The 64,083-nt window shown below is 40.6% G+C and overlaps 3 protein-coding genes and 1 pseudogene across 5 annotated transcripts; 2 read left to right on the forward strand and 2 right to left on the reverse strand.

The window, feature by feature from the left end:
- Positions 1 to 10,804: 10,804 nt before the first annotated feature.
- Oog1 (oogenesin 1) lies at positions 10,805 to 16,985 on the forward strand. 2 transcript variants are annotated; one of them, XM_006515619.2, is made up of 5 exons: positions 10,844 to 10,907; positions 11,697 to 11,879; positions 14,106 to 14,416; positions 14,931 to 15,506; positions 16,141 to 16,984. In XM_006515619.2, the coding sequence occupies exons 3-5, from the start codon at positions 14,292 to 14,294 to the stop codon at positions 16,712 to 16,714; spliced, it is 1,275 nt and encodes a 424-aa protein (XP_006515682.1). In that variant the 5' UTR covers positions 10,844 to 10,907; positions 11,697 to 11,879; positions 14,106 to 14,291; the 3' UTR covers positions 16,715 to 16,984. The 2 variants fall into 2 exon arrangements, with proteins under 2 accessions (NP_848772.3, XP_006515682.1); NM_178657.5 differs by lacking the exon at positions 11,697 to 11,879 and having other exon boundaries at positions 10,805 to 10,907; positions 16,141 to 16,985.
- Positions 16,986 to 25,936: 8,951 nt separating this feature from the next.
- Gm4027 (predicted gene 4027) lies at positions 25,937 to 30,428 on the forward strand. Of its 2 annotated transcripts, XM_011243969.1 has the most exons (3): positions 25,937 to 26,009; positions 27,051 to 27,197; positions 29,435 to 30,428. In XM_011243969.1, the coding sequence occupies exon 3, from the start codon at positions 29,740 to 29,742 to the stop codon at positions 30,172 to 30,174; it is 435 nt and encodes a 144-aa protein (XP_011242271.1). In that variant the 5' UTR covers positions 25,937 to 26,009; positions 27,051 to 27,197; positions 29,435 to 29,739; the 3' UTR covers positions 30,175 to 30,428. The 2 variants fall into 2 exon arrangements, with proteins under 2 accessions (XP_011242271.1, NP_001171035.1); NM_001177564.1 differs by lacking the exon at positions 25,937 to 26,009 and having other exon boundaries at positions 27,049 to 27,197; positions 29,435 to 30,283.
- Gm3742 (predicted gene 3742) lies at positions 41,218 to 51,586 on the reverse strand (annotated as a pseudogene).
- Positions 52,258 to 57,123, reverse strand: Gm16381 (predicted gene 16381). The gene is made up of 2 exons (NM_001166062.2): positions 56,977 to 57,123; positions 52,258 to 52,799 (listed from the first exon to the last, which is right to left on the reverse strand). The coding sequence occupies exon 2, from the start codon at positions 52,605 to 52,607 to the stop codon at positions 52,386 to 52,388; it is 222 nt and encodes a 73-aa protein (NP_001159534.1). The 5' UTR covers positions 52,608 to 52,799; positions 56,977 to 57,123; the 3' UTR covers positions 52,258 to 52,385.
- Between the last annotated feature and the right edge of the window lie 6,960 nt (positions 57,124 to 64,083).

Below are 64,083 nucleotides of genomic sequence, written 5' to 3' on the forward strand. Positions count from 1 at the left end.
GTCATATATTTCCCTTGAGAAGTTCTGAAACTTAGTTCGAGGTCAAAAAGATAAGATAATGGATTTAATCCTGGAAAAGTAGGTAAAAAGTGTCAAAAGTTTAAAATCACTTAATCAAAACAAGTAGACCCAGATCATGATGAATCAATGCTCTCTTGACTTTTTATGTTACCTATAGTTGGTAAGTTACTCCACTCTGCATTCTCCTTCTTTTTTTTTTTTTTTTTTTTTTTTTTTTTTTTTTTAGATAGATTAAAATTTATTTTAACTCTGGTTTCTATAACAACAATATTCAATAGTACTTCAGACACTATATTCAAGTTTGGACTTACATTTTTTTTTCCATTTTTTATTAGGTATTTAGCTCATTTACATTTCCAATGCTATACCAAAAGTCCCCCTTACCCACCCACCCCCACTCCCCTACCCACCCACTCCCCCCCTTTGGCCCTGGCGTTCCCCTGTACCGGGGCACACAAAGTCTGCGTGTCCAATGGGCCTCTCTTTCCAGTGATGGCCGACTAGGCCATCTTTTGATACATATGCAGCTAGAGTCAAGAGCTCAGGGGTACTGGTTAGTTCATAATGTTGTTCCACCTATAGGGTTGAAGATCCCTTTAGCTCCTTGGGTACTTTCTCTAGCTCCTCCATTGGGAGCCCTGTGATCCATCCATTAGCTGACTGTGAGCATCCACTTCTGTGTTTGCTAGGCCCCGGCATAGTCTCACAAGAGACAGCTACATCTGGGTCCTTTCGATAAAATCTTGCTAGTATATGCAATGGTGTCAGCGTTTGGATGCTGATTATGGGGTGGATCCCTGGATATGGCAGTCTCTACATGGTCCATCCTTTCATCTCAGCTCCAAACTTTGTTTCTGTAACTCCTTCCATGGGTGTTTTGTTCCCACTTCTAAGGAGGGGCATAGTGTCCACACTTCAGTCTTCATTTTTCTTAAGTTTCATGTGTTTAGGAAATTGTATCTTATATCGTGGGTATCCTAGGTTTTGGGCTAGTATCCACTTATCAGTGAGTACATATTGTGTGAGTTTCTTTGTGATTGTGTTACCTCACTCAGGATGATGCTCTCCAGGTCCATCCATTTGGCTAGGAATTTCATAAATTCATTCTTTTTAATAGCTGAGTAGTACTCCATTGTGTAGATGTACCACATTTTCTGTATCCATTCCTCTGTTGAGGGGCATCTGGGTTCTTTCCAGCTTCTGGCTATTATAAATAAGGCTGCTATGAACATAGTGGAGCATGTGTCCTTCTTACCAGTTGGGGCTTCTTCTGGATATATGCCCAGGAGAGGTATTGCTGGATCCTCCGGTAGTACTATGTCCAATTTTCTGAGGAACCGCCAGACTGATTTCCAGAGTGGTTGTACAAGCCTGCAATCCCACCAACAATGGAGGAGTGTTCCTCTTTCTCCACATCCATGCCAGCATCTGCTGTCACCTGAATTTTTGATCTTAGCCATTCTCACTGGTGTGAGGTGGAATCTCAGGGTTGTTTTGATTTGCATTTCCCTGATGATTAAGGATGTTGAACATTTTTTCAGGTGCTTCTCTGCCATTCGGTATTCCTCAGGTGAGAATTCTTTGTTCAGTTCTGAGCCCCATTTTTTAAGGGGGTTATTTGATTTTCTGAGGTCCACCTTCTTGAGTTCTTTATATATGTTGGATATTAGTCCCCTATCTGATTTAGGATAGGTAAAGATCCTTTCCCAGTCTGTTGGTGGTCTTTTTGTCTTATAGACAGTGTCTTTTGCCTTGCAGAAACTTTGGAGTTTCATTAGGTCCCATTTGTCAATTCTCGATCTTACAGCACAAGCCATTGCTGTTCTGTTCAGGAATTTTTCCCCTGTGCCCATATCTTCAAGGCTTTTCCCCACTTTCTCCTCTATAAGTTTCAGTGTCTCTGGTTTTATGTGAAGTTCCTTGATCCACTTAGATTTGACCTTAGTACAAGGAGATAAGTATGGATCGATTCGCATTCTTCTACATGATAACAACCAGTTATGCCAGCACCAATTGTTGAAAATGCTGTCTTTCTTCCACTGGATGGTTTTGGCTCCCTTGTCGAAGATCAAGTGACCATAGGTGTGTGGGTTCATTTCTGGGTCTTCAATTCTATTCCATTGGTCCACTTGTCTGTCTCTATACCAGTACCATGCAGTTTTTATCACAATTGCTCTGTAGTAAAGCTTTAGGTCAGGCATGGTGATTCCACCAGAGGTTCTTTTATCCTTGAGAAGAGTTTTTGCTATCCTCGGTTTTTTGTTATTCCAGATGAATTTGCAAATTGCTCCTTCTAATTCGTTGAAGAATTGAGTTGGAATTTTAATGGGGATTGCATTGAATCTGTAGATTGCTTTTGGCAAGATAGCCATTTTTACAATGTTGGTCCTGCCAATCCATGAGCATGGGAGATCTTTCCATCTTCTGAGATCTTCTTTAATTTCTTTCTTCAGGGACTTGAAGTTTTTATCATACAGATCTTTCACTTCCTTAGTTAGAGTCACGCCGAGATATTTTATATTATTTGTGGCTATTGAGAAGGGTGTTGTTTCCCTAATTTCTTTCTCAGCCTGTTTATTCTTTGTGTAGAGAAAGGCCATTGACTTGTTTGAGTTAATTTTATATCCAGCTACTTCACCGAAGCTGTTTATCAGGTTTAGGAGTTCTCTGGTGGAATTTTTAGGGTCACTTATATATACTATCATATCATCTGCAAAAAGTGATATTTTGACTTCCTCTTTTCCAATTTGTATCCCCTTGATCTCCTTTTGTTGTCGAATTGCTCTGGCTAATACTTCAAGTACTATGTTGAAAAGGTAGGGAGAAAGTGGGCAGCCTTGTCTAGTCCCTGATTTTAGTGGGATTGCTTCCAGCTTCTCTCCATTTACTTTGATGTTGGCTACTGGTTTGCTGTAGATTGCTTTTATCATGTTTAGGTATTGGCCTTGAATTCCTGATCTTTCCAGAACTTTTATCATGAATGGGTGTTGGATCTTGTCAAATGCTTTTTCTGCATCTAACGAGATGATCATGTGGTTTTTGTCTTTGAGTTTGTTTATATAATGGATTACATTGATGGATTTTCGTATATTAAACCATCCCTGCATCCCTGGAATAAAACCTACTTGGTCAGGATGGATGATTGCTTTAATGTGTTCTTGGATTCGGTTAGCGAGAATTTTATTAAGGATTTTTGCATCGATGTTCATAAGAGAAATTGGTCTGAAGTTCTCTATCTTTGTTGGATCTTTCTGTGGTTTAGGTATCAGAGTAATAGTGGCTTCATAAAATGAGTTGGGTAGAATACCTTCTACTTCTATCTTGTGAAAAAGTTTGTGCAGAACTGGAGTTAGATCTTCTTTGAAGGTCTGATAGAACTCTGCACTAAACCCGTCTGGTCCTGGGCTTTTTTTGGCTGGGAGAGTATTAATAACTGCTTCTATTTCTTTAGGGGATATGGGACTGTTTAGAAGGTCAACTTGATCCTGATTCAACTTTGGTACCTGGTATCTGTCCAGAAATTTGTCCATTTCGTCCAGGTTTTCCAGTTTTGTTGAGTATAGCCTTTTGTAGAAGGATCTGATGGTGTTTTGGATTTCTTCAGGATCTGTTGTTATGTCTCCCTTTTCATTTCTGATTTTGTTAATTAGGATTTTGTCCCTGTGCCCTTTAGTGAGTGTAGCTAAGGGTTTATCTATCTTGTTGATTTTCTCAAAGAACCAACTCCTCGTTTGGTTAATTCTTTGAATAGTTCTTCTTGTTTCCACTTGGTTGATTTCACCCCTGAGTTTGATTATTTCCTGCCGTCTACTCCTCTTGGGTGAATTTGCTTCCTTTTTTTCTAGAGCTTTTAGATGTGTTGTCAAGCTGCTAGTATGTGCTCTCTCCCGTTTTTTCTTGAAGGCACTCATAGCTATGAGTTTCCCTCTTAGAAATGCTTTCATTGTGTCCCAAAGGTTTGGGTACGTTGTGGCTTCATTTTCATTAAACTCTAAAAAGTCTTTAATTTCTTTCTTTATTCCTTCCTTGACCAAGGTATCATTGAGAAGAGTGTTGTTCAGTTTCCATGTGAATGTTGGCTTTCTGTTATTTATTTTGTTATTGAAGATCAGCCTTAGTGCATGGTGATCTGATAGGATACATGGGACAATTTCAATATTTTTGAATCTGTTGAGGCCTGATTTGTGACCTATTATGTGGTCAATTTTGGAGAAGGTACCATGAGGTGCTGAGAAGAAGGTATATCCTTTTGTTTTAGGATAAAATGTTCTGTAGATATCTGTCAGATCCATTTGTTTCATCACTTCTGTTAGTTTCAGTGTGTCCCTGTTTAGTTTCTGTTTCCATGATCTGTCCATTGGTGAAAGTGGTGTGTTGAAGTCTCCCACTATTATTGTGTGAGGCGCAATGTGTGCTTTGAGCTTTACTAAAGTTTCTTTAGTGAATGTGGCTGCTCTTGTATTTGGAGCATAGATATTCAGAATTGAGAGTTCCTCTTGGAGGATTTTACCTTTGATGAGAATGAAGTGTCCCTCCTTGTCTTTTTTGATGACTTTGGGTTGGAAGTCAATCTTATCAGATATTAGGATGGCTACTCCTGCTTGTTTCTTCATACCATTTGCTTGGAAAATTGTTTTCCAGCCTTTCATTCTGAGGTAGTGTCTATCTTTTTCTCTGAGATGAGTTTCCTGTAAGCAGCAAAATGTTGGGTCTTGTTTGTGTAGCCAGTTTGTTAGTCTATGTCTTTTTATTGGCGAGTTGAGACCATTGATGTTAAGAGATATTAAGGAAAAGTAATTGTTGCTTCCTGTTATTTTAGTTGTTAAAGGTGGCATTCTGTTCTTGTGGCTGTCTTCTTTTAGGTTTGTTGAGGGATTACCTTCTTGTTTTTTCTAGGGCGTTGTTCCCGTTCTTGTATTGGTTTTTTTCTGTTATTATCCTTTGAAGGGCTGGATTCGTGGAGAGATAATGCGTGAATTTGGTTTTGTCGTGGAATACTTTGGTTTCTCCCTCTATGATAATTGAGAGTTTGGCTGGGTATAGTAGCCTGGGCTGCAGTTTGTGTTCTCTTAGTGTCTGTATAACATCTGTCCAGGCTCTTCTGGCTTTCATAGTCTCTGGTGAAAAATCTGGTGTAATTCTGATAGGCTTTCCTTTATATGTTACTTGACCTTTTTCCCTTACTGCTTTTAGTATTCTATCTTTATTTAGTGCATTTGATGTTCTGATTATTATGTGTCGGGAGGAATTTCTTTTCTGGTCCAGTCTATTTGGAGTTCTGTAGGCTTCTTGTATGTTCATATGCATCTCATTCTTTAGATTTGGGAAGTTTTCTTCAATAATTTTGTTGAAGATGTTTGCTGGACCTTTGAGTTGAAAATCTTCATTCTCATCCACTCCTATTATCCGTACGTTTGGTCTTCTTATTGTGTCCTGGATTTCCTGGATATTTTGAGTTAGGATCTTTTTGCATTTTCCATTTTCTTTGATTGTTGTGCCGATGTTCTCTATGGAATCTTCTGCACCTGAGATTCTCTCTTCCATCTCTTGTATTCTGTTGCTGATGCTCAAATCTATGGTTCCAGATTTCTTTCCTAGGGTTTCTATCTCTAGTGTTGCCTCGCTTTGAGTTTTCTTTAATGTGTCTACTTCCCTTTTTAGGTCTAGTATGGTTTTGTTCATTTCCATCACCTGTTTGTATGTTTTTTCCTCTTTTTCTGTAAGGACTTCTACCTGTTTGATTGTGTTTTCCTGTTTTTCTTTAAGGACTTGTAACTCTTTAGCAGTGTTCTCCTGTATTTCTTTAAGTGATTTATTAAAGTCCTTCTTGATGTCCTCTACCATCATCATGAGATATGCTTTTAAATCTAGGTCTAGGTTCTCAGGTGTGTTGGGGTTCCCTGGACTGGGCGAAGTGGGTGTGCTGGGTTCTGGTGATGGTGAGTGGTCTTGGTTCCTGTTAGTAAGATTCCTCCGTTTACCTTTCGCCATCTGGTAATCTCTGGAGTTAGTAGTTATAGTTGACTCTGTTTAGAGATTGTTCTTCTGGTGATTCTGTTACCGTCTATCAGCAGACCTGGGAGACAGATTCTCTCCTCTGAGTTTCAGTGCTCAGAGCACTCTCTGCTGGCAAGCTCTCTTACAGGGAAGGTGCGCAGATATCTTGTATTTGGACCTCCTCCTGGCCGAAGAAGAAGGCCCAAAACAGGACCTTTCTCAGACACTGTGTTGCTTTGGCAGTTCCCAGGTGGTACAGACTCTCACCTAAGCAGACTAAATTCCTAAGTTCCTTGGAGTCCCGGGACCAAGATGGCGACCGCTGCTGCTGTGGCTTAGGCCGCCTCCCCAGCCGGGCGGGCACCTGTCCTCCGGTCCGGACGGTGGCTGGCTGTCCCCGGCCCACAAAGGGTGCTGCCTCAGCGCCTCTGTGCTTCCGCCTGTTCCAGAAGCTGTCAGGTTCTCTGGCGCACCCTCTCACCTGTTCAGACTAATTTCCTAAGTTCGGCGGGTCCCGGACCAAGATGGCGACCGCTGCTGCTGTGGCTTAGGTCGCCTCCCCAGCCGGGTGGGCACCTGTCCTCTGGTCCGGAAGGTGGCCGGCTGTCCCCGGCCCACACAGGGTGCTGCCTCAGCGCCTCTGTGCTTCTGCCTGTTCCAGAAGCTGTCAGGTTCTCTGGCGCACCCTCTCACCTGTTCAGACTAATTTCCTAAGTTCGGCGGGTCCCGGACCAAGATGGCGACCGCTGCTGCTGTGGCTTAGGTCGCCTCCCCAGCCGGGCGGGCACCTGTCCTCCGGTCCGGAAGGTGGCTGGCTGTCCCCGGCCCACAAAGGGTGCTGCCTCAGCGCCTCTGTGCTTCTGCCTGTTCCAGAGGCTGTCAGGTTCTCTGGCGCACCCTCTCACCTGTTCAGACTAATTTCCTAAGTTCTGCGGGTTCCCTGCATTCTCCTTCTAAACTTGCTCTCTCATCATGCTCTGATGTCACAAAATGCTCTTACTCTCAATGCCTTTTCACCGAATGCTATGCCTTTACTTCTAAGTTCTTTTTGAGTTCAGTTCTGTCAAAAAAGTTCTCTTATGTCCTGACTGAAAAAAAAAATTATCCTCATTTCTGTTCTAATAAGTTCTGTTCAGAACTGAAAAAGAAAGTATTATGTCTAAAAAGTTCTCTTCAGCTCAGTTGTGACTCTTTTCTTTCTCCTCAGCACTTAGACATCTTTCAGAACACATGAACTCACTTTAAAAAGTTTATCACAAATTTACACAAAGTCAAATCGTAAATCTAGTAAGTTTACAACAGTGAATGCTTCTATGCATAATAATTAGGTGAAATTATCTGGCTAAACATTCATCAGCTGTCATATCTTCACAGTGTTTTTTGTTTTTTTTTTTGAGAGTTACAACCCACAACTAAGTTATTAGTGAAGTTTTCTATAGATAAATCCAGTCAATATTTTACCTTCAGTCCTAGAACCTATAGTAAATCATTAGTTCTCTTTTTAAGACCTCTGGTTAATGGTTTTTACAACTTTTTGGAATGTGCTCTGAGTAACAAAATGTCTGGTTACTCTCTAGAATCAACTGATGACATATGGGAGATAGTCAGAGTTCTCATTACTTTTTAGTTATGGAATTTCTTCACAATGATAGAAACCCTAAGACAAGTTAGTACCACCATAGTAGGCTATTGCTGAGATAGGCCTGAGCCTGTTTGGGGTTGCATTGACTTTGGAACTTTGGGATATAAAAGTCATTGAGTGTTGATAGCTTAGTGGGAAATTCTAAAGGATCTTAAAGAAAAGATGAGAATGTTAAAATTCTCAGTCCAGTGAAATTTTAGAGGGAAATTTAATGACTTTATCAGGGCTATTTGCAATTTTGAATTGAGATATCTCTGGTCCTGGTTACCTGAAGCTGAAGAATCACCTGTATCTAACTTGCTACCATAATCACTAAAGTGAAACTTTGGCTTTGCTGGGATAATTGATGCTGGTCAGCTAGAGGGGAGAAACTGGTGGTGATTAAGAAGAGAGCAACATCATTAGGTGAAATTTATTGGGAAGAGTTTCCTGAGAATACAGAGAACCTGTGTTAAGGTCAGGTGTTGAGAGACAGAGGCATGCACAGATCCTGAGTTGGGGTTCTAGCACCCATATAATGTAGATCATAACCATCTTTAACTCCAGTTACAGGGAATCTGAAGCCCCTTCTGGTTTCTGTGAGTACCTGCACATACTTGCACACAAACACAGCCATGTACTCATAAGTTATTTTAATAAAGAAAATAAAGTATTGAACGAATTTTAAAAATGCAGTAAAAAACAGGGCTGTAGAAATAACACAGCCTAGCCCAGGAATGAGAGTTTATGCCTTTCCCCCATAACTGAGCTGGAGATGGAGGCATTAAGCATTTGGGGCATCAAATGTGCTCAGAGTCACTATCTCTGAAGTGAGGGGTCAAGAGCAAGACCACTGGGCATCAGTCAGATCCTCAGCCCAGTGATAAGCATCTTTGTTGTCCAAGGGGTGGTCTAAATCATAACTCTGTGCTCCTGATATCCCAGTCTCAGCTCTGTGCTCCGGCTCCTCCAACAATTTGCTCTTACTCCTAGTAAGAGAAGATTGATCTAGAACTTTGTATCTGTGGAGATATCTTTCTCTGTGGTCCTTGGGGATGGATGCATAAAATTTAGGTACCCTTGAGATCTATGAAATAGTATTTACCAGAAGGGTCAACCTGGAAGAGTGGGTTACAGAGTAACAATTCTCAGGTGTGTGAGATAACAAGTGAGTAGTGTTTTCCTCGTGGCCCTTCACATGTGTGCTGTGTGGTATGGGAGGTTATACTGAGCCTGGAATATACATATTCTGACCTTGTAGACAGAGATAAATATATTTGTCATGCATCTGCCATGTTATGCTTAAAAGCAGTGTCTCTTCCCAAGGTATAGACTGAGTTCTCTGAAGAGTCAAGTAAGATGAAGATAGCATTTACTTTCTGGTATGCTTAGAGTCTATAATATATCCTGGAATAAAGAAAAATGCAGGGAACCTGTTCTAGAAAGCCTCAACACAAGTTATCATTGCATCTTCAAGTGGGCAGAGTACAACTGCAGAATCACCTCCTTAGCTTGGTGCTGTGGTAGAGGAATTCCTTCAGAATGAGCATATCAATGCTATTTCCATAGAAACTGACCCTGGAGGTGTGCACAGTGTTGCATGCCTTTAACCCCAGCCCTCAAGAGGCAGAGGGAGGTGGACCCTGACAAAACCAATAAGCCTACAAATTAAATTGTACTAGAGATGAAGCCTGAGATGCATTTGCAGTTGTTGGAAATAAGTTTTCATTCACAAAGAAAGAGACTGTCAGGCCATGTTCAGTGCCTGGATATACAACCTTTACTCTCTTAAGAGGGCATATGAGGGAAATGAATCACAGGAAAACAGAAAGTGGGCTTAGATCTTATTACAACACAGATAGTGACACTTTTATATCCACTGGGGTCAGAACTCACAGTTCTGTTTTATTGCCTAGTTGGAAAGGAATTGAAACATGGTTTGGGGTGGGAGGCAGGTAATACGTTTCTTTTGTTCTTTTTTTTTTTTCAGGGCAGCAGCCACCTTCTAGCCCACCCCTGTCTTTAATTTAAGTGCAGCAGGGGTTGTAACCTCCCCCATTCCCCTCAGCCTGAAACCTGGCTGATCAAGTTTCACTGCTAGTATGAAGAGAGCATCTGGGTGGAGCTTGCAGCCCTATCATTCTGCCACTCCCACTGCTGCTGCCTGCCACCTAGCTATTCCTGAGCCAAAAACGTGGTCACCTGAAACTGGACTCCAGGGATAATTTGGCAGGAATGGGCCCCTTCCCCTGCTTCATAACCCAGTGTTGGGAATAGTAAAATTGAACCTTGATCAGATGGTTGTCTTGGTTCCATCTCTCTCACACCACCTAGCCCCCTCTTCTCTTCCAGGTTTCCAAAATGCCTTCCAGACTAGAACCCAGACATGTGAGCCGCTGGCTGGCTGCAACAAGGGGTGATGGGGACAGGCAGGCAGACAGACAGACGGACAGACAGACATATATAGAGAGGAAGAGGTGTCTGGAACCGCAGTCCTAAAGAATGTAGCAGACACTGTAGACTGGATGATCCTTTCTCTAACACCATTCCCTTCTGGAAAATGAAGACCATCTTTTCCCTTGTAGTGAACGTTCTTTATTTTGGTTTGGATGTACATACAATTAGAAGAGATGATGACCATTATCTTAGACTCTCCTCAAGTTTACTGCGTAGCTGAAGGTGAAATTAAGCTGATCTGTTTGGCATCCTCCCACTTCAGTCTTCTCAAGTTAGCACAGCTGAGGACTGACAAATCATCAGGGTCAGCCTTGAACTCCAGATGCTGCTAACAGAATAAGGGCTCCCAAGAAGCTAGGAAAAGGGGATTAAAGTCTACACCCACAATGCTACTTCAACTTCTACAAGGTGAGGCATTGGCCATACATACACAAACCAGCAGAGTCTTGAACTCAGAGATCCACTTAACTTGGCTTTGCAAGTAATGTGAGTAAGGGCATCAGGCATAACCACTCGTCTTCAGTAAATCAATTCTTGACTATGGGTCTGGTCTTAGATTCTTCCTGTGTACAGATCTGGTCTAATTTGCAGACACTATTTAAATCTGAAAATGAGCAGGTGGATGGAGACTCAATTGTTGAACCAGAGGCTGACTTTAGCTGGGAGGGTGTGGCTACAAAGGGAGGGTTCAGCTGAAAGGTATATAATGATTCATAGCAAGGAGAGGAAGTATAGATTAGGTCTCTTGGAGCCTGGAGTCACAGCTTTCCCTTGCCCGAATATGGTGATCTGTCTCCATTGTCCAGATCAGGTAAGTACCTCAGCTCCATCAGGATACCTCATCTCATGTAACCTAGTCTAGCCTTGTTCTCACTTGAAATTTTGTTTATATACTGTGTTACTTGCTGGGTTTTTTTTTTTTTTTTTTTTTTTTTTTTTTTTTTTTTTTTGAGATCAGTTATTTCTAGGCAAGATTGCTTGACCTCAATCCTAGATATTCTGTATTTTTGGCTAATATCCATTTTTGGTTAGTACATACCATGCATGTCATTTTGAGAGTAAGTTACCTAACTCAGGATGATATTTCCTAGTTCCACCATTTGCCTGCAAAATTCATAGTGTCCTGATTTTTAACAGTGCAATAGTATTCCATTGTGTAAATGAATCACATTTTCTGTATCCATTCTTTGGTTGAGGGCTATCTGGGTTGTTTCCAGCTTCTGGATATTACAAATTAGAAAGTTTTGAACATAGTGGAGCATGTGTCCTTGTAGTATGGTGGGATGTCTTTTGAGTATACGCCCCAGGGTGGTATAGCTAGCTTGTCAGGTAGAGATGTTTCCAATTTTCTGAGGAACCACAAGATTGATTACCTGAGTGGCTGCACCAGTTTGCAATCCTACCAGCAATGGAGGAGTGTTCCTTTCTCCACACCCTCACCAGCATGTGCAGTCACCAGAGTTTTTGATCATAGCTATTCTGATTGTTGTAAGGTGGAATCTCAAGGTCATTTTGAATTGCATTTAACTGATGACCAAGGACTTTGAATATTTCTTTAAGTGATTTTTGACCATTCAAGATTTTACTATGGTTGAATTAGGAGAAGGATTGAAGAAGCTGAAGGGGAGAATGACCCTATATGAACACCACCAGCTTCACCTTTCTTTGACAACTGGGAGCTCCCAGAGACTGAGCTACCCAACCAGGCAGCATATATAGGCTTGTCCGAAGCCCAGGCACATGTATAGCAGAGGATTGCCTGATCCAGCTTCTGTGGGAGAAGGTGAGAATAATCCTAGAGAGACTTGAAGCTCTACGGGAATGGGACTACCCTTTTGGAGACAAGGAAGATGAGGAATTTTATAAAACTATGGGAGGGGGGCAATGATTTGAATATAATTAAAAAGAAAAAAATGGCAGGCCTTAAAAGTGTGTTCTCAATTACTTCCAATTATTAATTGGTTCATTGTCATTTCTGTGGGATATTTTTTTATATAGATTTGTTTTTGTCTTTTGAACAGTCTCACTAAGAATGTCAGGGTGATCTTGAAATCAAAGCACTTTTGCCTGGAATGTAAGATATGAGTTAGACAAGTCCCTTCACTACTGATCTTTATGTGACTTTAAGACTGGCATTTTTTGGTGTGCTTTTAATCTCAGTAACAGGAATGGAGAGGGAGGCTGTGAATGTCAAAACAGCTATGTATTAAATTAGTCTCTAAAACCAAAACAAGGGGTTCAAGAGATAGTTCAGTGGTTAAGAACATTAAGTATTCTTCCAGATGTACTGTGTTCAATTCCCATTAACTATATGGTGGCTCCCAACTATCTACGGGATCACATGCCCTCTATGTAGCTGTCTGAAGACAGGAAGAGTATATTCCTATTCATTAAAGAAATAAAGCAATACATAATTAAAAAATAAGGCAAACCAAGCAAATGGTATTTGCTTCTCACTGATAAATAGTCTCTAATTTTATGGAACTCAGGGTGTTCTCAAACTTGCAAGAAGAAGAAACATGCATATATATATATATATATATATATATATATATATATATGTGTGTGTGTGTGTGTGTGTGTGTGTGTGTGTGTATACATACATATCCATGTTTATGCATACACATATATACAAATATGTTTGGGTGTATATTGTGTATGTATATGTACATGTATATACATATAAGTGTGTGTGTGTATTTAATAGACATTATATCCTAATCATAGCCTTTGTCGCTCCTATCCTCTCATACCCTCACTTTACTCCAACAGGAAGGCAGAAAGTAAATGGTATCTATGCTTGATACCAGCCAAATTTATAAAGTAAGTTTCAAAACAGCCATGGATAAGAACAAGTCTGAAAGAAGTAAAACAAAACAAAACAAAACAAAAAAAACCAGATAAAAAACAAGGTATTTTCATGTGCTGATTGATACATGGTTTATTCTTTTCAAGGAATCCAGGATATGTTCAAATTTTCAGAAACAATCCTGCCTATTTTTATTTAGTATTCTAATGAAAAATCTGAATATCACCTGAAATTAAAATTTCCACTCCTTTTTCTTACATTTTTGGTCTTTAATTAGTTTTTGCAGGTCTCAGAAAAGCTGTTATGGTGCTGTAGAAGGTACAAATTATGGCATTGAACTTGTGAACCTCCTGGCTTCAGCATGTGAATTTTAAACTCTACTTCATCATTTATTCTTTCTGGATTCTTGCTAAAGAGTTACATACTGTGCCAATGACTACTGAAAGTTTAATTATAGTAGTGTAGTTTTTCCTACTCTCTTTAGCTCTGTAGCTTGCATTACTCAAGCTTGGAGCTTCCCCAACACCTTCTCCAAAAGGCCATCATGAGTAATAATCAAAGATTAATGTCAATAATTATTGATAGGAATTTCAAAGACATGTTCTATGCAGTGTAGCTGAATAGGGATTGTGGAAGTTTGGAAACTGTTTTCCTTTGCTTTCTTTGAAGGCCTAGAAATGTAAGCATAGTCTATTTATCATCAAACAACTGCCTGAGCCTTCAGAGTTCCTGGGGATTCCTTCCCAGTGGGATGTATTCATCCAAACTGTGGCTAAACTTGGATGTGGCCTTTGGGAACTAGGATACATGGGAGAATTTTCATATCACCAGAGAGAATTGTGGCTTTAAAACCAGCAAAGGGCAGACCAAGCAGTTCTGGTTTGGATATATTATGGTGGCATCTTCTGAGCAGTGGTGGAACGCACATATAATCTTAGCAATTTGGAGGCCCAGGCAGGCAAGTCTCACTGAGGTCTAGGCCAGTGTGGTCTATAAAGCAAATTGCAAGACTGCTCAGAATACAGGTAGTTCTATAAAGACCCTGTCTCTAAAAACAAAGAAAATCGAAGGTGATCAAATTGGTAAACTGAGTTCTCTATCCTCATCGGTAGTGATCTAGCCCTCACACTTCCCTGTGTGGGCAGAAGGGCTCCCTAAATTTCTTGTCATTAATGGTGTATTTTTTACCTGCTTCCCTAGGATGATTCTTTAGAAGAAGTCACAGAGGAATGCTATTCCCCACCCACCCTCCAGAACCTGGCAATTCAGAGTCTACTGAGGGATGAGGCCTTGGCCATTTCTGCTCTCACGGACCTGCCCCAGAGTCTGTTCCCAGTAATTTTTGAGGAGGCCTTCACTGATGGATATATAGGGATCTTGAAGGCCATGATACCTGTGTGGCCCTTCCCATACCTTTCTTTAGGAAAGCAGATAAATAATTGCAACCTGGAGACTTTGAAGGCTATGCTTGAGGGACTAGATATACTGCTTGCACAAAAGGTTCAAACCAGGTAGGCAAAAGCAACTGGTATTGGAGGATGGTTTTCTGAGTGCTGAGAAGAAGCAACTAGAGACAGAGAATATTTAGCCAACCATGGATCAAAGACTTCTGATCTTCAATTTTCTCTTTGCCCCACATTCAACATTGTTCTTGACTGGGTATAGAAGCTTATAGGGTGTAGGGTTTTAAGCTCTGTCTCAGCTCTCTGGGCAAATAATGGCTAATGCAGAATACAGAAGAAGAGTAGACAGCCAGTGAGAAATGGGTCTTTCCTGCATCCCTCAAAGGTACAAGTGCTTGTGATTAAGGAGCCTGGAATCAAGGGAAGGAAGACAGGGCTAAAGATGCCCCTCTTGCAAAGAATGTTATGCATTTACTGAGCATGTGACACTTGGGGTTTAATTCTAGGCAAAGGAAAAGGCAAAGTTTTGGAAGAAAGAGCTGATGTATGAGATGTGAAAAGAATCAGAGTGTAATATGTGTCTTCTTTTATATTCTGATAATTATACTCTTTTCTCTCACAGTAGGTGCAAACTCAGAGTAATTAATTGGAGAGAAGATGACTTGAAGATATGGGCTGGATCCCATGAAGGTGAAGGCTTACCAGATTTCAGGACAGAGAAGCAGCCAATTGAGAACAGTGCTGGCTGTGAGGTGAAGAAAGAATTGAAGGTGACGACTGAAGTCCTTCGCATGAAGGGCAGACTTGATGAATCTACCACATACTTGTTGCAGTGGGCCCAGCAGAGAAAAGATTCTATTCATCTATTCTGTAGAAAGCTACTAATTGAAGGCTTAACCAAAGCCTCAGTGATAGAAATCTTCAAAACTGTACACGCAGACTGTATACAGGAGCTTATCCTAAGATGTATCTGCATAGAAGAGTTGGCTTTTCTTAATCCCTACCTGAAACTGATGAAAAGTCTTTTCACACTCACACTAGATCACATCATAGGTACCTTCAGTTTGGGTGATTCTGAAAAGCTTGATGAGGAGACAATATTCAGCTTGATTTCTCAACTTCCCACACTCCACTGTCTCCAGAAACTCTATGTAAATGATGTCCCTTTTATAAAAGGCAACCTGAAAGAATACCTCAGGTAAGGAAGGACTGAGAGGGTCCAGTAAGACCAGAGAAAACACATCACTTTTCTTTTGCTTTTTTCTTCTTTTGTTTTATTAAGCTAGGGAGTCCTTGATAATCTGGCCACAATAAACCTAGCACTGTTATAAACATAATATATCTGAGTAGATGAGCTGTGTGCTAAGATATGTATGATGAGGCATAAGCATGCCTCTTATCGCTCATGTGTGAAAGGTTTTGAGTTCAGAAACAGGTTTAGCAGATGAGCTATATGCAACACTGGGTTTCAAGATGAAGACAGGATCATGGCCTTTGGAGGAATAAAACTTCTGAGAACTCTTAACAACAGCCCTAGTAGTTGTTAAACTTTGTTTGAGGTAGGTAGTTCTTCCTACATGCACCATGTTGGCCTGATATATCCATTGCTGTGTTTTCCAGCCATGCCCTGAATCATACCTATAGTGATAACTACAGACCTCAGACTAGAATACTGTGAGTTGTGAGAGCAGATAACACAAGGCCGTATCCTAGAATTGACCTCAAAGTGTAGCCACAATGAGTTTGGGAGAAGTGCCGTCTGCTTAGCTGTCAATTATATCGACCCTTTTCAACAACATTTGTCAAAAAGCAAGCATTTCTTCTCTACCCAGGTGCCTGAAAAAGCCCTTGGAGACACTTTGCATCAGTAACTGTGACCTCTCACAGTCAGACTTGGATTGCCTGCCCTATTGCCTGAATATTTGTGAACTCAAACATCTGCATATTAGTGATATATATTTATGTGATTTACTCCTTGAGCCTCTTGGTTTTCTCCTTGAGAGAGTTGGAGATACCCTGAAAACCCTGGAATTGGATTCATGTTGTATAGTGGACTTTCAGTTCAGTGCCTTGCTGCCTGCCCTAAGCCAATGTTCTCACCTCAGAGAGGTCACTTTCTATGATAATGATGTTTCTCTGCCTTTCTTGAAACAACTTCTACACCACACAGCCCTGCTGAGTCAGCTGATCTATGAGTGTTACCCTGCCCCTCTAGAGTGCTATGATGACAGTGGTGTAATACTAACACACAGATTAGAAAGTTTTTGTCCTGAGCTTCTGGATATACTGAGAGCCAAAAGACAGCTCCATAGTGTCTCCTTTCAAACAACCAAATGCTCTAAATGTGGTGGGTGCTACATTTATGATCGGCATACCCAATGTTGCCGTTTTGTGGAACTACTATAAGCTTGATTGTGAAACTGAGAAATAGAAACTTAGTATTGGGGACTGATGAAATCCTAAGTGAATGTCCACTGCTAAATGGAGCATGAAAATGTCAATCACCTAAAAGTCTGAGATACACAGGAAAGTCAATAACTTCCTCTGAGCTGGTGAATGGATGTTGCATCTGTAGAAAGTATCAAGCACTTGTAGTTTGAATGTGTTACAATAGAAGCACCATTTTATGAGACTGGCCCAATCTGTTGACTGCATACAATAAATCTGTTGACTTTTTTTTTTGGGTTGCATGTATGTCCCTATCAGACCACAGATCCTAATCTTTCCCAACATTTCTGTACCTGTGTCTGGTTTCTTCATTCCTCATCACCATAATTAGGTAATTGTTAGATTTGTGCATTTCATTTCATGCCAGGAACAGGTCTCATTAATGGGACACAAAGATCATGGCTTCCCATACAGCTCAATGTTCGCGAAAGAAATTCATTTCTAGTACAATTAGATTACAGCAATTGAATTAGATATGTAGAAGTATGGGATGAGGGGATAGGTTTCATCTGCAGGCAAGAAAATGAGAGCACCCTTCGAGACTAGTCTGTGCAGGTGAGAGTGTGGGCTACAGAAGCTAAAAGCTTCTGAGACAGGCAGAAGCCACACAGCTTCTGAGGCAGACCCTGTTTCAGGCTCCAGATATCTGGGCACCTTCCCTGCCAGAGGAGAGGTGTCCGCCCCGCCTGAGAGGGCTTTGCTGAAGCACTTGGGAGACCCATCTTTGTTCCCGGATCTCTCCAAGACTAGTCTGTGCAGGTGAGAGTGTGGACTACAGAAGCTAAGGAGGAGCCACAAAACTTTTGAGGCAGACCCTGTTTTGGGCTCCAGACATCTGGGCACCTTCCTTGCCAGAGGAGAGGTGTTTGTCCCGCCCAGGGAGGGGGGGTTGCCAGAGCACCTGGGGGAGCCAACTTGGTTCCTGGATCCCTCTGAGACTAGTCTGTGCAGGTGAGAGTGTGGGCTACAGAAGCTAACAGCTTCTGGGACAGGCCAAAGCTACACAGCTTCTGGGACATGCCCAGTTTAGGACTTTTATCTAGGAGGCAGGTCCAAATGCCAGATATCTGTCCACCTTCCCTGCAAGAGGAGAGCTTGCCTGCAGAGAGTCCTCTGACCACTGAAACTCAGGAGAGAGCTAATCTCTCAAGTCTGCTGATAGAGGCTAACAGAGTCATGAGAGGAATAAGCTCTAACCAGAGACAACTAAAACAACTAACTCCAGAGATTACCAGGTGGCGAAAAGCAAACTTCTAACAGAAACCAAGACCACTCACCATCATCAGAACCCAGCACTGCCACCTCAGATGGTCCTGGGCACCCCAACACACCCGAAAAGTTTGACCCAGATTTAAAAGCATATATCATGATAATGGTAGAGGGCATCGAGAAGGACTTTAATAACTCAAAGAAATGTAGAACACTGATAAATAGTTACAAGTCCTTAAAAAACAGGAAAACACAACCAAACAGGTAGAAGTCCTTAAAGAAAAAGAGGAAAACACATCCAAACAGGTGACAGAAATGAACAAAATCATACTAGACCTAAAAAGGGAAGTAGCCACACTAAAGAAAACTCAAAGTGAGGCAATGCTGGAGATAGAAACCCTAGGAAAGAAATCAGGAATCACAGATGCGAGCATCAGCAACAGAATACAAGGGATGGAAGAGAGGAGCTCAGGTGCAGAAGATTCCATAGAGAATATCGGCACAACAATCAAAGAAAATGTAAAATGCAAAAAGATCCTAACTCAAAACATCCAGGAAATCCAGGACACAATGAGTACACCAAACCTACAGATAGTAGGAGTAGATGAGAAGGAAGATTTTTAACTTAAAGTGCCAGTAAATATCTAATAGCCCAGGCTACTATACCCAGCCAAATTCTCAATTACCATAGATGGAGAAACCAAAGTATTCCAGGACAAAACCAAATTCACACATTATCTTTCCACAAATCCATCCCTTCAAAGGGTAATAACAGAAAAAAAAACCCAAAAAACAAAAAACAAAAAACCCAAAAAAACCACAAGGACGGAAACCAAGCCCTAGAAAAAGCAAGAAAGTAATCCATCAACAAACGAAAAAGAAGATAGCCACAAGAACAGAATGCCAACTCTAACGACAAAAATAATAGAAAGCAACAATTACTTTCCCTTAATATCTCTTAATATCAATGGACTCAATTCCCCAATAAAAAGACATAGACTAACAGACTGGCTTTGCAAACAGGAGCCACCATTTTTCTGCTTACAGGAAACCCATCTCAGGAAAAAAGATAGACACTACCGCAGAATGAAAGGCTGCAAAACAATTTTGCAAGCAAATGGTCTGAAGAAACAAGCTGGAGTAGCCATTCTAATATCAAATAAAATCAACTTCTAACCAAAAGTTATCAAAAAAGACAAGGAGGGACACTTCATACACATCAAATGTAAAATCTTCCAAGAGGAATTCTCAATTCTGAATATCTATGATGCAAATGCAAGGGCAGCCACATTCATTAAAGAAAATTTAGTAAAGCTCAAAGCACATATTGCACCTCACACAATAATAGTGGGAGACTTCAGCACACCACTTTCATCAATGGACAGATCATGGAAACAGAAACTAAACAGGGACACAGTGAAACGAACAGAAGTTATGAAAGAAATGGATTTAGCAGCTATCTACAGAACATTTTATCCTAAAACAAAAGGATATACCTTCTTTTCAGCACCTCATGGTACCTTCTCCAAAATTTACCATGTAATTGGTCACAAAACAGGCCTCAACAGATACAAAAATATTGAAATTGTCACATGCATCCTATCAGATCACCATGGACTAAGGCTAATTTTCAATAACAACATAAATAATGGAAAACCAACATTCACGTGGAAACCGAACAACATTCTTCTCAATGATACCTTGGTCAAGGAAGGAATAAGGAAAGAAATTAAAGGCATTTTAGAGTTTAATGAAACTGAAGCCCCAACATACCCAAATTTATGGGACACAATGAGAGCATTTCTAAGAGGAAAACTCATGCCTCCAAAAATAAACTGGAAAGAGCACACACTAGCAGCTTGACAACACATTTAAAAGCTCTAGATAAAAAGGAAGAAAATTCACCCAAGAGGAGTAGACAGCAGGAAATAATCAAACTAAGGGGCGAAATCAACCAAGTGGAAACAAGAAGAACTATTCAAAGAATCAACCAAACGAGGAGCTGGTTCTTTGAGAAAATCAACAAGATAGATAAACCCTTAGCTAGACTCACTAGAGGCACAGGGAAAGCATCCTAATTAACAAAATCAGAAATGAAAAGGGAGACATCACAACAGATCCTGAAGAAATCCAAAACACCATCAGATCCTTCTACCAAAGGCTATACTCAACAAAACTGCCAAACATGGACGAAATTGCCGAATTTCTAGACAGATGCCAGGTACCAAAGTTAAATCAGGATCAAATTAACGATTTAAACAGTCCCATATCCCCTAAAGAAATAGAAGCAGTCATTAATAGTCTCCCAGCCAAAAAAATCCCAGGACCAGATTTGTTTAGTTCAGAGCTCTATCAGTCCTTCAAAGAAAATCTAATTCAAGTTCTGCACAAACTATTCCACCAAATAGAAGTAGAAGTTACTCTAACCAACTCATTCTATGAAACGACAATTACTCTGATACCTAAACCAAAGAAAGATCCAACAAAGATAGAGAACTTCAGACCAATTTCCCTTATGAATATCGATGCAAAAATACTCAATAAAATTCTCGCTAACCGAATCCAAGCACACATAAAAACAATCATCCATCCTGACCAAGGTTTTATTCCAGGGATGCAGGGATGGTTTAATATTCAGAAATCCATCAACGGGATCCATTATATAAACAAACTCAAAGACAAAAACCACATGATCTTCTCCTTAGACGCTGAAATAGCATTCGACAAGATCCAACACCCGTTCATGATAAAAGTCTTGGAAAGATCAGGAATTCAAGGCCCATACCTAAACATGATAAAAGCAATCTACAGCAAACCAGTAGCCAACATTAAAGTAAATGGTGAGAAGCTCAAAGCAATCCCACTAAAATCAGGGACTAGACAACGCTCACCACTTTCTCCCTACCTATTCAACATTGTACTTGAAGTCCTAGCCAGAGCAATTCGACAACAAAAGGAGATCAAGGGGATACAAATTCGAAAAGATGAAGTCAAAATATCACTTTTTGCAGACGATATGATAGTATATATAAGTGAGCCTAAAAATTCTACCAGAGAACTCCTAAACCTGATAAACAGTTTTGGTGAAGTAGCTGGATATAAAATAACTCAAACAAGTCAATGGTCTTTCTCTACACAAAGAATAAATAGGCTGAGAAAGAAATTAGGGAAACAACACCCTTCTCAATAGTCACAAATAATATAAAATATCTTGGCATGACTCTAACTAAGGAAGTGAAAGATCTGTATGATAAGAACTTCAAGTCTCTGAAGAAAGAAATTAAAGAAGATCTCAGAAGATGGAAAGATCTCCCATGCTCATGGATTGGCAGAATCAACATTGTACAAATGGCTATCTTGCCAAAAGCAATCTACAGATTCAATGCAATTCCCATCAAAATTCAACTCAAATCTTCAAGGAATTAGAAAAAGCAATCTCCAAATTTATCTGGAATAACAAAAAACCTAGGATAGCAAAAACTCTTCTCAAGGATAAAAGAACCTCTGGTGGAATCACCATGCCTGACCTAAAGCTTTACGACAGAGCAATTGTGATAAAAAGTGCATGGTACTGGTATAGTGACAGACAAGTAGACCAATGGAATAGAATTGAAGACCCAGAAATGAACCCACACACCTATGGTCACTTGATTTTCGACAAGGGAGCTAAAACCATCCAGTGGAAGAAAGACAGCATTTTCAACAAATGGTGCTTGCATGACTGGTCGTTATCATCTAGAAGAATGCGAATTCATCCATTCCTATCTCCTTGTACTAAGGTCAAATCTACGTGGATCAAGGAACTCCACATAAAACCAGAGACACTGAAACTTATAGAGGAGAAAGTGGGGAAACGACTTGAAGATATGGGCACAGGGGAAAAATTTCCTGAATAGAACAGCAATGGCTTGCGCTGTAAGATTGAGAATTGACAAATGGGACCTCATGAAACTGTAAAGCTTCTGCAAGGCAAAAGACAATGTCAATAAGACAAAAAGGCCACCAACAGATTGGGAAAGGGTCTTTACCTATCCTAAGTCAGATAGGGGACTAATATCCAATATATAAAAAGAACTCAAGAAGGTGGACTCCAGAAAATCAAATTAACCCATTAAAAATGGTGCTCAGAGCTAAACAAAGAATTCTCACCTGAGGAATACCGAATGGCTGAGAAGCACCTGAAAAAATGTTCAGCATCCTTAATCATCAGAGAAATGCAAATCAAAACAACACTGTGATTCCATCTCACACAAGTAAGAAAGGCTAAGATCAAAAATTCAGGTGACAGCAGATGCTGGTGAGGATGTCGAGAAAGAGGATCACTCCTCTTGTTGGTGGGATTGAAAGCTTGTACAACCACTCTGGAAATCAGTCTGGCAGTTCCTCAGAAAATTGGACATAATACTACCGGAGGATCCTGCAATCCCTCTCCTGGGAATATATCCAGAAGATGTCCCAACCAGTAAGTAGGACTCATGTTCCACTATGTTCATAGCAGCCTTATTTAAAATAGCCAGAAGCTGGAAAGAACCCAGATGCCCCGCAACAGAGGAATGGATACAAAAAATGTGGTACATTTACACAATGGAGTACTACTCAGCTATTAAAAAGAATGAGTTTATGAAATTCCTAGGGAAATGGATGGACCTGGAGGGCATCATCCTGAGTGAGGTAACATAATCACAAAAGAACTCAAATGATATATTCTTACTGATAAGTGGATATTAGCCCAGAAACTTAGTATACCATGTATATAAGGTACAATTTGCAAAACACATGAAACTGAAGAAGAACAAAGACCAAAGTGTGGACACTTTGTCCATTCTTAGAATTGGGAACAAAACACCCTTGGAAGGAGTTACAGAGACAAAGTTTGGAGCTGAGACAAAAGGATGGACCATCTAGAGACTGCCATATCCAGGGATCCATCCCATAATTAGCCTCCAAATGATGGCTCCATTGCATACATTAGCAAGTGTTTGCTGAAAGAACCCTGATATAGCTGTGTCTTGTGAGACCCCTGATATAGCTGTCTCAAGGCTCCTATTCTTGGATATAGAGCCAGAGTCACATGGCCAAAGCTGACAAGTTCTGCTGCTTGCAGGGGCTGGAACATGGTCCCTTTGTTCTCTTAAAACATCACCAGCTTTCTCTTGTCAAACTCCTTCCCTGCCTAAGCTTGACTGTCCTGGATCTTGGACTGAAGACTGACCTTGACTCAGAGATCTACATGCCTGTCTCCTGGGATTAAAGGTGTGTACAAACATGCCTGGATTTAAGCTTTTCGTCACATAAAACTTGCTCTATCTCTGGCTGACCTTGACCTCAGAGATCTGCTTGGTTTTATCTCCTGGGATTAAAGCAATGCACCACCATACTGGATCTAAATTTCATTGTGCCGCATCTTGCCACAAGGTCACAACTCCCTTAATTCAATTTAATATCCTTGAACTCAGTATTCAGCTCAATTTCACTTCCTGGTGGCTCCCCCTCCTCCCCCCCCCCCCGTTTAATACTATATATTTTATACTTTTCCTTTCTAAGCTATTTATGCATATTCCAAATGTTCTTCATGAGATATAAGCAGAGAACAAAGTCTTTGAAGAGCATTTCTGAGACCTCCTTTGTCAATGCAATTAATCTGAGTTTCTGAGTCTTAGTCTCATTCTGGCTTTTCAGACTAGGAAAAAGAGTAGCCATACTGTTCACCAAAATGCTACCAAAAAAAAAAGTCTCTAAGGCACATACTGAAGTTCTTCTCCACTGAAATCTCTTGGGCCAGGACTGCACATATCAGATCATTCTCAGTAACAGAGTCTTCTATATTCCTACTAAGATAGCCCAGTAAGCCCCATTTGAAGCATTCCACTGCTTTCCAAATCCAAAGTCCTCATATCTACATTCTCCCAAAGAGAAGCATTTTCAGACCTTTCACAGCAGTGCCCCATTCCCTGGTACCAACTTCTGACTTGGATGGGGTTTGACTGCCATGAGCAAACACCGTTTTCAAGGCAACTTCTATAAGGGTAACACTTCATTGGGACTGACTTCAATATTCAGAGGTTCAGTGCATTACTATTAAGGCAGGAACATAGTAGCATCCAGGCAGGCTAAGGGCAGAAGGAGCTGAAAGTTTTATATCTTCATCTGAAACCTGCCAGCAGAATACTGACTTCCAGGCAGCTAGAATGAGGGTCTTAAAAAGTCCATGACCAAGGTGACACATCTACTCTAACAAGGTCAGAATTCTGAATACTACAACACCCGGGCCAAGCATATTCAGACCACAAAAGTTGCTGTTGACTGCATCTTTGCAGGCAGAGAATCCAGTCTTTCTCTTTGTGTGGATCTTCGTGGCCCCACCAGCCAACACCTACAACTTCCTCTAGCACATGTGGTGTTTGTTGTTCTGAGTGTCCTGTGTTGGTCAAACCTGCTTTTCCAAGAGCCAATGTTAGTGAACTGATAAAATCTCACTGAAGCTATGCTGTTGGGGTTTGTTGATAATACATCCACCAGTTTTACAGAAATGAATTGCATCGAATTCAAGTCTTCTTGCTTGTGCAGTGAGTACTGCACGGAGTGAGCAACCTCCTCCTCAGCCCTGTCAGCTCACTGCAACTTCCGTACAACTTTGAGTTTCTAGGGTTTAAAACTGAGACAGAGAGTAGTTAGGTCTTCTGAAGGTTTGGTTTGTTCTTTGTATGTTTTGTAAGTTGCAGGGGAGGAGGGGCTGAAACTCAGGTGACATGCTAAGTTCTAGAGGCAGATGAACTAGGGCACTCATGAAAATCTAGCACTAGGGTATCAAATCCACATCCCACATAATTAAAGGAAAGCATTGCTTGCAGTAAGTCATTTAAAAATAATATTTTGGGGGGTTTAAGAGACCAGTTAAGAGCAATAATTCCCACCACCCACATGGTGGCAGACAATCATGTGCTACTCCAGTACCCAGGGGGTCCAATGCCCTCTTTTAGCCTCCTTGGTCACCAAGCATGCATGTGGTTACAGATGGAAATACACACAAAACACCTTTATATATATAATAAAAGTATAAAATAAGATTTTTTGCATGTAGTGTATGAGTGTGTGGGTGTTTGTTTTTGTGTGTGTTTGTCAAAGTACCTCAACACCTGTGTGAAGGTCAGAGAACAACCTGAGAGAGTCTGTTTTCTCCATCTATCTGAGAATATTCCGGAAGTCAAGCATGGCAGTAAGAGCCTTTCCCCACTGTGACAGCAAATCAGCTTTACAGATCTACTCTGTTAATTGTTTTGTAAGTAAAATTGCTGATCTCTATATAACCATAGTCCTATGAGGACAATGAGGGATCATCATGATACAATCATCCCATATGATATGCCTTTGTGGAAAATGAGCCTTGACTTTAAGAAAACAGCCATCTCACACCAACCACCCTTTTTTGTTTGTTTGTTTTTTTGTTTTTGTTGTTGTTTCTGAGACAGGGTTTCTCTGTATAACCCTGGTTTTTCTAGAACTCAGTTTGTAGACCAGGCTTGTCTCGAACTCAGAAATCTGCCTGCCTCTGCCTCATGAGTGCTGGGATTAAAGGTGTGTGCCATCACACCTGGCTCCTCTTTTTTTAAAGATTAATTAATTCATTTATTTTATGTATATGAGTACACTGTAGTTGTACTGATCGTTTTGAGCCTTCATGTAGTTGCTGGGATTTTAATTCAGGACCTCTGCTCAATATTATCGGATTTGTTTATTGTTATATCTAATTAAACTCTAAAGGAAAGCATTGCTTGCAATAAGTCATTTAAAAATAATATATTTTTGGGTTTAAGAGACAAGTTAAGAGTTAAAATAAGATTTGTTGCATGTAGTGTATGAGTGTGTGGGTGTTTGTTTTTGTGTGTTTTGGCAAAGTACCAAAACACCCCTGTGAAGGTCAGAGAAAAACCTGAGATATTCTGTTTCATCCATGAGAACACTCCGGTAGTCAAGCATGGCAGCAAGAGCCTTTCCCCACTGTGACAGCAAATCAGCTTTACAGATCTACTCTGTTAATTGTGTTGTAAGTAAAATTGCTGATTTCTTTATAACCATAGTCCTATGAGGACAATGAGGGATCATCATGATACAAGCATCCCATATGATATGGCTTTGTGGAAAATGAGCCTTGACTGTAAGAAAACAGCCATCTCACGCCAAACACATTTTTTTTTTTTTTTTTTTTTTTTGGTTTTCTGAGACAGGGTTTCTCTGTATAGCCCTGGTTGTGCCTAGAACTCACTTTGTAGACCAGGCTGGTCTCCAACTCAGAAATCTGCCTGCCTCTGCCTCCCGAGTGCTGGGATTAAAGGTGTGTGCCTTCACACCTGGCTCCCTTTTTTTTTAAAGATTAATTAATTCATTTATTTTATGTATATGAGTACACTGTAGTTGTACTGATCGTTTTGAGCCATCATGTGGTTGCTGGGATTTTAATTCAGGACCTCTGCTGCTCTGATCGGTTTTGTTTATTGTTATATCTAATTATACTGGAACTGTCTTTAGAAACACCACAAGGAAGCGTCAGAACTATTTATGGATGGCTGTGGGCATCCATGTGGTTTTTGGGATTTGAACTCCGGACCGTCCCAGGGCATTCAGTGCTAACAATCACTGCGCCAACTCTCCAGCATCACCCCTTTCTCTCAACCCTACATCCCAGGTTTTGGTCTATGTGTTTCTGATTTCCCACATTCATCATTTTAAATTTGTCCTCAGTAGCCTGTTTTGTCTCTCATTACCAGAGAAAACCAGTAGGCAGTAAGAAGTGTCCAGACTGGCCTCGAACTCAAATATCCACCTGCCTCTGACTCCTGTGTTCTGGGATTAAAGGCGTGGGCTACCACGCCCAGTTAAGAAGTGTCCTTTTGTTTCTTTGCTTCTTTGGTGTGGTGATTGAATTATGCTTGGATCAGGGTGTGGTACTATTGGGAGGTGTGGCCTTGTTGGATTAGAGTTGCATCACTATGGAGGCGGGGCTTTGTGGACCTGTATATATACTCAAGCTCTGCCCAGGGTGAGACACAGTAGTCTCATCTCGCTGCCTTTACCTTGGGAGACATAGGCAAGAGGACATCCGACCTAGGCCAATCTGTTCTGTAGAAAACGATCCAGGACAGCCTCGAGTACACAGAAAAACCCTATCCCAGAAAGAAAGAATCATCGTTCTAACGGCTCTTAGTCTTCCTTCAAAGAAGATGGTACTCACCAGGTAGGTCATGGATTTGGGTTCTGGTTATAGGAAGTTCTGGGAGAACATATATTTTCCATTTTTCTTTGCGGATTGATATAAGCTGCGGAGCAGAGGTAACCTGGCCACAACCATGTCTAGAACCTCTTGTGCGCTTCATGTTGATTATGCTGCTCAGAAGCTGGGGTCTTTCATGAGTTGCCTTCCCTGCCAGCCTCCTTCCTTCCTTCCTTCCTTCCTTCCTTCCTTCCTTCCTTCCTTCCTTCCTTCTCTGCAAGAAAGCACGTCCCTCTTGCTTTTGGGATTTCACTATCTGCCTTGACATCCCTTGGTGGGTTGTAACCTGGAATTGTAAGCCAGAAAAGCCCCTCCTCCTGGAAATTGTGCTTTGCTGGAGTATTTTAGCAGCAGCCACAGAAATGAAACTGGAACCAACAGATGATATTTACTAGTGTGGTCCTAGCCTTTGTCCAGAAAAGTAAGAGTGAGTTATGCTAAGTGTTAGAGGTAGCCAATATTGGAGTCTTCTTCAGGCACTGTGATATAGATTAATAGGACTATAAGGGGGAAGGTAGAATTTGAAATGGATGCACAGAAGAAAAATACCAGGGGTGTAGAGTGTGTCTTGTGCTCACCATAGCAATGGCCAAAAATAAAGTCTCAAAAAGGCTGGGCGTGGAGAACACAAAGCTTTCAGTTAGCTTTCATTTGTATGTTTTTAAATGTCATTTGTATAAACTAGCAAATAGGGACTGGAGAAATAGTTCAGTTGTTCAGAGCATTGGCTGTTCTTGCAGAGGACCTGGTTTGGTTCCTGACACTATCTCTAGTAACTGCTCCCAAAGGAAAAGTTGGTTTTCTCCAAGGGGGTCTCACTATGTCCAAAACCACTCTTAAGGGAAAGCCCCATACCCAGAAGGAGATGGCCAACAGAAAATGAACTCAACAGTGTTTCTGGAGATGTTGTTGTTGTTGTTAATTTGTTTTGTAGTATTCTGGCTGGTTGGCTTGTTACTAAGCCTTTCTCACATCTTAGGAAATGGAGATGAATTTTCTGGTTGGCCTTTGCTTTTCTGTTTTCACTGGATGCACCAGGACTTCATATAGTTGTCATATGTGCCTGTGTCAACTGCTTTCATGTGTTATTTTGTGTCCCAAAGTGGATCTAAGTAACACAACCTGTGACTTTCTTCAATTTTTCATTCTTCTGTGAACTGAAAAAATTTTTAAGAGTAATTTATATTTATGACCATACTGTACCTGTCCTAGACGCAAGAACCAAAAGCGGGTGTCAGGTACCCATTACAAATGGTTGTGAACCACTGTTTGGTTTTTGGGAAGAGAATGCACTGAGCAATCTGTCCAGACCTGAAATTGTTTTTATTATGCTCAAGCATGTCCATTTAAAGTGCAATGGTACACATTTTGAGTGTTCTTGTGATATATTAAAGGCCTGAACACCAATGAACTTGTAATTTTGGGTACTCTAAACTTGTTAAAAAATGTATTAAAATGGTATCTGAATCTACTAAGTGTTCTATTAAGTTTTAGAATGCTTTTTTATTTTTATTTTTTATTTTTTTTAAAGATTTATTCATTTATTATATGTAAGTACACTGTAGCTGTCTTCAGACACTCCAGAAGAGGGCTTCAGATCTCGTTATGGATGGTTGTGAGCCACCATGTGGTTGCTGGAATTGAACTCCTGACCTTTGGAAGAGCACTCGGGTGCTCTTACCCACTGAGCCATCTCACTAGCCCCCTAGAACGCTTTTTTAAAATAGAGAACCACATACCTCAGAATGATAGTTTCAATTTTTTTATTAAGCTATACAATTCAGCCACCTGGAGGAACAGAAATATGAACTAACCAGTAACCCCAGAGCTCCCTGGGACTAAATTACAAATTAAAGAAAAAACATGGAAGGACTCGTGGCTCTAGCTGCATATGTAGTAGAGGATAACTGAGTCAGTCATCAATTGGAGGAGAGGCCCTTTGTCCTGTGAAGGTTCTATGCTCCAGTAGAGGGGAATGCATTTGCCAGTAAGCAGGAGTGGGTTGCTTAGGGAGCAGCAGGAGGGTAGAGAATAGGGGATTTTTGGAGGGGAAACTAGGAAAGGGGATAACATTTGAAATGTAAATAAAGAGAATATCTAATTTTTTAAAAGCTATACAATTCATCATTGTGTGCAGAAATTTTGATAAAAATTATTTCCCAAATAGATTTCAAACGAAAACTTATTTAATTTTTTTTAAGGTCAATGCATTAACTGCAAAGGTAAAGGAGTCCTGCTTCATTTTGTCACTACTGGGGAGACTACAACTTCCTGAGCACCAGGCCAGAAGCTGAAGTACTATTTTTTAACTATCAGAAGCCAGTACTCTGGGACATTTTGTGGCTTGTGGATCTTCTATACTTAGTTGCTTTCAGATCTACCACTGTTAGATACTTCCTGGCACCCATCCTAAGACTGTAGTAGCTCTTGGAACTGAGTCACAGCCACTCTCAGCCACTGTCTGCCAGGAGTCCCTCACTTGACTCCTGTGGTTACCTTTTCCATCATGCCAAAGAATAAAGGCAAAGGAGGCAAAAACAGGCGCAGAGGTAAAAATGAAAATGAATCTGAGAAAAGAGAGTTGGTGTTTAAAGAATATGGGCAAGAGTATGCTCAGGTGACCAAAATGCTGGGATGTGGATGGTTGGAAGCAATGTGTTTTGATGGTGTAAGGAGGCTGTGCCACATAAGAGGAAAGTTGAGAAAAAAGGTTTGGATAAATACCTCAGACATTATATTGATTGGTCTACGAGACTATCAAGATAACAGGGCTGATATAATCTTAAAGTACAATCTAGATGAAGCAAGAAGTCTGAAGGCCTATGGAGAACTTCCAGAACATGCCAAAATCAATGAAATGGACACATTTGGTGCTGGGGATGATGAAGAAATCGTGTTTGATGATATTGGAGAGGATGATGAAGACATTGATGACATCTAACATAAACTAAGCATGCTATATTCCAAGTTCTCTGAAGATTACTCAACACAATTGGCATCTTGACATTCAACTGTTAAGTAAAACTTCATTTGGCCTCCGTGTGTCTTGTTAATGCAAACTGATGTATTTTATGTTTTGAAGTATTATATATCTTTGCAAATCTAAGATGTTGAGTTATTTATCTTAAGTGACAAGTTAACACTTTGTGCTTATGGGTATAATTGAACTTAGGGCACAGCAGTGTACACTGTTAAGGGACTGCCTTTCCATTTGTGACCTTTCATTTCTAGCCCTTGTTGTATACACTCCCTTGATCCTCTAAGTTGTTTCCACCCATAAGTTGTTGCATCTTACAGTGCAGTTTTTAAGTTAGATGGGTAGCAATTGTGAGTTTTAAGAATTAGGCACAGCAGAAATTAAATGCTTAGAGGAGATGATCATTTTCTTGTGTTTAAAGATATAATACTTGACAATGTTTAGATAGAATCTTGTAAGGCATACTCAAAAAAAAGAATGAAAATAAAAAAGAGAAGTAAATCTCTTCTGATTCTTGCATAGAGAAATTTTCAAAGCAGGTAGTTGTTAAGAACACATAGAGTAGTGTTTACTTTGTAAAGTACATCCTTTGTGTTAAGCCATTTTCAAGAAGTTAGCTTCTGTATTGAGGCTTTGGAAAATGAATTACTGTGTATTGAGTAAAATTAGTTACATAATTGTAAAAGCTTAGTTTTCCTTAACCTAAGCTTAAGTTAATGGAAAAGGAGCCAGAGCTTAATGAAAATGATGTTACTGTTTTCTGAATGGAGGAGTCCAGAAACAGAGACACATTAAAAACGTGTTGGTATATACACATTTTTTTCTTTTTAATATGTTCATTATATCTCTGGTGTATAATGAAAATAAATGATTACATGACTCCTGAAAAAGAAAAAGATTAATGCAGTCTGATGGTCTCTGCTACCAAACTAGGAGGGGACTCCCCAACACAAGCCTGCAAGTACTATGACTACCAGTATCTGCTGTGCTACCAGGATGTTTTGGAAGAATGCAGGTCTCTTCCAAAACCATCTTCTTACTCTGCATGGTTTTAGATCACAATTTCCTCAATACCGCATGGTACTCACAAGAAAATGCTCCTTACTTTGATAATTCACCATCTGATTCTGTTTCAGGCCTGTACCAATTCTCAACACTCATAGAGTTAACTTTTTAGGATTGAGTTCAATGTAGCTCATGTATCTCTATGGAAATTTACCCCCTTCTTTCAACCATTCCAAATTTTCATACCTTTTTTTTGGGGGGGGGGATGGGTGTGAGACAGGTTTTCTCTGTATAGCCCTGGCTAGTCTGCAACTCACTTTGTAGACCAGGCTGGTCTCAAACTCAGAAATTCCCCTCCTCTGCCTCCCGAATGCTGGGATTAAAGGTGTGCAACACCATGCCGGCCTTTTTTTTTTTTTTTAAAGGCTTATTTATTTTATGTATATGAGTACTATAGCTGCCTTCAAACACACCAGAAGAGGGCATTTGATCCTATTATAGCACCCTCTATGAGGGTGCTCCCTCAACCACACAACCACTTCTGCCTCACCACCCTTTCATTCCCCTACACTAGGCCATCAACCCTTCACAGGACCAAGGGCCTCCCTACCATTGATGCCAGATAAGGCCCCTTCAGCTCCTTCAGTCCTTCCTCTAACTCCTCCATTATGGTCCCTCTGCTCAGTCTGATAGTTGGCTGCATGCATCTGCACTGGTATTAGTCAGGCTCTATCAGAGCCTCACAGGAGACAGCTCTATCAGCCTCTTGTCAACAAGCACTTCTTTGCATCAGCAATAGTGTCTGGGATTTGGTGTCTGCATGTGGGATGGGTCCCTAAGTGGAGCAGTCTTTGGATGGCCTTTCCTTCAGTCTCTGCTCCACTCTTTGTCCCTGTATTTCCTTTACACAACAGTAATTTTGGGTTAAAATTTTGGATATGGTTGGTGACACCATCCCTCAACTGAGGGTCCATGCCTAACCTCTGGATATGGTCTCTATAGATTCTCCCTCCCTCTCTTCTGGGGTATTTTAGCTAATGTCATCCCCATGGGTTCCTGGGAGATTACTGCTTTCCTGGCATCTGGGACTTTCTGTTGGCTACTCCCAGTTCTCCTTCCCTCGTTGCTACACACCTCAGTTCAATTTCTAGACCCTCTGTACATCTCATTTGTCTCCTCCCATACCTGATCCTGCCTCCCCCTTTCTCCCTGGCCCTTCTCTCTTCCTCCAAAGTCACTGCTACCCTCTCCCTCCCGTGACTGTTTTGTTCCCCATTCTAAATAGGACGGAAGCATGCATTCTTTGGTTTTCCTTCTTCTTGAGATTCATCCAAATTTTATTTTAGGGCTCAAGGAGGCCTTGTGCTTTTATTTTGACCCGGTTGCCACTGGGAAGTCAATTATCAACTGATGAAGAGACATTATCTTCAGGTTTTCGCAATACAGAATGTTGAACTGTATTAATTACCAACAAAAAAAGCTGGTTGATTTCCCTTTTACTTTCAGAGTTACACAAAGATTGCAGAGGGGGCACTTTTATCTTTAACCCCCTCCCCCGCTTATCTGTTTCTTCTGAAAGTGTCTGTTTTAGACATCTCTTAGAATCTTCTGATTTGTCTATGACTGCCAACAGGATCTTTGCGTGTTCTCAAGTCTGTTGCTTTTGTCTTTTTATCTGCTTCTCTTGTATAGTCTCTCTTCTATTAAATACTCTCTCTACCACTATCACTAAGTCCCTCAGACTCTTTTTGCATAACCTCTCAACTGTCTGTAGATTTTTCTTAATATCTGGTGCTGTCTGGATAATGAAAACTAGAGTGACTGCTACTTTTACTTCCAGTGATTCAGGGTCCATGGGACTGTGTTGTTGAAATGTCTCTATGGCCCTCTCTAAAAAAAATCTGTAAGGCATTTATTTTCTTGCTGCCTAATGTCATATACTCTGTCCAAATATGTGGTCTGTCTTGTGGCTGCCTTGAGACCTGCCAGCAGAGCCAAATGGTAGACCAAGTGTCCCCTATTTCCTTCAATGGGGTTAAAATGCCAGTCTGGGTGAGTCAGAGGAAAGCGAACATGTGTGTGTGTGTGGGGGGGGGGGCGCTATATGTGTAATCGAACTGGTAGAATGTGGTAGACATAGCCTGTTAATAAGTCTGACAAACTCAAAGTTAAATCATCAAAGTCATCTCATCAAATTCACCTCATCAAGGTTACATCATCAGAGTCATCTGACAAAGACATTTCCTCAAAGTTATCTTGTCAAAGTCATCTCACAATGAGCAACACAAAAATACAAATAAAACCTTCCCTGTCTGTGGAGCAGGAACAAGAAACAATCAGAAAATGTTGCTCATGAAATAGACCTCTTGATGACACCCGAAGCACAAGTCCAACCATTTTTCTCTATCAAGTAGAAATGAGAAACAGCCAAAAGTGGTGAACAAACAAAAGAAAAGAACCAGACTGGTGGGCATCTCTCTACTCCCATAAAAATAAGTCCACCCCAGACCAAGAATCAGGACATTTCCTCTATCTGCAGTAGCCACACTCACAGATATGTCTATCTCTAACTGCAACTGGCCACAGGTACAAAATCAAGGAATTGTTTCTAGATGGGTGAACCTTTTAGTTCTCTGAGTCACGCCGACCCAAACTGGTACTAACAGTGTCTCCCAGCTCCACCATTGCCAAGGCTCCCAGACATGTCTGTCCTAAGCTTAAATCAACCACAGAACAAATTCAAGGTCTTGTTCCTAGAAAGATATGGCAACATTTAGAATTAGTGAACAGAAAAAGGCACAACCAGGAAAAAAAAACTAACCAAAACCATTAAAAGATATAGCCTATATATAACAAGAACAAACCAGAAGGTGGTGCTCACAGAAGATGGATGTAGTACCACTCAGACATGGAAAAAAAAAATGATGCAGCATGCAGTAATAAGAACAACCATAAGGTGGTGCTCCACATGAGACAACTTGGAGTACTAATGTTTACTCAGACCTGGGAAAAGTACCTTAACAACATAAGTCATTTCTCTTTACACAATCTGCTCAGTAGATCTCATAGAAAGTTTCTAACACTCAGAGAAATTTGGCACCACACAAATCACTGCACAAGTACTCACCTGTTCAGATCACATAGAAAACTTCTGGCACTCAGACAAATTCCTCAGCATGGCTTCAAACTTAGAAGAATTACCACGCCAACACAAGCCACCAGGTTCCACACAAATAAATCATCTCAACACAGCTGGAAGAGTTCCACATTTATCTTTACACAAGCTTGCTTCTGTTCTGCTCTGCAGTTCTCAGAGAAAGCTTAGAGAAATTCGGGGATCAGATAGGCAAGAAGCAGGAAGTTTTATGCAATGTTACAAACATAAAAACAGAAATATCTAGACTAGTTTTGCCGCCTTCAAGACCCTCCAGATAAGTAGTCCTGTGTGTCATGTGCAACTTCCCAGCCAATGTAACAAAATATAATGCCAGGGAATTGTTAGTGGCCCAAATTAGGACCTGATCTGATGCAACTAACAGCAGGGTCTTTATTCTATTTGAGCTAGCTCACCCACACCCCAATAACACAACTGTCACACAGAATGATTTGGTGGGGGTGGGGGGAAAATCAAATGTCTGTCTGGGCAAGGCTTTGTAGTAAGCAGCAAACTGAGGATACATGTTCAAGAATCTTATTACAAATACACTGTGGCCTTTAACATAATTGGCTGGTGCTGGCAGTCATATCATAAACTTAATTTCTGCATCACTCTGCATTAGTGGTTGTTAAGCAGGGGGTGGAGTATTGTTGTAGGATTAACCTGGAGATGCTGGTCATTTGGGTGTAACCTGAAGAAACTGGTCTGGTTGGGGATTAGCCTAGAGAGTGGAGCTAGGCTCAGGTTTTGTTGGGGAGTATACTCGCTAGTTTTGTGTCAACTTGACATAGCTGGAGTTATCACAGAGAAAGGAGCTTCAGTTGAGGAAATGCCTACATGAGATCCTGCTGTAAGGCATTTTCTCAATCAGTGATCAAGGGGGAAAGGCCCTTTGTGGGTGGGACCATCCCTGGACTGGGAGTCTTGGGTTTTATAAGAAAGCAAGCTGTACATGCCAAGGGACACAAGGCAGAAAAGATCATCCCTCCATGGCTTCTGCATCAGATCCTGCTTTCTGACCTGCTTGAGTTCCAGTCCTGACTTCCTTGGTAATGAACAGCAATATGGAAGTGTGAGCCGAATAAACCCTTTCCTCCCCAACTTGCTTCTTGGTCATGATGTTTGTGCAGGAATAGAAACTCTGACTAAGACAGGGAGAAACTTGGAAACTAATGCTAGGTAACAGCCTGTTAGTTTACCTGACTTCAAACTTAAGTCAGGTTCTTTAAAATGAAGTCTGAACTTAAAAGATTTGGTATCTCAAAATCTTCTGGGATGTATATTCTGAGTGCACAAAGAAGCTGTGTTCCAGAGATAGGCAATGTTTTATCTTGTAATGCAGCTGTACTTGTTAATGAGCAAGAGTCACCCAGGTGATACTGGTTTTGAGATCATGAAGAGCAGCTGAGCCTTGGGACTGTGTGAGATCAGGGAAGGACATTGGTGAAAGTACATCCTGAGTTACTGTTGATGTCTCAGGACTTATGGGGTAATGCAAAGGATTAGAGACTTGGCAACTTGAGTACAGCCTGTGAGAGACTATGTGTTAAGCCTTGTTGCTGCTGAAGACCCCGGTGAATTGGAGATGCCATTACTATGGGATGATCACCATTAACAGCAGCAGTGGTGGAGTGAATCAACCTGAGCTTAAGATGCTATAACAGGCAGAGCTGGTGAAGTGACACCAGGCCTTTGGAGTTGGCCAGAAGATCATGTGAGGATCTCAGTCATTGAAACAAGGTATAACATTGAAATTGCATTGGAGACCCTAAGATGTTCATGATGCCAGAGCCATGGGGTATCTACTTAGGAAAACGGCTGACAGGGTATAGAACCAGCCCAGGGGAAAGAAGTTTGATGCAGTCAATCAAGCCAATACAGGAGTAGATCTGAGCACAGCTTTGACATTAGACATGGAGATGCAGAGTTTTGAGTTTGCCCAGCTGACTTCCTGTCTTGCTTTGAGGATTACAGTTATGTGATTGGATTAAACTGAGAAGAGACCTTGAACTTTGGACTTTTAACATTGTTAAGACTGCTATAGGCTATGTGGGCTTAGGAAGTTATAGTAAATGTACTTTTTTATTATGCTATGATTAGATATGGCCATGGTTAATAGGTAGTGGCACTTTTAGGCATTGTAGCCTTGTTGGAATAGGTGTGTCACTGTGAGCTTTGGCTTTAATACCCTCATCCTATCTACCTGAAGTGAGTCTTCTGCTAACTGCATTCAGAACAAGATGTAGAACTCTCAGCTCCTCCAGCCCCATTTCTGCTTGGACACTGCCATTCCCCTGCCTTGATGATAATGGACTGAACTGCTGAACCTATGAGCCAGCCCCATCTAAATGTCATCTTTGTAAGTGTTGACTTGGTCCTGATATCTGTTCAAGGCAGTATAACCCTTACTAAGATACTTACAAAGCATTACACAAATTTTTATTATTAAGTTAGCCAAAAGTATTCTGAAATGTCAAATATCAAGTTTTGACTATCCATGGCTTTGAGATTTGATCCTGCAGCCCCTTTGGACTGAGCTGTTCTTTGTGTGGGGAAATAGGAGAGAAGCATTGCTATTGGCTGGCTGCTTCCTTGCTAACACTGATATTTCCTATTTAAAATTCTGTGGGAACTCCAGACCCCATTCGTTCCCAGATTTCATTATTCCTTTGGAACACTGGCAATTAACCCCTTGCTCTGAGCCCTGCCATTTACTTTGATAATCTTCATTACTACCTAGTATTTTGTGGCTCAGAAGGCAGCCTTCTGATATCTGAGGCCACTCCTTTACAGTCTGTCTTAGCTATGGATTCTATTGCTGTAAAGAGACACTATGACCAGGACAACTCTTTTTATTATTGTTAAATATTTTCTTCATTTACCTTTCAAATGCTATCACAAAAGTCCTCTATACCCTCCCCAAACCCTGCTCTCCAACCCACCCACTCCCAATTCTTGGCCCTGGCATTCCCCTCTACTGGGGCATATAATCTTCACAAGACCAAGGGCTTCTCCTCCATTTGATGGCTGACTAGGCCATCCTCTGCTACATATGCAACTAGAGACATAAGCTCTGGGGGACACTGGTTAGTTCGAATTGTTGATCCTCCTATAGGGTTGCAGACCCCTTTAGGTCCTTGGGTACTTTCTCTAGCTCCTTCATTAGGGGCCCTGTGTTCCTTCCAATAGATGACTGTGAGCATCCACTTCTGTATTTGTCAGGCATTGGCAGAGCCTTTCTGGAGACAACTATATCAGGGCCCTGTCAGCAAAATCTTGCTGGCATATGCAATAGTGTCTGGGTTTCGTGGTTGTTTATGTGATGGATCCCCGGGTGGGGCAGTCTCTTGATGGTCCTTTCTTCAGTCTCAGCTCCAAACTTTGTCTCTGTAACTCCTTCCATGGGTATTTTGTTTCTCATTCTAAGAAGGAAGAAAGTATCACAGAAGGTCTTTGCAATGTGTGCTTTGAGCTTTACTAATGTTTCTTTAATGAATGTGTCTGCCCTTGCATTTGAAGCATAGATATTCAGAATTGAGAGTTCCTCTTGGAAGATTTTACCTTTGATGAATATGAAGTGCCCCTCCTTGTATTTTTTTATAACTTTGGATTGGAAATCAATTTTATTCGATATTAGAATGGATACTTCAGGTGTTTGCAAACTTCGCCACACTGATGCTCTCCAACGCCAGTGCTGCCTCTTGCATGCTGAGCTCCAGCTGAAGGAGAATTCGGGTAAGTAAGGAGGTGTCCATACCATGGCTCATACAAAGCAGACTGCCCGCAAATCCACCGGTGTTAAAGCACCCAGGAAACAACTGGCTACAAAAGCCGCTAGCAAGAGTGCGCCCTCTACTAGAGGGGTGAAAAAAACCTCATCATTACAGGCCTGGTACTGTGGCACTCGGTGAAATCAGACACTATCGGAAATCCACTGAACTTCTGATCCGCAAGCTCCCCTTTCACTGTCTGGTGTGAGAAATTGCTCGGGACTTCAAAACAGATCTATGCTTCCAGAATGCAGCTATTGGTGCTTTGCAGGAGGCAAGTGAGGCCTATCTGGTTGGCCTTTTTGAAGATACCAATCTGTGTGCTATCCATGCCAAACGTGTCACAATTATGCCAAAAGATATCCAGCTAGCACACTGAATACACGGAGAACATGCGTAAGAGTCCACTATGAGGGGAAACATTTCATTCTCAAAAAAATTTTTTTTTTCCTCTTCTTCCTGTTATCAATAGTTCTGAATGTTAGATATTTTTTCCATGGGGTCGAAGGTACCTAAGTATATGATTATGAGTGGAAACATAGGGGACAGAATCAGGTATTGGCATTTCTCCACGTTCATTTGTGTGTGAATTTTTAATATAAATGCAAGATGTAAAGCATTAATGCAAGCAAAATGTTTCAGTGAATACATTTCAACAGTTCAACTTTATAACAATTATAAATAAACCGGTTAAAATTTTCTGGACAATGCCAGCATTTGGATTTTTTTAAGATAAGTAAAGTTCTTATTGATGGCAAAAAAAAAAAAAAAAATGGCTACTCCAGCTTGTTTCTTCAGACAATTGCTTGGAAAGTTATTTTTCAGCCTTTTACTCTGAAGTAGTGTCTGTATTTTTCCCTGAAGTGGGTTTCCTGTATGCAGCAAAATGTTGGGTCCTGTTTATGTAGTAGTCTGTTAATCTATGTCTTTTTATTGGAGAATTGAGTCCATTAATATTCAGAGATATTAAGAAAAAGTAATTGTTGCTTCCTGTTGTTTTTGTTGTTATAAATGGGATTCTGTTTTTGTGGCTATCTTCTTTTAGGTTTGTTGAAGGATTACTTTCTTGCTTTTTTCTAGGGAGTAATTTCCCTCCTTGTTTTGGAGTTTTCCCTTTATTATCCTTTGAAGGGCTGGATTTGTGGAAAGATATTGTGTGAATTTGGTTTTGCCATGGAATACTTTGGTTTCTCCATCTATGGTGAGAGTTTTGCCAAGAGACATTCTGAGTTTCAGTTTAATTGGGCATAGCTCAGGAAGTTGAGGCATCCACCTGTGTAGGAAGAAGACCTTGATTTTGTATCTGTGGCCAATTGCAGTTAGAGGTATCCATGGCTACATTGGGGCCAAGAGATGTCCTGAGTCCTTGTCTGAGGTGGGTGTGGTCTCAGGGGAGCCGAGAGATGGCCACCAATCTGGTTCTTTTCTTGTGTGTGTGCACCACTTTTAGTTGTTTCTCCTTTCTTCCTGATAGAGAGAAATGACTGGAATTGTGTTTTGGGCGTCATAGAGAGTTCCTTTTCATGAATACCACTTTCTGGTTGTTTCTTATTTCTGCTCCAAAGACAGCAAAGGTTTTATATGTGTATTTGTGTTCCTCATAATGAGATGACTTTGACAGATGACTTCCTGCATGAGCAATAAGTACTATATGGAGTAAGCAACATCCTTCTCAGCCCTTGTCATCTCACTTCAACTTCATAATAACTTCAAGTTTCCAGGTTTTAAAGATGAGATAGAGAGAAGTTAGGTCTTCTGATTTTTTTTGTTGCTGTTTATTTGTATTTTTCTGCAAATTTGGGGTGTAGGGGGCTGAAACATAGACAACTTAGGTAACTTGCTATGTTCCAGAACCAGATAACATAGGGAAACAAATGAAAAGCCAACAAAATAGAACCAAACCTACACCCCAAATAACTAAACAAAATCATGGCCTGTGATAATTCATTTAAAAATAAAGTTCATTAGGTTGAAGAGACCACTTAAGAGCACTAATTCCTGACACACACATGGTGCCTCAAAAATCTGCTACTCTAGTATGAAGTGGGTTCAATGCCCTATCTTGCTTCCTTGGTACCAGGGATACATGTTGTTAGAGATGTACTGGAAGACAAAAACACCTTTACATATATAATAAAATTGTAAACTACGTTTTGTTACATTTAGTACATGAGTGTATGGGTAACATGTTTGTGTGTTTGTATAAAACAAATATAGCTGTGTGAATGTCAGAGAACAACCTGAGAGATTCCATTTCTTTGAGACAGTACTCAAGGTAGTCAAGCATGGCAGCAAGAGCCTATACCCACTGTGACATTCAATCCGTTTTACAAAACTACTCTCTTAATTATTTTCTAGTATAATTGCTGTTCTCTACATAACCATAGCACAATGAAGAATCATCATAGTACAAGCATGACATATGATATGTCTTTGTGGAAAATGAGACTTGAATGAAGAACATATCCATCCTTTTTTTTTTAAAAAAAGATCAATTTATTTATTTAACGTATATGAGTACACTGTAGTTGTACTGATGATTGTGAACCATGATGTGGTTGCTGGTAATATGAATTCAGGACCTCTGATAGCTCTGGCTTGGTCCTGCTAGCTCCAGTCAGACGTAGTTGTCCTCAGGTGCCAGAATAGGTTGTCAGATACCTTTATTGGTTGTTTTGAGCATCCATGTGATGTCTGGGATTTGAACTATGGACCTTTGGAAGAGCAGTTAGTGCTCTTCTATCCAGCCCCATCACTTTTTTATGATCCTACACCCCAGGTTTTGGTCTATGCCTTTCTGATTTCTCACATTCATTATTTTAATATTGTACCATAGAAAACCAGAATGCAGTAAAAAGTTTCCTTTTGTTTGGTTTGGTGATTGACTTATGCTTGGAGCAGGATGTGGTACTATGGGAAGGTATGGTCTTGTTGGATTAAACATGCATCACTGTGGAGGCAGGGCTTTGGGGAAATGTATGTATACTCAGGCTCTGCCAAAGGTGAGACACAGTAATCTCATTTTCTGCCTTTGAATTGGGAGAGGGAGGCAAGCAGTTATCTGATATAGAAAATCCTAGTCTGTAGAAAGAGTTCCAGGGCAGCCTGGAGTACACAGAAAAGCCCTATCTCAGAAAGAAATAATGATCTTTCTTACTTGTGTCTTAGTCCTCCTTCAAAGAAGATGGTACTCACCAGGTAGGTTGTTGATTCAGTTTCTGGTTATGGAATGGTCTTGGAGTACAAATATTTTGCATTTTTTTTTTACGGGGATTGCTCAAGCTTTCACATCTGATAGAGGATCCACGTTTAAGATCTGTGCCAACCAGTGCCAGCCATGATACAAGCCATGATTGTGAGACTCCTGCTGGCTTCCAAAGGGCCACTGTAGTTGGATGATGGTGGCATACAAATGGATCACCCCATACATGTGTTTTAGAAAGTTGTCCTTTTGTTCAACCTTAGAATCCATCACTTGGTAGACAAGTATCCTTTGAGAATCCTCCAGAGTCATCCCTTCCTTGAAAGCTGGGTAGAAAGGAGCAGAGTATGGACATTTCTTGTGGAGATGAGAAAAAATGAAGTCTCCCAGTTTGGGGTGTGCCGCAGACAGATCTCACTTGGGTCCTAAATCCACAGGCAAAACTCGGGTTCCGGTGGTTAAAGGCAAGCAAGGAGTTGGTGCAGATGACAGACACAGAGAGAGTGTGTATCTGGATGTAATTTGTCAAATCAGGCATCAAACTTTTAATACAGAAGAAAATAGGGAAGTTAGGTGACACATTGGCAAGGTACAATGAGGTTACCGGATGCTTAATGACTCTTACACAAAACAGAGGAATGCAAACAACATAAAGGCTGTCAGGAACTGGGCAATAAAACAACTGAGACATAGTCAGCTCTATCTGAGGTCAGCTATATTCTTAGAAGCCAGGTGTGAGATCTTTGCACTTCCAGGCCAAGGGCTTTTGTGTCCAAGCCATAGTTCTAATTAGGGAGTTCCACTCTAGCTAACATTCTCATGAATAATGCAATACTCTAGTTTCTCCTCAAACCACAGCCTACTACTACTTCCTAAACCATTGTAAATTCCTGTATATGGGAGTGACTCAGCTTTTTTTCTAAGTGATTGTGTGGGAAGACTTTCTACTAATAAGTAATGTAGTCTGGCATACATACTACAATAAGAATTCTAAACTTACGTTGCTAAGCTTGCCCTGAGATTTCTAAGTATGTAGAAGATAGTTGCTACACTCTCTGGTAGAGTCAACTGGACAAGCCGAAAGGCTTAAAAGTCACTCATGAGGCAAAAGAGTTTTAAGGAAGCTCTCCTCCTGGAGGCTAGTGTTCTCTACCCATACATTAATTTTTCATTCCCGAGTTCCAGTACCACGCTAGTCTAGAGTATGGATCCACGTGCTCTCTTTCAGTATTTTCCTATAAGTGCTCTGACATGGCTAAAGCCTTCCGCCAGTGTTCCAACACTCCAAGGGCATCCTTGACCAAGATCAAGGGTTTAGAATTCAGCAAGATTGTAAAAGCTAAGTCACTCCCTTACACAGAAATTTACCATCACTTAAAAAGAAGGAAGTTTCAGACCAAAGGAGAAACCAGAATAGATACTATAACAGTTACACCCATACACACGTATTTACAATGGCCTAAGGGGAAGGTGGACTATACAAGGGACTAAATAGGAACTATGGCAAGGATGTGAAGCCCTTGACCCTGGCTTCTAAGGTTAGTGAATTTTAGGTGGAGCCCTTGTTGATCCCAGCTGTTGTCAATGTATTCTATCCTGGGTGGTTCCCTTTAGACCTTTTGTGTTTGCATTCCTCTGTTTTCTGTAAGATTCCAGTTACCTCAATTGTACCTTGCGAATATGTCACCCAACTTCCTTATTGTCCTCTGCATAAAAAGTCTGATGCTCAGTTGTAAAATTACATTCAGATTCCACACAAACTCTCCTGCGTGTGTGTCTGTCTGTCATTCATCCACGCTTTGCCCACCCGCGTCGAGAGACCCCATTCCACGCAGACACAGGGACCCAAAAGGTACTTTACAGATTCTGGATGCGGTAGCAAGCCAGTGGCTGACCCCTTGTGATTGGCACCAAACAGCAAAGTCTACTCTCACTCCCAGAGATTTCATTCTCTGGAGAACAGAGTATGAAAAAAGGGCCAGGAAGTTAGCTCAGGAAAGATCTACATCGAGAAATGGAGCTAAACTCATGGTGCCTATGCTTCTTGGGCAGAAGGACTATGCTAGACCAGCAGCACAGCTGAAAATCCCAAAGGCAGTGTTGGAGAAAATTAATCAGATAGCCGTATTCAGCTGGCAGAGTTTACCTCCACCTAGGGCTAAGTTCACAGTCCTTTCAGGAATTAGGCAAAAGCATGATGAGTCTTATGAAGGTTTTGTGGCTAGATTGGAAGAGGCAGTTTCTATGATGCTTCCCCCCTCGGAAGGAACTGATATATTAATAAAACAATTGGCTTGGGAATACGTGAACACCTTGTGCCAAGACCTGAACAGACCAATCCACAAGACAAGTTCCCTACAAGATTATATTAAAGCATGTGTAGATGCCTCACCGGCTGTAATTCAGGAGATAGTTTACACCGCAGCAAAGAAAGGGAAGACATTCGGCGCTACTGATGGAATTACATGTTTCGGCTGTAAAAAACCGGGGCACCTGAGAGATTGTAAAAATCTCTCAGGAGACAAGAAGAGCATTCCTTTGGGTCCTTTCCAGCGTTGTGACAAACACTGGAGAAGTGAATGTAAACCAAAGTCCCATAAGGATGGGACTCCGCTCACAAAAGAAGCGGGTAAGACAGAAAACTATGAAACTGCATGTTTCGGTTGTAAAAAGCCAGGGCACCTGAGTAAAGATTGTAATAATCCCTCGGGAAACAAGAAGGGCCTTTCTCCAGGTCTCTGTCCAGGCTGTGGTGGAGAGAACCTTGGAGAAATGATTACAGGTCAAAGTCCCATAAAGATGGGACTCAGCTCACAAAAGAGGCGGGTAAAGCAAAAAAACTAAAGGGGCAATCTCTTCGCCCCATTCAAGAACTGTAGAGCTCATTATAGGACTCGGCTCCAGTTATAAGAAAAACTTCAAGTGGTGGATTCTGATACTTTAGGTAAAATTAAAAGTTATGGTTAAATTATGGTTAAAGTATAAAAAGAGACTTCATAAATGTCAAAATATAGCTCACTTCTTACTGTTACCTTATTTACAATTTCCCAATCCTACATGTGTCAAAAAATTCGTAGAAAAGACTTATTTGAAAGTTAAGTCATCTCCTCAAACATATATAATTCATTCTATAGTAGTATTTTTGTTGGTTGCAGAAAGTAGAGAGCATTTTACAGATGGCTATAAAATATTTGACTAAGTGTGGACTGATTGCTTCAAAAAAGATTCAGCATGGTAAACTTCTAGGCTATTTGAGACATTTTGTGTATAGAGATTGTGTGTTTTCTCAAAAATTTGCCCTCAGATTAAATAAATTAGAAGTTTTAGATGCTTGCCAAAAGCTGTTAAAAAATTCTAGATTTTAATCTTGGTTTGACAAGCTACCTCTTACAAGCAGAAAAGGAAAGGAAGTGATAGAGGAAAATGGATTTTAAAACTCTCCCAGGGACAGAGAGAAATCGGGGGACGCCCTGTTTTATTCTCTCTGGCCCCTACAGGAGGAATTCTCTATCCTCTTTATGTATTGTCTAATGTTTGGTGCACCAATCATGTCAATTCATGTGTCTTTTGTTTGGTTGTCTGAGTGACTGTTTCGTTGTCTGAATGACTGACTGTTTTATGTTTCATGTTGAAAATTAAATAAATAAATAAATAAATAAATAAATAAATAAATGGTTAAAACTTTACCTGCTGAATCACTCTCAGTTGCACAACCGAGGCTGAGAGGCCCCTCACTTTAGCCAAAATTCAAGCACAGCAGGAGAGGTCCTGCTAAAAAACTTGTCTTTAAAGAAAAGGAGTCTTCAACCTCTTAGTTCTAAGACAAATAAGCCGATAGTTGTTTTTCCTAAAAAGTTCTCTGCAAGTTTGTGATTATTGTGTTTAGCAAATTACAAAGTGTTTTTTATCTTATAGTATAGCTATAAAAAGTAAAATTCTTTGATCTAAATTTATAAGATTTGTGTAGCCACTTCATTTGGTTTTTGACTGGTCTTAAAGGTATAAATATGATCTACATATCTTGGTCATAGAAAATTGGCTTTTAAGTTATTTGGGTATGATTAAAAAGATGTATCACTGGTTATAAAGTGAACTTAAAAGTAGTAACTCAGGGCCAGAGTCATTTTGAAACAAAAGCACCTGGCATAAACCAGCCCAGAGAACTAGTCCTCTAAAGATACTTCTAAATTGAGATAGCATTTTATGTAATTCTTATCCTAAAAGATAGACTTACAAAGATAAAATTTTAAAACGATGTCTCTTTAATGGAACATTAAAGTCTAAACTGTCATACATTAATGAATTGACAGCCAAATTTTGTAACGTGATAGTGATGTTTTTAGTATTGATTTTTAAGAAAAATAAATTGTTTAAAATTGGGTCTTGCTTTCCAAAAGTTATAGATATATTCTAATATTGCAATGGAAACTTAAAAATTATGGTTAAAATTGCCAGTGTCCCATTGACTGCAGTTTGCAGTTTGATTGAAAGCTTAAGATTTTTAACTCACCCAAAATTAAGATTGTTACAAGTGTAATCATCTTATGAGAGTGCTAATGGCGCTCGCTTTGGCCATTCAGCCATACAAAGCAAGGCAGAGTTAACTAGATATATTCATCTTTGTGCAGAAATTAGACCCTCACACAATCAGTTTGGCTATGGTTGTGGCCTTACAGGACCATAAGAGGTTATAAAAGAGTGTTTAAGGTATAAGTCATCTTAAAAAAGATTGTCTAAAATTAGAGACATGGATAGAGAGTTAAATTGTCCCTCAAAAATCGGTCCTCATTACAGGAGGGCCAAGATGCTCAGTTTAAAAAACATATACATTTGGGTTGATGCAAAGCTTAAAGCAGCCTCAGAAAAGTTTGTACAAAGTTTCTTGCATTTTGCAGACTACGCCTAGTGAAATTCTTAAAACTTCACCCTCCCTGCCTTCAGGGAGATTTCTTTTAGCTAAACAACATTTTTTCTTTTCAGATCTACCCAGGTGTTGTTCATAATAAAGTCTAAATTAAAGATTGATAAAAGGTCAATCAGGCTTTATAACTTATAAAGGCATTACAAGATAGCTTACCTACTTCATACAAAATTATTATAGATTTGAAAGTTTATTATTTCCTTAGCATCCTGTTAACTGTAAAGAGTTTACTTCTAGTGAACTGGTGACCATTTTTGTCCCTAGGTATGCCTAACATAGCTTTATAATATGTAAGAAAATTTTATTGTCAGCTTCATTACAAAAAGCAAAAAGTTTAAATCTTTCAGTGTATATTGTTTCCTAAACAAAAAGTATTTTATTAGCTAATGCCTCTAAAGAAAAGTTTACTTCAAATCTTTGTTTTTCACACAGTGAGCCTTAAAGTTCTGGGGAGTAATTGTTGCTTCATAAGATTCAGAGACAATATCTTTTAATATTTAGGGTTTTTAATTATACTGAAAAATTGTGGTACAAATTTGCTTCAAAATTTTATTTTCAAAAGCTTCCAAGAAATGTTAATTGGCTAAGACCTCACCTTAAACTCACCACAGGAGAACCTAAGCCTTTGTTAGGTACTATCAAGTGAGATTCAAATTAACTGGAGAGAACTAAAAAGGCTTTAACAGAAAGTAGAGGAAACTTCTGTAATCTATTGGTATGGATTGTAATTGGTGGTAATCAGATATTAGCTACGTATTCTAGTTATTTTTGTTAAAAATGTCCACAGCTATTCTTTGGCAAGAAAAAACATTAATATAAAATCATCCTTCTTCACCTTTAAAGTTTTAACATCCTATTATAAGGCTGCTGTGGTGCTAATTAAGAATTAAGAATTCCTTGTTCCAAACAGCAATTGGTTATTGCAGAATATTGATATTTGACCTATTACATACCATCATTTTAAATACAATTGATACTCATCCTAAAAATAAGTTAAAAATTGCTTATATGCATGCTTTTGTTTGTTTCTTCTATAAATTCATGCATGCATCACATTTACTGTATTTAATAACAACCCATCTATGGGGAAAAGGTATATGTGAATTAGATCACATGTTTATTCTTTTGAGTTTCTGCCTGCTTCAGCACAGATAATTTATGTGCTGTAGATGGTGTTTTAAAATGTTAAAGATTGCCTAAAAAAGACCTCTTAAGACAATACCATGCTAGATTTATATCCCAGGTAGATTATAAATCTTATACAAAAATAATTGGCCATATAATCTCATTCTTTATATCATCAAAATAGTAATGGCTTGAGATAATAATTTGGTATTTTAAATAAATAAATAAATAAATAAATAAATAAATGTGCATGTCTTTGTAAAGATTTGCTCTCAGTGTCCTCAGTTTCTACCTGCTCCACACATTGGTGTTAATTCTCGAGGACCTATAATCAATTATTGCAAATGGATACTCATTTTTGATTTTAGAAAAATAAAATATGCACATGTGACTTAATACCTTTTTAGTCTTTCTAAAAAATATAGTTAGTCATTGCCTGTGTTGATTCTTTTTGCTTGGTGTTCCAAATCAAATTAAAACTGGCTATTACAGCCAAGGATTTGAGATGTTTTGTCAAAAATTTAATGTTACCCATCTTACTGAGATTTTTATAATTCTCAAGAAAACAGTACTGTGGAACTTTATATCTTCAAAAAAAATTGAATTTAGATGCCAAAAATCTCGATGAGTGTCTATGGCACCCTACAATCAGGCATACTCATGAGATGAAGGGATCCACTTATTGGCACATGGCATGATCCCGTTCAGATACTTAATATTGGGGAAAGGGGAAGTGTTTCTGTTTTTTCCACAGAATGCTACAAGAGCATGCTAGCTTCCAAGGTGACAGGCTGACCTGTGAGTAGGAACTGACAGTGCCCTGACAGTGGTGACAAAAAAAAGCTGTATTGAGCGCACAGAGAAGGAGAAATCAGAGAGCACACACAAACAAAATAAAGAAACTCTTCCTATCTCCGCCATGGGCCACAACAAGGAGAGCTGACCTGGCGTCAACTTGGAGACAACTAGAAAAGCTGACTCGTGAGGTGGAGGGACTGCTACAAGATTTCATCAGAGACACTGTTTTTGGCCATTCAGGCCAGCTCCTTATTTATAGCTATGAAAGTTTGCACCTTACCTGTATGCTATATTGTTAGATAATTTTAAGAGTTAAGATCGCCAATCTTGGCAAGTCTTTTCATATTCATTGTAATCCTTGTCATTTAACTAATTGTGTAGATCCTAAATTAGATAAAGAATCTACTGTTATGATTTTGTTAAAAAGACCTGCTTATGTTTTACTGCCTGTAAAGTTAGGAAATGTTCCTTGGTTCAAAAATTCAGGATTACAAACTTTAAAAAGACTAAACGAACTTATTAGACCTAAGATTTGTAGCAGCACTGGTTTTAGGAATTACTGCCTTAATTGCAATTTTAACTTCTTTTACATTGTCCACCACAGCCTTAGTCCAGCAACTGCATACTGCTCATTTTGTAAATGATATGCATAAGAACATCTCTGTAGCCTTGTCAGAGCTACATATTATAGATAAAAAATTGGAAGCAAAGGTTAACGCCCTAGAAAAAGTAGTGCTAGCAATGGGGCAAGATGTTGCTAATATTAAGACCAGGTTAGCTACTAAATGTCATGCTTCTTTCCAATACATTTGTGTTACCCCCTTACCTTATAATCTCATTTACAGAGAGTATAAAAAGATACTAATATTTCTCATGACTTAGAACAGTTAAAGACGGTAATTTCAGATATTAGTAAAAGTCACTTGGACACTTGGAACATTGATGAATTGGCTAGAGATTTAAAAAACAACCTTAGTGCATTGAACCCCCTGGATTGGGTTCAATATATTATCCTACTTGTTATTATTTTTGGCATTGTTTTACTAGTAATTGTGGTGTTTCCACTCATCTTTAGAGTGCTCCTGAGCTCTCTAGCTACGATGAGGCAGGACATCCTGGAAAATAAAAATAGAAAGGGAGAAATGCTATGCTCTCTGGTTGAGTCAACTGGACAAGCCGAAAGGCTTAAAAGTCACTCATGAGGCAAAAGAGTTTCAAGGAAGCTCTCCTCCTGGAGGCTAGTGTTCTCTACCCATACATTAATTTTTCATTCCCGAGTTCCAGTACCACGCTAGTCTAGAGTATGGATCCACGTGCTCTCTTTCAGTATTTTCCTATAAGTGCTCTGACATGGCTAAAGCCTTCCGCCAGTGTTCCAACACTCCAAGGGCATCCTTGACCAAGATCAAGGGTTTAGAATTCAGCAAGATTGTAAAAGTTAAGTCACTCCCTTACACAGAAATTTACCATCACTTAAAAAGAAGGAAGTTTCAGACCAAAGGAGAAACCAGAATAGATACTATAACAGTTACACCCATACACACGTATTTACAATGGCCTAAGGGGAAGGTGGACTATACAAGGGACTAAATAGGAACTATGGCAAGGATGTGAAGCCCTTGACCCTGGCTTCTAAGGTTAGTGAATTTTAGGTGGAGCCCTTGTTGATCCCAGCTGTTGTCAATGTATTCTATCCTGGGTGGTTCCCTTTAGACCTTTTGTGTTTGCATTCCTCTGTTTTCTGTAAGATTCCAGTTACCTCAATTGTACCTTGCGAATATGTCACCCAACTTCCTTATTGTCCTCTGCATAAAAAGTCTGATGCTCAGTTGTAAAATTACATTCAGATTCCACACAAACTCTCCTGCGTGTGTGTCTGTCTGTCATTCATCCACGCTTTGCCCACCCGCGTCGAGAGACCCCATTCCACGCAGACACAGGGACCCAAAAGGTCTGCGGCAGATAGTAATGCCTGATTTCTCTCACTATCTCTCTTAGAATACTAGAGAAAATTTGAATGTTACTGAATAGGTAATATTCTTACTGAATTCCAAGCCCAGTGTCAGCTCAAGGACTACCTAGGGCATTGGTGAAGTCCAGTAAGCAAAGTTTGATTTTTCTTAGGTATTTGGCAAATCATTGCTTGGAGACACCTATAATATAACAATCCTGAAAGAGAGCACACAGATCCATTCGCAAGGACAAGTTTGGAGCATTCATTATATGGGATGCCACAGTTCCAGGAAACTGTTTCCATGAACTTTTCACCTCGGGACTGTGTCCAGGTTTCTAGGACTGTCATGCAAGTCACTACTGGAGTGGGTGTACCAGGCGTGGAGCATCCAGATACCAGATGCCACCACTGCAATGGAGAATGCTGCTTCATGGTGAGAACCCACTTCCTCCTCCCTTCTTTCACAAATTTCTCTGCCAGTTTGTACTGGACAAAATCAAGTTCCTTAGGGCTAAGAGTGACAGACACAGAATGCCCACAGGATTGGACAGGCTTTCCAGTGAGCAGGCTATGGATCTTGTCAAAGACCTCCTTTACTTTGAACCTGTGATGCTGGAGATATGGCTTACTGGGATGGTGGATGCTTCTGCAAGTCCATCTTTATCTTTTTGGTCTGATATTCCTTACTGATATTCAAGTCGGCAAAGACCAACAAACATTTGGCAGAAACATGCTAAGTTTTGATAAAACTTCATCTTATAATCTTGTACCTTCCCCTGCAGGTCTTCTCTGCTGGGCTTGGACTGGGTACAGAGGTCTGGCCTGGAGCCCCTGTCCCATGCTGCACCTGTAACTCCTGGGCTGCCTCCTTCTCTTCCTCTTCCTCTTCCTTCTCCTGCTCCTGCTCCTCCTCTCCCACCACCACCTCCTCCTCCTTTTCCATTTCAGAGATTCTGGTGATCTCCTGCTCCAAATTCAAGAGGAGGTCCTACATTTCCTACAGGGCCAGCCCATCCTCAGCTTGATTCTCTGCTGGGGGATAGCAACTCTTTAAGGTTTTGTGAATGATTCTTGAGATGAGGCCACACTGCTAGTTACTCTGGATCAGCATGTTAGCCAGGTCCACATTCACCAGGTGTTTGTGCTGACTGGAGGTGTCCACCTGCTGGATGAACTGTGGGGCCTCCTCTTGCAGGGGGTACAGGCTGTGCAGATGGACCTGGCCTTCCTCCTTCTGGATCTGTTCCTGTTCTTCCTGATTCATTCCCTGCTGCTCTGCCTCTCCTAGCTTTAGGTTGAGAATCTGGGCCCTCACCCCATGCTCAACTTTCAGCATCTGATGGTACAGGGCTTCTCTGGTATTCTTCTCCATCACTTCCTCTAAGCCCTGGAACTCCTTATGCAGCTTCAGCGGCTTCACCTCCTCACACTTCTTTAGCTGCTAGATCATTCTGCCATCAACATACACACACATGTCAGTGTCCCTCTGGGCCTGAGGTAAATTGATGTGGACTCACAGATGCAAAAACATTCAGCAAACTAAAAGACCAACCTTCAGATCAGCAATGGAAAGTGCTTCATCCAGTTTGTCAAGATATGACCCATGTGAAGTCTTTCATCAGAAGCCAGCCATATATGCAGTGGTATTATAAGGTATTGTATAACACTTTGAGGTCTTCCCCTTTGATGGATATATTGGGATCTTACACATCTGCTGTGTTTGTACATGAGATGAACACCAAGAACAGCAGCAGCAGTGGAGGACAGGCAGCTGGAACCTAGAAGTTGTGAATGATTCTTGAGATGAGGCCACACAGCTAGTTACTCTGGGTCTGCAAGGTAGCCAGGTCCACATTCAGCAGGTCTTTGTGCTGACTGGAGGTATCAAAGGGCAGAGCTACAAAGGGCAGAGCTGGAGAGGTGACCCAAGCTCTTGGAGGAACCTACAAGATCCTGAGTGAATCGCAGTCATTGGATGGTTGGAGTTTGATTGTGCTTTTAATTGTGACTGTGCCCTGACATGTTTCCCTCTTGAAGTAAGAAGGCATTTTAGTGGAGCCCACAGTTAAGAGACTTTGAATTTAAAAGATATTGGATATTTTAAAGGGAAGGAACTTTTTTTTTGACAGCGTCAAAGGTTTTATTCATGTAAACTATGAAAAATGACCATCTATAGAAGTGTCAAATGAGGGTGGGATAGGAAGGCAGGGTAGAGTGGGGCAAGGAGGAGGAAGAATTCCGCTCTACTGGTAATAAAGCTCCAGGTTCATCCCATCATGGATTTCATAGTCTCCCAGAGACACGTGGTCCTTATAAATTGTGTACCACTTTTTAAGAATGATCTTATTCCAGCGGGTGCCAGTTTGAGCCGCTATCAGTTTCTTCAAGTCACCAATGGTATCATCGGTGTTGCACTTCACTCGGACTTTCTTTCCTAGACGGTCATTGCAAACCACCTCAATCATTGTGGCTGGAGCTCCAATGTCCTCGAACTTATGGATGGAGCAACTTGCAGCTCCAATGCTGAACCCCAGTTGAACTTTTAATATATAAAGACTGTGGAACTTTTAAACCCTCTTATAGAGGTGCAGCCACTGGGAAGGATCACCTTCCTCCCCTCTTTAGGGTAGATTCATTTGCTAGGACAGTTCATGAACCTAAAAGGCAAAGCAAAATGAGACAAAAACAAATAAACATCAAACTAATACTTTCATTGTTTGTTTACAGTTTTAAATAAAAGTACTTCATCTTCATCTTTCAGTGTTCGAGTGCTTTGTCTGGATGTATGTCTGTGTACCACATACATGCCTGCTGCCTTCAGAGACTGGAAGAGGGTGTCAGATTCCTAAATTGTAGTCACCGATGGTTGGGAGCTGCCATGTGGGTGCTGGGAAACAAACAAGTTCCTCTGCAAGAGCAGCCAATGCTATGAACCACTGAGCTATTCCTCCAGGCCATAGTTGATAGTTTTATAAAGGACATTTAAAAACATATAAATGAAAGCTAACTGAACGCATTGTAGTTCCCAAGTCTGGCCATTTTGAGTCCACACTTTCCCTCATTGCTACAATAAGAACACAATACACACAACACCCTGGTGTTTTCCTAGTGTGCATTCATTTCAAGTTCAAACTTTCCCCTCATGGTCCTACTGATCTATATCACAGTGCCTGAAGAAGTCTTGAATGTTTGCTACCTGGAACCCTTAGTCAGCATAACTCACTAATTTTTCTGTACCACAGAAGTAAGCATTATCTGCTGGTTCTAGTTACACTTCCATTGCTGCTGTTAAAATACTCAAACAAAAAAAAAAAAAAAGATTTAAAGGAGGAGGGACTTATTTGGCTTACAATTTAAGGTTACAAGCCACCAAGGGATGTCAGGGCAGCTAGAGAAAGCCCACAAGTAAAGGAACCTAATTTCTTTCCTACTTGTCTATCTTTAAAATAACAACAACATCAACAACAACAACAACAAAATAGTACTTCTCTACCACCCACCCTCTGCCCTCCTCAATAGGTAGGTAGGTAGGTAGATAGGTAGATAGATAGATAGATAGATAGATAGATAGATAGATAGATAGATACACACACAAGGCAGGACAACAATTCCTAATTTCCATGATCCAAATATTCTTAGGATATTAAGGGCTTGGGGGACTGTGGTACTGATCTCGGTCCAGCCCATATTTGCTAGTTTTTATGAATGACATTTAAAATCATAGAAATGAAAGCTTTGTATTTGCCATGCTGGGCCGTTTTGAGACTTCACTTTTACACATTGCTATGATTACCACATACAATATACACTGCACCCCTGATGTTCTTCTTGTGTGCATCCTTTTCAAATTCTACCATTCCCCTCATAGTCCTACTAATCTATATCATAGTGCTTTAAGTAGAATTGAATACTTGCTACTTCTAACACATAGTCAGCATAACTCACTCTTATTTTTCTGTATCAAGGCAGTACCACACTAGTAATCATTATCTGTTGGTTTCATTTCTGTGGCTGTTAAAATATTCTGATAAAACAGAATTTCCAGGAGGAGGAGCCTAATGGTCTTACAATTCCAAGTTACAACCCCCCAAGAGATGTAAAGGCAGCTAGTGAAATCCCACACACAATCAAAGGAATGAGGGACTTGCTTTCTGGCATAGAAATGAGGAGAGAGGTAAGTAGGCAGGAAAATGCACCTCATTAAAGAACCCAGCTTCTGAGCATCCTAGTTGCCAAGGAAGCCCAGAAGAGGTCCTAGACATGGTTGTGGCCAGATTACCTCTGCTTCCAATCTTGAACAAATCTGATAGAAAAATGGAAACTATATGTACTCCCAGACCATTCCATAACCAGAAACTGAATCAACAATCTACCTGCTGAGTACCATCTTCCTTGAAGGAGGACTAAGACACAAATAAGAAAGAGGATTCTTTCTTTCTGAGATAGGGCTTTTCTGTACTCCAGGCCGCCCTGGAACTCTTTCTACAGACTAGGTTTTCCTAGATCAGATAACCGCTTGTCTCACCCTTGAAAGTTGAAGGCAGCAAGATGAGACTACTGTGTCTCACCCTTGGCAGAGCTTGAGTATATATACATTTCCCCAAAGCCCAGCCTCCACAGTGATGCAACTGTAATCCAACAAGGCCACACTTCCAGAAAGTACCACACCCTGCTCCAAGCATAATTCAATCACCACACCAAACAAACAAACAAACAAATGGACCCTTTTACTGCATTCTGGTTTTCTATGGTAATGAGAGACAAAAGAGGCTACTGAGGACTACTGTTAAAATAATGAATTCAAATCATTCATTACAAAGAAATCAAAAAGACGTAGACCAAAAACCTGGCATGTAGGACTGAAAGAAAGTGATGGTGCTGGATAGAAGAGCACTGACTGTATATTACGGGCCTGGGAGAGAAAGTAGGTTAGCTGAGTCATCAACAACTCCCTTAACATAGTAAATTACTCACATCTGTAGATTTTTACAAGAGACAGGGTCTCTGAGTTTACCATATTGTAACACCCCAAACCTCGGTCAGTGGTACCTAAAGACACCTGAGTGAAACACAGATCGATGCAAAACAAGAGGTTTGGGCTCGAGAGATGGCTCAGTGGTTATGAGCACTGACTGCTCTTCTGAAGGTCCCAAGTTCAAATTCCAGCAACCAAATGGTAGCTCAAACCATTTGTAAAGAGATCTGACACCATCCTCTGGTGCATCTGAAGACAGCTAGAGTGTATTTACATATAATGAATAAATCTTTTTTAAACATTTCAGGAGCACAGGTTACATAAGCAAAAATACAGTTCTTATTGGCTAAGCATGTTGACCTTTAAATCTATTGGCTACCAAGAATGACACCCACTTGAACTCTACCTGGGACATTCCAGAGGGTCAGGTGACTATCAGTCAGTACATTCTGTGGTTTTCTTCTGAGAATTTTTTACTCAGGAATGTTCCTGTGAGTGGAGAAAGGAACTTGGCATAGCTTCGACCCCATGCCAGTATGGGAAGCTGTAAGAAGGGTATAGGACTGGAAAAAGACCTTAGGTACCCTCAATATCAGTAGAGATAATGCAAAATAAAGCCTTAATTTGGGAAGCTAATACTATTATCCAACTCCACTTTAAGGCTGCTAAACCTAGTACTGCCTAATAGAATTGAATAGGATGTAAGTCTGGTTGATCCCCCTCTATAAGCCACCCTCAGTGCTTACAGTTAATATTTCTGTTAACAGTCCTCTACTTAAACTTTGCTTCAGGAATGAATGATTTAAAATTCAGTGTGGGAGTAGGGCAAATAGAGAAGATGCTAGAAATTAAGACCAAGGAGCTTAGATTTAATTCTGCAGAAGATTTCAACGCCCAAGGAGGACTGAGACAAATTAGAAAGACAATTCTTAATTTCTGAGGTTTTTTTGTGTAGCCCTGGCTGCCCTGGAACTCTCTCTGTAGACCAGACTGGCCCTGATCAGATATAGACTTGCGTCTGCCTCTCAAGTGTTAGGATCAAAGGCATTGGCGTCACATGGGGCCCAAGTAGATAATTCTTATCCTGGCAGTTGTGGCATATGCCTTTAATCTCAGAGGCAGACTGTGAGTTCAAGGCCAGTTTCGTCTACAGAGCTAGTTCTAGGATGACCAAGGCTACACAACGAAATCCTGTCTGGAAAAACCAAAACCAGCTGTCTTAGGATTTCAATTACTATAAAAGATAGAACAACCAAACCAACTTTTACTTTTATTTTTCACTTCATTTCTCCTCACTCCAGCCTCCGCTCATTCTGGGTCCCACTTATTCCTGTCCCTGCTTGCTCCCAGGCCCTACTCACTTAGGTCACCACTTACTCCCCAGAGCCTGCTTGCTCCCACACCCCAAGGCAACTTTGATAAAGGAAAATATTTAGTTGCAGCTAGCTTACACTTTCAGAGATTCAGTTCATTTTCATCATAGCAGCATCCATGGTGCTGGAGAAGGAGCTGAGAGTTCTGTACCTCAGTTCAAAGGCAGCAAGGAGAGACTACTGTGTCTCACCCTGGGCAGAGCTTCTGTATATATAGATTTCCTCAAAGTCTCATATTCAGAGTGCCACACTTCCTCTAACAAGGCCACACTTCATGATAAATAGTACTACCCCCTGTACCAAGAATTATCACATCACACCAACAAAACAAACTAAAGGACAAGTCTTAAGATAGACTTCGTTTCTATGATAATGGAAGACAAAAGAGACTACTGAGGACAATGGTAAAATAATGTGTCTCTTAGGGTTCTCTAGACTCAGAAATGATGCAACTCTATATTGATGAAATTTATTGTGATGACTTACGGTCTGTGGTCCAAATAACCCAGCAAACATCAGCTGTGCATGAGAAGTCCAAGAATTCAGTAGTTTCTCAGTTCCACGAGGCTAGTTGTTTCAACTGGACTTCTGTAGAAGGAGGTTCCAACAGATATGCTGGCAAGTTGATCCTTGCAAGCAGTGGAAGAAGTGTTAGTTTTCCTCCTTCCAATGTCCTTATGTAGGTCTCTAGAAGAAGGTGTGGCCAAGATTAAAGGTGTGTACCACTATGCATGGACCTGGGACTTGCTTTGTCCCAGGCTGACATTGAATTCAGTGTCCTCGGATTAAAGGCCTGTACTACCTTGCCTGGGCCTAAGTTTTTCATGGCCATTACACCTCAAAATCTGCTGCCAAGATCCAGGCCAGAAAGTTGTATCTTCTCGCCTGAAGATTTAGATCACAGGTGAGCCCTCCCATTCTGGATTGTAGTTCATTCCAGATAGAGTCAAGTTGACAACCAGAAATACCTATTATAGTGTGGGAAATCAGAAAGGTATACACCAAAACCTGGGTTGTAGGATTGAAAGGAAAGGATGGATATGTGTTCTTACAGTCAAGTCACATTTTCCATGAAGGCCTATATCATTTGGGATGCTTGTACCATGATGTTCCACAATGTCTATGGTTATATAGAGAACAGCAATCTTACTACAACAAAGTTAAGAAAGTAGCTCTTGTAAATCTGATTTGGTGACTCAGTGGGTAAAGACTCTTGGTGCCATGCTTGACTACCCAAGTACAGTCTCAGATAGATAGATGGAGAAAACAGGCTCTCTCAGGTGGTTCCCTGACCTTCACACGGGTTTTGTGTCAGGTTTACACACACAAACACACACACTATCACACAAACATACACACTACGTGTAACCAAACTTATTTTATAATTGTATTTTATGTATATTGGCTTTGGTCTGCATGTACATCTGTAAGCACATGCCTGTCTGATGCCTGAGGAGGCCAGAAGAGGGCATTGGATGCCCTGGGTACTACTGTAGCAGAAGTTTGTGAGCCACCATGTGGGTGCTAGGAATTGAACAAAGGTTCTCTGGAAGAGTAGTCAGTGCTCTTGACTGGTCTCTTCAATCCAAAAAAGTTTATGTTTAAATGACTTGCCATAGTCAATGCTTTCTTTTAAGTATGTACACTGTGGGTTTGGTTCCCTTGTGCTGGATTTTCATGAGTTTCTATAACTCATCTGGTTCTGGATTTTGTTTTCCTCCTTCCAATGTCCTTATGTAGGGTCTCTAGCAGAAGGTGTGGTCTAGATTAAAGGTGTGTACCACTATATATAGACCTGGGACCTGCTTTGTCCCAGGCTGACATTGAACTTAGAGTCCTCGGATTAAAGGCCTGTACTACCTTGCCTGGGCCTAAGTTTCTCATGGCCATTACCTAAGTTGTTTGTTTGTCAGCCCTGGTCCCCAGCAATTTACAAAAAAAACCAAAACCAAAAAAAAACAAACAAACAAAAAACCCTTAAAAAAAGCCAAAGACCTAACTTCTCTCTGTCTCAGTTTTAAACCCTAGAAACTCAAAGTTGTAAGGAAGTTGCAGTGAGCTGACAGGGCTGAGGAGGAGGTTGCTCACTCAGTGCAGTACTCACTGCTCAAGCAGGAAGACTTGAGTTCAATGCAACTCATGTAAGAAAAAAAGATGGATGTAATATAAGAAAACCCCACTAGCATAGCTTCGATGAGCTTTATCTAATCAGCTCACTAGCATTGATTATTGGAACAAGCAAACTTGCCCAACAGAGGGCACCCAGAACAACAAACGCCACATGCTCAGTGTGTCTGTGCTAGAGGGAGGTGCTGGTGTTGACTGGTGGGCTCTCAAAGATCCACAGGCAGGTAAAGCCTGAATTGTCTGCCTGCCAAGAAGCATCCAACAACAACTGTCAAGGTCTGAATATGGATAGCCTAGGGAGTGGCATTATTTGCAAATGTGGTCTTGGTTTTTGTTGTTGTTCTTGTTGTTTTGGTTTGGTTTTGGGTTTTTTTTTTTTTTTTTTTTTGGTTTTTGTTTTTTTGGTTTTTTTTTTTTTCTTTCTTTCTTTTTTTTTTTTTTTTTAGACAGGGTTTCCCTACATAGCCCTGGCTGTCCTGGAACTCATTTTGTAGACCAGGCTGGCCTCAAACTCAGAGATCCACCTGCCTCTGCCTCCCAAGTGCTTGGATTAAAGACATGCGCCACCACGCCCAGCTATAAATGTGGTCTTGTTAGAGTAAGTGTGTCACTGTGGGAGTGGTCTTTAAGACCCTTATCCTAAGTACTGTGCTGGGAGCAGAACTTCTGCTCTGAATCCCAAACGAATCAGCCCTCACCCCAGTTGCAGGTAGATTCCCCAGGTATTCTCACACATCCAGGATCACAGGTGAGACCCTAACCACAAACCCCGCAAACAAATACACAATGCCTGCTTTAACTGGGACCTCCAGGATCCTGCCCAGCCAGAGACCAGAGTCACTTCTGTTTTGCACCTTTACCTGGGATAAAGCAACTTCTCTGGATCCCACCCTACTTATCCAACACTCCAGTAGCAACTCAACACCCCAGGGGTTCTGACTCTTCAGGGATCACAGGATCATAGGAGGGGCAGGCACCAGTCAGGTAACACCAGAGATAACCAGAAGGTGAGAGGCAATCACAATAATATATGCAACAAAAACTACTTGGCAACCTCAGAATTCAGTTCTCCCATCACAGGAAGCACTAGATACCCCAACACAATTAGAAAGCAGGACTCAGATCTCAAATCTCATGTCATGAAGATGATAGAGGACTTTAAGAAGAACATAAATAAGCCAGGTGTGCTGGTGCATGCCTTTAATCCCAGCACTTGGGAGCCAGAGGCAGGTGGATTTCTGAGTTACAGGCCAGCCTGGTCTACAGGGTGAGTTCCAGGACAGCCAGGGCTATACAGAGAAACCCTGTCTCGAAAAAACCAACAAAAACTACAACAAAAAAGGACATAAATAACTCTCTTAATGAAATACAAGAGAACACAGGTAAACAAGTAAAAGCCCTTGAAGAGGAAAGACATAAATCCCTTAAAGAAATACAGGAAAACATAAACAGGTGAAGGAATTGAACAAAATTATCCAGGACTGAAAAGTGGAAATTGGAACATTAAACAAAACATAAAAGGAGACCACCCTTTACCCCTTTTTCGAGATGTAAAACCTAGGAAAGAGTGCAGAAGTCACAGATGCAAGCATCACCAACAGAATACAAGAGATTGAAGAGAGACTCTCAGGTGTAGAAGACAAACAAACAACAATAGAGAAGAAAAAACAAATGTAGAAGAAAAAACAAACAACAATAAAGAAAATACAAAAAGTCAAAAGATCCTAACTCAAAACACCCAAGAAATCCAGGACACAATGAAAAGACTGAACCTGAGAATAATAGGTATAGAAGAGAATGATGATTCCAACTCAAAGAGCCAGCAAACATCTTCAAGAAAATTATAGAAAAATCTTCCCTAACCTAAAGAAATTGATGCTCATAAACAAACAAACAAACACCATCTCAAAAATTTTAACCAAGAAATGTTCCTGTCCAAAGAACAAACAGGAATAAAAAATGGATCAGTGGCTGAAGGAAGGACCATGTGGAGATCCTCCCCCCCCCCCCCCATATCCATCCTGTCTGCAGACACCAAACCTCACACTGTTGCAGGGGCCAAGAGGCACTTGCTGTCAGGAACCTGGTATGACTGCTCATATGGAGGTTCTACCAGCAAATGACAAAGAGAGATGTGAATGCTGGAGTCAACCATTGTATTGAGTTCAGGGACCCTGTTGGGGGAGCTGATGGAAGGACTAGAGGAGTGGAGGGGGATTGCAACCCTATAAGAAGAACAACATCAACTGGCTGGATCACCCAGCTAGACAAAGAAGTAGGCTCAGATAAGAATATTTACATTTGGGCTCAAACAAAGCTCAAGGTAAACCCAACAGAGGAATATGTGACATTCCTGATTAGATCCTAGGTACTTGATCATTAAATCCTAGGTACTAGGACTTCGTTTATTGTCTTGTTTGATCACTTTGGTTTTTGCCTCATTAGACTGCTTTGTCTTTGATCCAAGAACTGACCCTATTCTTTGCATGTACCTAGAATAGTGTAAAAGCAGACTTTGAAAAAATAAACCTGCTTTGAACTCAGTCATGTTATAGTGTTGCCTAACTGTCGTTTGTTTTTCAGTCCTCACTACCTCCCTGGAGGCCCTGTTGACTGACTGAGCTGAATAGATCAGATTACCCACCAGGGCCTGTGACCTCCCCAGCTATAGGCTTTTGACCATGTGCACTGTACCAGGTATGACATTAGCATGGTGCTCAAACATCTCTCAGAGCAGAGTCCAGAGAACCTTAAGGTCGCACAGTCTGAGTTCTTCATTTATCTTCAAGTGCTACAGCAACATCAGATTGCCTTGGGGTTTCTGTTCCTTGCAGCTGCTCTAAGAATCTAAATTTATCCATGAGTAAATGCTCAGTGAAAAACAATGCCTTGGTGAAAAGAAAAATCTCTATCACAAAACCACAAATTTTGTTCTGCAGGAGGCAAGCTACTCTAGAGACATTAATGACAGTTGTCAAGCTATAATAGAGACAATAATGACAGTTATTGCAAATGTTTACCAAGATAAGAACTATAACCTAAAAGAATAGATAAAATATTTTAACCGTTTCCCTCAGTGGCCATGACCTCCAAGAAGAGTGTTGTTTGTTGATTTGTGGTTTTGACACAGGCTCTCATTTTGTACTCTGGATTTTTTTTTTTCGTGGTATGAACTATATAGTCTAGACTGGTCTTAATCTAGAGGCAAAACTCCATATTTAGTCTCTCAAGTGCTGGACATACAGTATCCCATCCAAGAAATATTATTCTTTCCTTCTGTTTTAGAGATTAGGAGACAGGGGCAGAGAAATTTCATTACTATCCCAATGTCACAGAGGTTAGAGATATTAAAAACAGGCTTGTCTGGCTTCCACACAATTGTCAGTTGATCTTATAACTTAGACTCTTTAATAAATTTGGCAAATTAAAAGTGTTGAGAAGGTTGTTCTGAGTGTAGTGGTTTCTTCTACAAGTAACTGCTTATAACCAGTTAGAGATTTCTTATTGGTTGTGGCTGCACTCCTTTAATTGCAGCACTCAAGAGGCAGATAATGAGACCAGCAAAATGAAATTGTTTTAGGGAAAAAGAAAATTTCCTCATTACTCTCATTACCAATAGGGAAGGATAGGTATAGTACCTTTGTTTTGGAAAGGAGTTTGGCTGTATTTGCGAAGTTGAAAATATTTATATCCCCCTGACTTCTCTTTTAAGACAGGATCTTTCTATGTAGGTCTGGCTGTCCTGTAACTCTCTTTGTAGACCACGCTGACCTTGAACTCACAGAGATCCACCTGTCTCTACCTCCCAAGTGTTGAAATTAAATGTTACAGTCTCCTGTTTTTTAAGAGGGGGTCTTGACTATGTTGCCAAGGCTGGCCCTGAATGCCTGGGATTAAGAAGTACTCTTGCCTGAGCATCCACAGTTTGGGGACTAAAGGTGTAGGCCATATATCAATTTAAATAAAAACAAACAAACAAACCAACCATCAGTGGTGCTATTAATGAAGAATGTCAAGGATGCCTATTGCAGCAAACATTTTAGTAGCCACAACAGGGGAGTGAGTGTCTGGAAAGATTGGCTCAGGGGCTAAGGTGGCTTGCAGCTCTTCTCAAGGACCAGATATTTTGTTGCCAGTGTAACAGGGCCACAGAACTTAGCACAGCTGACTCCATGATGAAAATATCATTGTGGATGTACAACTGACCAAACACAGCACCACCTTCCAAAATGCACACAGAGCTAATCCACCAAAGTCTGTACTTCTGGGAAAGTCTCTACAGGCACCAATCTTGCTTTTTGTCTGTCATTGGGCTTCTGGCTAACTAACTAACTAACTAAAGTGTGTTAACCCAGGATATTGTTTTGTGCTTAAAAGCTCATGTGAAAAGGCTCAGGGCTACACCAGAATCTTGAACACCAACCCGCTATTAAAGATGTTCTTTTTTTTTTTAATTAGGTATTTTCCTCATTTACATTATCAATGCTATCCCAAAGGTCCCCCATACCCACCCCCCCAATCCCCTACCCACCCACTCTCCCTTTTTGGCCCTGGCGTTCCCATGTACTGGGGCATATAAAGTTTGCAAGTCCAATGGGCCTCTCTTTGCAGTGATGGCCGACTAGGCCATCTTTTGATACATATGCAGCTAAAGACAAGACCTCCCGGGTACTGGTTAGTTCATATTGTTGTTCCACCTATAGGGTTGCAGTTCCCTATAGCTCCTTGGGTAATTTCTCTAGCTCCTCCATTGGGGGCCATGTGACCCATCCAATAGCTGACTGTGATCATCCACTTCTGTGTTTGCTAGACCCCGACATAGTCTCACAAGAGACAGCTATAACTGGGTCCTTTCAGCCAAAGCCAGAATGGCCTTGAACTCAGAGATCTGCCTGCCTCTGCCTCCCAAGTGATGGGATTAATGGCATGCACCCCCTTCAATGGGAAATTAAACATTTTGAATGTGAACCTGTAGAATATTCAATATATGAAAAACTTCAAACATCCTTGAAAGTAGGAAAGCTGGAATGTATCACCAATACTAATAAAATGAAACATTATTTTCATGGAAATGATTGTGTTGCCTGCATGTATGTCTGTGTTCCACATGTGGACCTAGTGAAGGAGGAGATCAAAAGAAAGCAACAGATCCTCTAGGACTGGAGTTACAGATGGTTGTGAGCTGCCATGTGGGTTCTGGGAATCGAACTCCAGTCCTTTGTAAGAGCAGTAAATACTCTAAAGCACCGAGTTACCTTTCCAGCATTCCCACCTTTATTTTCATTTACTATTTTATCAAAGAAGTTGGATCATGTCATGTATAAATTTTCCCACAGCCTTGACTTATACAGGTTTATTTGTTTGTTTATTTATTTATTTGTTTATTTATTTAGTGTGTTTGTGTGTGTGTGTGTGTGTGTGTGTGTTCACACATGTATATACCATATGTGGAGGCCAGAGGAATTC

This window comes from Mus musculus, chromosome 12, assembly GCF_000001635.26.
Source record: "Mus musculus strain C57BL/6J chromosome 12, GRCm38.p6 C57BL/6J".
NCBI lineage: Eukaryota > Metazoa > Chordata > Mammalia > Rodentia > Muridae > Mus > Mus musculus.

Excerpts from the sequence above, each read along its gene's own strand:
- Oog1 (NM_178657.5), top strand. The coding sequence starts at position 10,878 with ATGGTGATCTGTCTCCATTGTCCAGATCAG. Across the intron at positions 10,908-14,105 it reads GTCTCCATTGTCCAGATCAG|GATGATTCTTTAGAAGAAGT; the intron begins GTAAGTACCTCA and ends CTGCTTCCCTAG. Across the intron at positions 14,417-14,930 it reads GCACAAAAGGTTCAAACCAG|TAGGTGCAAACTCAGAGTAA; the intron begins GTAGGCAAAAGC and ends TTTCTCTCACAG.
- Gm4027 (XM_011243969.1), top strand. The coding sequence starts at position 29,740 with ATGCCAAAGAATAAAGGCAAAGGAGGCAAAAACAGGCGCAGAGGTAAA.
- Gm16381 (NM_001166062.2), bottom strand. The coding sequence starts at position 52,607 with ATGATTGAGGTGGTTTGCAATGACCGTCTAGGAAAGAAAGTCCGAGTG.